We start from the raw sequence: 69094 nt of genomic DNA, 5'->3' as shown, positions 1-69094 counted from the left end.
TTTCTAGGCAAAGTTGGTAAATGTTATACGACCAATGCACCAAAGCAATATGCATATATAGTCCATAGGAACATATTAAACAATTGATGCAAGTTTATTGCAACAGGCACTTGCCTGAAAATGAGCATTAAGATAGCTATCATTTGGCTAAAACCATATCGGTAATAATTGAAAAACTTTACCGGACAGCGAATATAATGAAATAAAACAAATAGTGATAAAATAAACGGGAATAAAAAGTCAAGTCAGCTTTTGACTTGTATTAATAGAACTACCCAGTTTATTTTTTTGGTCGGTCGACATCTATCACGATAAGCTATTCTACTCCAATTGAGTGCTTGCTACTATACTGCGAGTACATCTGCGACTGCTTTAAACTGATTCATAGGTAGTGAGCTATTCGGTGTATAAACAAGAGAAATAACTCACAAATAATCAATGTAAGCTCTACTAATCTAACCCTAGTTTTTTCAACCTGAAATAGTGAAGTAGACGACTTCCTCAAACAACAGAGCTTACCCTACAATGCACAACTGTTACTTCAATGATAGGCTACATGATAGGCCTATATGTATCCATACTCTTTTTATTAGGTAGATATATATTATTGTAGGTATGCACAACTTTGTACACAAATTTCTTCAGTTTATTCTCAAAGCATTATGTTCTACTAGCTGATTAGTCAGTAAAAGAATCTTAGCCTCCTGCACCTTATCAGTCAGAGTACTTGAATTTACATGTTGTGCCTTGACAAACACTGGCTGTTCAAACCTTGGACTTTTTTTACTAATAATTTGCCAGATCTAGATGCTGTTTTTTTTAATTCTAGCTGTCTAATATGGCTTGACAACATCAACTGTATTTCCGACTGTGCTTGGAACCTAGATATCAGTTTTTTTTCTGATATCCAGGTTTTCAAATTGTCCCAGCAAAAAATAAAAGAGCAAAAGAGAGTGAACAAGAAAAGAAAATAGAGAGATGAGGGGCGAAAGAGCGAAAAAAGCAAAAAGAGCAAAAAGAGAGAAGATAGAAAAGGAAGCAGAGGGATAGAGAAGAGAGGAAAGAAAGAGGATCGAGAGAGGATAGAGAGGGAAAAAGGAGAAGAAAAAGAGAGAAATAAGAGAGATCCGAAAGAAAAGAGAAGAAACAGAGAACAAAGAAAGGGAGAGAAGAGAAAATAGAAGCGAGAGAGAGAAGAGAGAGAAGAGAGAAGAGAGAAGAGAGAGGAGAGAGAAGAGAGAAAAGAGAAGAGAGAAGAGAGAAGAGAAAAGAGAGAAGAGAGAAGAGAGAGAGAGAGGGAGAGAGAAGAGAGAGAGAAGATAGAAGAGAGAAGATAGAAGAGAGAAGAGAGAAGAGAGAAGAGAAAAGAGAGAAGAGAGAAGAGAGAAGAGAGAGGGAGAGAGAAGAGAGAGAAGATAGAAGAGAGAAGAGAGAAGAGAGAAGAGAGAAGAGAGATGAGAGAAGAGAGAGAGACGAGAGAGACGAGAGAGAGGAGAGAAGAGAGATGAGAGAAGAGAGAGAGGAGAGAAGAGAGAGAGAGAGGAAGAGAGAGAGAGGAGAGAGAAGAGAGAAGAGAGAAGAGAGAAGAGAGAAGAGAAAAGAGAGAAGAGAGGAGAGAGAGAGAGAGAAGAGAGAAAAGAGAGGGTAGAAAGGGGAGAGAGGAGAAAGAGTCTATCAAGCATGAGTATAGGGATTACATAAAATACATAATAGGCATATGAATAGTAAAAATTAGTCTTGTAAAGGGGCCCGCATGTAAAAGCTAGTCATATTTGAATCAAAACCATAGCAAAACATTATGACTGGTTTCCTGTTACACTGAAGCTCTGTCTTCACATTGTCAGATAATAGCTAACCACGTAAAATAGACCAACTTACCAATGCAACACAGAATAGCCCATAGGAGAGTTACATAGCAACTTCTAAACTTCCTCCAAGCTGCCATGCTTAAGACATTTATGTTGAACTCACTAAAGCTGTGCTAATGATCTTGATGCTGCAACTCGCTCATGCACCTAAAATATTTACTTAGTTGAACTTCCTTCTTGCTCTGTGATGCTCAAAAGGAGATCAGTGAGTATATGTAATCAGCTTTGCAATCAATATCTTAAAGTCTTTTGAATTGATAAGTTTAGTGAATAAATCAACTGGCCCGCATTCCTGATCTCTAATTAGCTTGTGACTCTAATGCTAGCCTATTGTTCTGTAAATAGTTCTAATAGTTTTTACCTGTCTTGATTCAGAGCCCAAAAGTGAGCAAGCTTCGCACTCTCCTTGGACAGGAAAAAGTAATAATGACTTGTTGCTCTAGTTTACAAATGTTCCGGTAGCACAAGGAAAATCAGAAGACCTCTAGAAGAATATTTCAGGAGGTAATATAAAATGATCTTTGGGAGTGTGAACGGTCAGGAGCAGCCATAATCAAAACTAGTTTTATGATATATAAGGGTATTACAGGACTTAAAATTCACTTGTTATATGGAACAGTTTTAATGCAAACTATCAAAAGCAGAAGAATGTTTGTTATTTATTGGTCCATTGTTTGCAGCAGCATGACTGTTAGTAGTTCAGAAGTGTTTCAACAGAAGTATGAACCTATCAATTGGTCTTGTCAGGTTGGTTAGTTCTACAGATACCGCCAGGCATATACATATATGAGTTATGAAGGTGCGGGCTCCTCCCTTCCTCCCTCCCTCTTTCTTTCTCTCTCTCTCTCTCTCTCTCTCTCTCTCTCTCTCTCTCTCTCTCTCTCTTTCTCTCTCTCTCTCTCTCTCTCTCTTTTTCCTTCCTTTTCCTCTCTCTCTTTTTCCTTCCTTTTCCCTCTTCTCCTTCCTTCCCTTTCTTTTACTTTTCCTCACTCTCTCTCTCCCTGTCTCTCTCAGTTTCTCTTTCAAAATCAATGAATTTGCTAATAAAGAGTGAGGGCACTAAACATTATGAATTTGAAAGTACGATGGTAGTAAAAGATATTCAAGTAATGACGAGAAACATTAATATTTCACTAGAGTGCTGCTGTGAGATTAAAAAACAGTTGATGAGTGTCATTATATACAACCCACTGCACTGATAAATGAACTGGTAAGTTTCCAAGTACATTTACATTTATATTTATACTTCAAAATATCTTTACATTAAATTTTGACTTGCAACAAAGTTCACATTACAGTTATTTGGTATCAAAAGAGTCGCCATATTTTACTCCGCTCTGTTGTACATTGTAGGTGTAAAGTATGTAGAAATACATGTAAGATTAAAAGCTCTTAACAGCTAAAAAACGAACAGTTAATCGTAGCTCCCATAAAAACGCTGTATTTTGGAACTTCTTTTTTTCAACGACGTACTCAACTCGGCGTGGTTATTGTTTTGACACACGATGCTGTCACATGAAGTGAGAGGCTAATGAAAGGCTCAATATAAAATTTTTCGTTGAAATAGTTTATGACAAACACTTCGGATTCAACCAAAAAGCCCTTATCAAGTTTGGATGCTCGCTACTTGACAGTTTCGTTTCAGCTTGGTCTAATCATCTAGTCGTAATCTGATCATGTCCCCATACTTTCTACCAAATAGGGCGCACAGCTTTTGCAGCATTTTCGACTGTCACAGTTGACCGACAGGCTCCTCGTGTTTATCATAGAATGGTATGCACTCTTTCGAGATAAAGTTTAAAAATTTAAATTAATTTTTAAGCTAGGTTTTGCAAAATCAATGCTCAAAGTGACAGCATTACAATGATGAGGAAATAGAGGCGTAAGGACAATGGACATGGTTTTATTGAATGAGTGAATTATATTTATGAAAATATTTCGACGAGTGAGGTTGGATGAAAGAGTAAGCATGAGCACATTGTGTTCAACTGGGTCCCATTTGAGCTATTTTCGAGAAGGATTCCAACCTACGGCGTTTTAATGATGGCTACAATTGCTTGTTGTTCGCTTTTGAGCTTTTAAGAGCTTGTAACCGTAGTTCCTCATATTTTGCACCTATAACACAGCGGAGTAAGACACCCTATACTTAGTGATACCAAATAACTGTAATGTGAAAGGTTTACAGGAGGAAGAATTCTTTAACTGGTTTAGTAACATTTACATGTTTATGCCAATATTTAATCTTATTTCTGCTTACATTGACACTTCATACATGTTTTAGGAAAAATTGTAATTTAATGAAATTTTGACTTAAAACTAAATACCCATAAAATGTGATAGTATTGAGCAATAATAAAAATAATATATAAATTATAAAATGGTTCACTACCAGCACTAAATATATTGTGCTGTCTACAACAATTTGAAATATTTTTAGCAGTTTAGAAGATGATGAGCCTTGGGTAGTTTACTCACACTGATTATCTAAAATATTGAACAATTTACTTTCGATTTTAATTAAAATTCAACAATAGTAACCAACAGTTATCAATTATCTTCATAGATCGGGAAAGGGCTTGTTAAACATAATTTGGCGAGCAAAGCTGCCCTAACTTACCGACCTTGACCTACTACTGCTCAAGTAGATTGTACATGTACTTATCTATCAACATTTATCTATGTGTTTTATAAACATTTGATCTGTTGATTGGTTGGTGCTGAAAGCGTCTCTAGTGGGAAGAAAGTACCTTAAATTTACTAGGAAAATTATTAATATTTGTGGTTCACCGAGTTAGAGTCAGCGTGTAGGTCTGGTTGTGTAGAAAGTTACTAGTTAATTAAGATTAGGCTCTCATAATCTTGTATTCGTTCAAACAGTTAAATACAGAGAGAACAGGAAAAATTAAAGTAAAAGAGGTTTGCACAGATGAAAAACAAGAGTATTATAGGGAGTTGCCCCTCCATTGATTAACATGAGGAAACAACTTCAAACTGTGTGCATGATATGATTTCCATAGAAATCTACATAAACAATACTCCTACATAGTTTTTACAATTAGCAGAGGAAAATAATTGATACACGCAACCAACGAGTGAATTATTATTGTAAATGAACGAGTAGTTTACGCAGATCTTCAAATCGGGGTGAGCGAGCGGTTTTGTGAAAATGTCAGCTATGTTTTTCTCAGTCAGGCAAAGAGAAGTTACTATGACATCGTTTGTGATAGCTTCTCTACAGTAGTGATACTTTATGTCAATGTGCTTAGTTTGTTTCGTGTTTGAACCTGAGTTTACTATTGTGATAGTTGACTGATTGTCAACATAGACATTAAATGCTGGAGTCAGGCAGTTGGTGACAGTGTCGTATAGCTGACGAAGCCATGTGGCCTCCCTTGCAGCATCATACAGCACTACATATTCTTCTTTGGCGGTAAATATGGCAACAATACTCTGCAATTTACTGAACCAGCTAATAGGTGTAAGGCCGTGCATAAATACTAATCCGGAGGTTGAGGGTCGGTTATCACAATTGTCCGCCCAACTAGCATCTGTATATACCCGAACAGTTCACCAATTTTATATTTTTCAAAGTGAAGACAGATGTCGCTACAGCCTTTGCGATAACGGAATACTCGTTTTACAGCTGTCATGTGCGTTTCGGTTGGTGATGAGTTGTACCTAGATAACACTCCCAACTCTTGAGATATATCAAGACGAGTATCAGATGTCCCATACAAAAGACTAACTACCATCGATTGGTACATACATGCATTTGCTAGCTTACTACCATCGTCTTTCATAAACTTCACATTGGTAGCCATTGGGGTAGAAACAGAGTTAGCATTTTACATTCCATATTTGCATAGAACTTACTCGATATAATGTTTTTGACTTAGCGTGATGGCGGTTTCACTTTGGTGGATGGAAATTACCAAGCAGTAGTGCAAACTTCCAAGATCTTTCATCTGATACTCTGAGGCTAACGCTTGTTTAATCTTGCTCATGTCACATTCAGTGTCTGACATAATAATTAGGTCATCAAAGTATACAGCAATGATGGTTTTCACTTCACATATGTTGCGTACATACACACAATGATCAGCATTTGAATTACTGAAACCAAGAGATTTGAGAAAGTTATCTAACACAATGTTCTAACACCTAGGCGACTGTTTTAAACCGTAAAACGACTTACTGAGTTCACAGACTAGGTGTTATTCTCATGTCTTCTGAAACCATGGTGGCTGACACATATAAATTTTTTCCTCGAGTTTGCCATTTAAAAACGCCGTCACAACGTCCATCTGATGCACCAGCATACCTCGATCTATGGCCTGAGCAAGCACAACTCTGAGAAATGAGTGTCGAACTACTGGAGAGTATGTTTCATCATAATCGATGCCAGCCTTTTGCGCATACCCTTTTGCTACAAGGCAAGCTTCGAAACGATCGACTTGACCATCGGCATTGTACTTTGCCTTAAATACCTACTTGCATTCAATTATTTACATACAGAATGCAGCTCTATGAGTGTCCATGTTTCATTGCTTATAAGAGCATCATACTCATTCTCAGCTGCAGCTAACCATTCATCTTGCTGCTCACAATTTTCTACTTCGATAAGATTCAATGGTTCGACAATCTCACTAACATGACAAGCAGTGTGTATACCTAGGCGCTGTGGGAATTTGTGAAGGCGGTCAGATCGGCGAAGTTGAGTTTTGTCAGCACTGCAAATATTTATTGTTACAGTAGCAGGGTTGTCTACCCATGGACTTGCGGCTGGAATACACGATGCGGCTGGGATCCACGATACATCTGTGATACCCAACTGTTGTTCATTGAACATAACATCCCTCTCACAACCACAGAAATAGATTGATGATCGTACAAGCAATAGCCTTTAGACCTTACACTATAGCCCACAATAGTCATGGATTCAGCTTAGTCGTCACGCTTTCTACGAATAGCGTCTAGTATGTGAGCATATGCCATGCAGCCAAATACTCGAAGATGATCTATATCAGGTTTTTCATCATACCATATCTGAAAAGGTGTTGTAGGCGCTTTGCGTGTGCGAGTTGGAATTCTATATCTTACATAAACAGCGGTGGCAACAGCCTCAGCCCATAGAGATTTAGGAAAATTTGCATTTATGATCATAGCATGAGCAGATTCACATACAGTTCTGTTATAACATTCGGCTACACGATTTTGCTCTAGAGTATGTCTAACAGTCAGTTCATGATGGATACCTTGGGATTTTAGATGGTTTTCGAATTCTGTAGAGATATACTCGCCACCCCGATCAGAGTGTATTGCGTGGATTGATTTTCTGGTTTAGTTGGTTACTAAAGCTGCAAACTCACATAATCTAGAAAATACATCAGACTTATTTCATATAAAATATGTATGGGTATATCTACTAAAACCATCAATAAAAGTAACAAAGTATTTACTACCTCTTATGGATTGTGTTTGCATTGGACCACACACATCTGTGTGTACTAGTTCAAGGACACGCGTGGACTTGATGTCGCTATTGGGCTTGAAAGGTTTTCTCGACATTTTTCCTTTTACTAATGGTTCACACAAACCTAGTTTTACACCACAGAGATTAGCGCCACTCGCCAGTTGTTCCCTGTCCATACGATGTATAGCGGCTTCATGAACATGACCAAGACGTTGATGCCATAGCTCACCGCTGTGAGAAGTGATGTGCTCCTTCTATATCCAGGCAATACAGTATATCCATGAGTGTTCCTCAGTCACATACTCATTTTTTTTGGTTTTTAATCCAACATCGACTATGTCCAAATTGAATAATCAAGCCCTTAGAGGTTACAGCGCAAACAGAGAACAGGTTTGTGCTTAGGTCAGATATGTACAGAACATAATATAACGTAGCTTTGCGATTTACTCTATGACCTAACTGCGGTGATACTTCAATGTTATCTATCCCAATGGCCTCTACAGAGCTTCCATCAGCTACTTCTACTTTATGAGATTTGTCATATTGAGTGAGCTCGCTGAACAAACTTTTTTAAGGAGTCATGTGCTTTGTAGCCCCTGAATCTATCAGCCAGCATTGATTAATTTTATTGGTGGAGTCACTACCCATACCAGCCAAAAAAGCTGACTCACCCGTGTCAGGATAGTTATCTGCTGCATGCTTTGCTTGGTGTGGAACATCTTTGGATTCTGCATTTTTTCTCTCTTTGTTTCTCTCTCTACAGAAACATTGAACGTGCCAAATTTTGTTACAGTACCAGCAGGTGACCTGGCCTCTAATTTGTTGTCTGGTAGCCGAGAGAGCAGTATCAGCACGGGCTAGCCGGGTCACGCACTCAAGGATTTTCGCCACGCTCACACAAAACAAAAACAACAGGGTAGACACACTTTTCGCGGTCTTCCGCACGAATATTCAAAAATACTAACAAATGTCAATTCTATCGGCCAAACACAACCTACTAATGGATGAGCAACCTATTAATGTATCCGAATACCTCATATAAAATAAGCCAACCAGGTTACATAAAGGTTAATACCCACTTTATCTCTGGAAATATGCCTGCCAGCGGTTTTTGGCCAAGATTAACCAGGGTTCATCATACACCAAAATGTCTCTTACGGGTTCTGAAGGTAGTCCGTTATTTAACATTATCGGGTGGGTCTATTTTCCCCGTACCAAGACTTAAACTCTTTTTAAGCCAACCAAATTCACGCGTTGAATAAATCATGAGCACGTAAATGAACTACCACTCCACTACTACAACTAGCGCGTAGGTACCGTATTGTATGGCGTTGTGATTAGCTTACATTGTGGCTTCTATTCGGGACAGGGTGTTTATATGGATGCCCAAACTTAATAAACAGAACGGGGTCTCTCCGGAACCTGTAATAGACATTTTTGTGTATGATGAACCCTGGTTAATCTTGGCCAAAAACCGCGGGCAGGCATATTTCCAGAGATAAAGTGGGTATTAACCTTTATGTAACCTGGTTGGCTTATTTTATATGAGGTATTCGGATACATTAATAGGTTTCTCATCCATTAGTAAGTTGTGTTTGGCCGATAGAATTGACATCTGTTAGTATTTTTGAATATTCGTGCGGAAGACCGCGAAAAGTGTGTCTACCCTGTTGTTTTTGTTTTGTACAAGCGTGGCAAAAATCCTTGAGTTCGTGACCCATCTAGCCCGTGAGTATCAGGGTTGGCGACAGCATTTCTTTTACTAAAGGCTGATACCGAGCTATGTTCTTTTTGTTTCTGTTCTTCGTTTAGAAGAGTTTGTTGAACAAGTTCTAGCGATGGTATATCTTTCTGTGTTTCTAGAGCAGTAACTACAGTTGAATAACTCTCGGGAAGAGAGCCTAGAGGGGTAACAACTTGGTTCTTTTCAGCGATAGGTAATTTGATAGCAGCTAGCCGATTCATGAGATATTTCATATTCTTTAGATGACTTTCAATTGATGCGCTCTCAGACATTACTGAGCGAAAGTAGCGCTTCTTCAAGAACATTTTATCAGCTAGAGTGTCTCTCTCAAAATGTTTAGACAGTTTGTCCTACACCTCCTTGGCCATTTCACATTCAGTTATAAGGTAGAGCAACTCATCAACAACCGCAAGCACAATATGAGATAGTGGCTTGCTCGAGTTCATATTATAGGTAGCTTTCACAGCCCCATCAGCTGTGCTTGCCGGAGCAACTGTAGTTTCATCAATATATCCAAATAGCTCCTTAGCAATCAGCTGATGTTTAATCTTAAACTTCCATGTGGCATAGTTGCTGCTAGAAAGTTTGTCTAGACCATTTATTGTCCATAATGATCACAGGTGACTAATCTAACTACTTGCACAGTACATATAACTTTCCTAAGCCCATAATCTGTAGAAAGTTACTAGCTAGTTAAGATTAGGCTCGCATAGTTTTGTATTTGTTCAAACAGCTAACTACAGAGAGAACAGGAAACAGTAAAGTAAAAGAGGTTTGCACAGATAAAAAACAAGAGTATTATAGAGAGTTGCCCTCTATTGATTAACATGAGGAAACAACTTCAAACTGTGTGCATGATATTATTTCCATAAAAAACTACATAAAAAATAAGTTGATGACTAAACAATGTAGTCTCTCAAGTTATACATGTAGTGGGTTTTATTATCTGTAGTGGTCTGTTTCAAAATTACCTTACTGATGAATGACTTATGTTCTTATTAACATTTTGGCAAAAATCTGATTCTAACCTTCGCCATCTTTGGAATTAATGAAGTACATTCTCCTTGTTGTTGTTTCTCTTTGAATTGTCCTCTCTCTTTAGCAGATGTGAATATCTCTAATTACATAGTCAAAAACATTCCTGGTGGCTCCTGACTGGAGTGCCTACATATAGCCTAAGTATTTCCCATCTAAAAAGGGAATATTTGATTCCTATAAACCGCATGTGCTCCTCTGCTCACTACTGTAAATGTAGAAAGCAACTTTAACTACACTTCCCTTGCTAACATGTACATTTACCAAAAATTGATGTATGTCAATTTGTACCTATTGGTTTATTTAAAGACAAAGTTCATTCATCAGAGATTTTTAAATTGAAGAAATTGAACAAGATTTAAGCTGCACTGAACTAGCAAAGTAAGTCTACAGAATGAATTTAAAGCAGAAATTGTTTAGGTCTGTTGGCACTGCTACTTTGAAAAAATCAGACAACTCCAATAATCATTACATATCTCACCACATGCTGCTGTTAATTATGTTGGTACTTTTATTGCACCGCGATGCTGAAGTTTGTAGCTGTAATATAGAACAATTTGTATGCATAACATGATTCACAGGTTAAAAATGTGTCTTTATATTTTACATATTTTGGGCAATACACAGTCACGCGGAGAGTTATTGTAATGAATTGTATAACAGCTGTTTACAAAGAATGGGAGTGATGGAACTACGCAAAACATAAACTACAATAGTTTATGTTTGCGACAAAGAAAATGAAAATTATTTGATACATGATAATATGATTTTAATTCAATTCAGTGTTGGCACCATAAGGCAAAAATATTACATAGACATATAGAGTGGTATAGAAACCCATAATTGGAGCATTGGAGCCTTACACTACAGATTATAAAAAAATTGGTTTATTAGATAGAAAATGTGCATATTAGAAATATAATGAAGTTTTGAATATTAAAATAAAACCACACATTAATATGTTTAATCTTGTTAAATGATTAGATAGTGTTAGCTGTGTAATAATAGACTTCTAGTAAAGAGATTATAAAACTTTATGTCACAACTTCAAAGGGTGGTTGCCTAGTAATTTAGCTGCATGTATAGTAGGACAGCAAGCTGTAGAGATATCTGTAGTCTTCCTGTAAATAAAGAAAATTTAGCATTTTCATGAGCAGTCGTCAAAGTGAGACAACTGAAAACTTTGTACTGAATACACATTGTATGCATTTTTCTTGCATGAGCGATGTTTTCCATTAAGTAAAACATATAATTCTGAAATAAAATATGTTTACTTGCACACAAACATATAAAATTATGAATGAAATCAAAGTAATTTCTTAATCAGTCTCAAACACAGGTGGGTTGATACGCGAAGATGTGAAGTAGCCATGAAATTGTCTAGATTTATGACCACATGATAAGATGACAGTAGGCCTAGACCTCACATGATATCTCATGGGTTGGTCTCAGCAAACAGTTTACCTACAACCATACCTATCAAACGTGTGTAAATAGCCTACATACAATTGTATGTATCAGACTGGTAACCTTTATTCTTAAGTAAATATTGGTAATCAAGTCATTAATCTGCCATTAAATGTGTCTTTTTGCCCAAAACATCAAATTGTATAATGATGCTTAACTCATATGTGTTTTCTTAAAGGTTGACTTGCAACAAAGTTCACATTACAGTTATTTGATATGAAAATATTCGCCATGTCTTACTGTGTTGTGTTGCAGAGGCAAAATATGTAAAAAGGTGATTACAAGCTCTTAAATGCTCAAAAACGAACAAAAAATCGCAGCCACATGAGACCCCCGTAGTTTGGATTCTCTTTCCAAAACGGCTCAAATGTGATGTAGCTGTGAGAAATGGTTTCTGTTTACAATTTCATGCAATCTTATTTGTCAAAATATTTTCATAAATATATTTCACGCATTCAATAAAACTATGTCTATTGTTCTTACGCGTCTGTTTTATCGTCATCGTAATGCTGTCACTTTTAGCAGTGATATCCTATAACTTACCGTAAAAATTCGTTTAATTTTTTTGGCCTTAGTTTAAAGGAGTATATATCATTGTCTGATAATCATGACGAGCCTGTTGGTCACTTGTGATAATTGAAAAGTGCTACAGAAATTATTTGCGAAAACACTTGTATCAGCCTTTCCAATATGCTGACCTGATGATCTGCGATTCTATTAGAATTTCGGGAGCAACGAACTAACATGCTGGTTGTTTCTCACTCGTGAGCTTAATCATTAAAGGTTTAGAGGAAAACTGCCACTTTTAAAGCAGCTCAACTTCTAGCCTACTAGATAACTTGATCTATGTCATTCTATATCATTAGGTTTCTCCCATGCTGCAGCTTTTGAGGCAATTGTGAGAACGTCATCATAGGGCTCACTGGCTTGCGACGAGCTTGATTGCGAAAGATCCAACTTATGCCACCAGTTTAAAAATGTGCAGTGATCCTTTACTTTTTCACTTAGAACCAGACACTTGTTCGCAAAATAAGAAAATCTATTTTTAAAATATAGTTGTAAAAAGTAGAGGTTATAAGAATATAGTCATTCTGCTTTAAAGCTTTCCGTGCTATAGTGTCTTTGAACCTAGCCACTCCCTTTTATTTTTTGGCAACGCCTACTTTTTCTTAAGGATGGCTGGTTTTTCAAGTGCCAGTTGGTTGCTCTTCCGGCCTGGTCGTTCTTATCTTTTTTTGCCGACAGGATCAAGCTGTCGTTTTATCGGTCAGCTGGGTAAGGCGGTACAAAGCAAACTACCTGGTGTTTGGCCAAGATTTTGTTTGGCAGGCTTGCCTTACAATATACATTACAAATGTATCACTGTCTTTCCTTATAAACTAATAGTAATTGCCCAGACTAATTTGGCTTCAGGTTTACAGAAAGGCAACCGCATATATTTAAAAAAGGTTACTTACCACTGTGAAAGTAAAGATTGCATCACTGTTCCATGCAACAAGGACTGCACCATAGACATCTACAACCTGTTCAGCTTTTATCTTCTCAATGGCGTTGTATGCTGCCACAAACATGGCTGTCTTTTTCAGCATTTTTCTAAAATAATTGAAAGCCATCGACAGTATAACAAAGTCTACATGTTGGCTGCTGACACTATGCAATACAACTAGATGACTGAGTTTAATTGAAAGATGAAATATATTTGAATAAAATAACAACATTTTCTGTTTTGTCAGATATGCATTACTTACGATTCCATCAGGCATATTTTGCCTTCTGTGTCACCCTGAACCTGACTTTCTACAACTGTCAGGTAGTAGAGTAGAGAGCTGTAGTCTGGCTGACCATTTGATTCTCCATCAGCCCAAACATTAACCACCACAAGAAATACTGGTTTACCCTACAATTTAAATATGGCCTTTTTATTTTCAGACTTATTTCATGTACAATAAATGCCTTTAAGTTTAAGTCTATTTTTGTATGCATGTAAATGTTTGCGTATATTAGTGTAGTTTGTAATAACTTTAGCAGCTCCGTTTATTGGCTTTGTAGATAAAACAAAAAAACTTAAAAACACTAAATTCTAAAAAAATCTTTTATATAAGGATGTTTTTGAAGTTACAAATTAGCTACAAGAACTAATTTTGGTAATTACAATAAATTCAATTGAAATGATTGTTTTTGTGATGGTCCAACATGCTGTATGGAAATATACACATACAACACTTATAAGGTTATGGTTTTCTATATAACTTAGCATATTGACACAAAATTGTTGATTTTGTACAACTCGACAACTGTGCAGGGTTCGCAACTCCACAAACTTGTGGGGTTGTGAACTACAAGCTATATCGAACCACTTCTGAGACTAAACCAGGTGTATCCGACTAGCTTAAAATAGAGTTTTAATAAATTATGCTATGATTCCGCTGTGAATGAACAGCCTGGTTACAAGCTTACATTTACACATAAGTTCATCCATTTGATAAGTTCATTAGACTCGGAAAGAGATCTTTCCACCACAACATCATCAAACAATATAGATGTTCCATCAAGATGAGGATGAAATCGGTCCATGGACATCTACAGAAACATTAAGCTGAACATCAGAAAAATTCATTTGAAAAAAATAACATAATACAATTGAAAGAATTTATACACAAATTTACTACAAAAAACATTAGCTAAATAGAGCAAGTCATGATAAATTTTATAAATAAAGCAAAAATACTAAAATAATAGAAAAATAGACTAGCCGAACAAAAAGCCCTATTGGTACATCAATTTGCTGAATCTGACTAGAAAATTTCAACAGTATTACCTCAAACAATTGTATAATTCTACTAAAAACATGCAAAAGTTCAGTGTCTCTAAAAATGGTTGCAAGTTAGCCCATTACTAACATATACTCAAAGAGAGTGTGATGGCAGAGCTGATGTACATAAAACTTATTTGCTAAGACCCCAATGCTATGTTGGCTATGTTGGTTACATGAAGGCTACATTGCAAATCCTTAATTATCACTCAAGTGATTCTTTTCAGTTAACAAAATCACCGGTTTGTCATTTCACAAATCATAATTTCTTCATTAAAACACAATTTAGAAGAAACTTTCACAGATATTCACTCATTTGAATTCCATCAATCTATCAGTTATCTAACCATACTTCTTCATCTATTAGATGAAAAAGTAAATTAAACCAAATTCAGAAAAAAACATTACTATACGGTTCGTATTATAAAAGAACAAGAGCACAGAATAACCAGCTCAACTCAACGTCTTCAAAATGAACACTGACTGCTACTCAACATAATTCATAAATTCAAGCCTGACCTGTATATTGAAAAAACAAGAAACAATAATTATCACATGTACATTCATGAAAAGCTTTCATCAGACAACAGCTTTCATCATGTACAATATGACATATTCTTCACCTCTCCATGATAGCAAAACCACTGCTGCCTTGTGTCACACCTATAATTATTGCCATTTAACGCAACTGTTTGTTTATGGTAACCAATGAACAAAATGGGACTACCAACTGCTATCAAAGTATTCAAGTATTCAAGTATCAAGTTTCAAGTATCAAGCTATCAAGTTTTCAAGCAAATAATTAACCAAAAGAAAACACGCAAAGGAACTCTTTATGGTCAACAGACAATGTTTCAGAAGTGAAACATTTTGTAAACTCATGGCAAAGTGTAATATAATACATTTGTAGCTGTGCTTACTGTCAGAAGGAAACAGCTTTCAGAATGAAATAAGATCAGAATGAGTGATAATACACAGTTTGTATTGCAAAAGAACAAGAGCATAAAACAACCAGCTCAACTCAACCTATTCAAAACTGACAGTGACTAAATTAAACAAGTAACTGAAAATTGATGTAAATCATCGCCAAGGCTGGTTCACACTATGTCATCATATCAGTGTTCTTTCCTTAGCCATTATTCAGCTATTATGTGCACCGTAAACTGAAGGCATCATTGAGTCAAGGTAGCTATTAAAGAAAAAGTTTAGAGTTGTTCAACTTTAGCGATAGTTCACCGAATATTTACGCCAGCCTGTGCAAAGTCTACCACTTAGGCGATTGTGATTGGTTCTAGTAGAGTGCTCGATATATATTTAATTTTATGACAGTCGCTAAGGGGCTAGTACTTAATTTATTTGTCTGACATCTTTGTATACTGAGAGCACTATTATTAGTGCAGAAAGTTTGCAGATTCAAATTTGGATGGGTTGGTGGTAGTGTAAAAATTGCTATCACAAACGAGCACCAAATTATTGTGTGATTAACACCAACATACGTCTACATAGGTTGAGCCAGTCTTTAGGAGTCTCAGCGACAGAATCCATAATTCAGACATTTTAGGAACCAAAGCTAATTTATTCAAGTTTAATATGTAATTACATAGATATACACATACAGCGAATTAAAGTTGGCAATTGATATTGAATTTACTCTAAATTGCGCATGGAACTTTTACTTTAGTTATTTTTCAAAAACTTTTCATTTCACCCATGTAGTATCAAGCAGTGCCAAAACATGAAGATTGAAAAAGTGACGGGAGAAAAAGCATCATATCTCTTTAAGGTGTTGTGGAAAGAATTTTGGCGAAGAGCATATCAAATCTATGTAATTCTTGCGTATTCAGCACGTTGACTTTTGAACTTTAATTTTGAAACACTTTTTTGTCGATATTGTATAGAAAAAAAGTGGCATAACAAAGGCACAAAATATTTGTGTTACATATTGTATGGCAAAAACCATAGATTTTAAAATCGTAAGCCAGGTGTGCATTGTATGGACTTTAGTATTCAGAACCTAAGTGTTTGCAAAGCCTGCAAATAGAAAATATGATTAAAATTTATGTAGTGATACCTCTGAGTCTAGCAAAACAATTATCTGGATATCCTCAGACACCACCATCTTCCAGAATATCTCAGGCTGATGTTCTTCTGATAATGATACTGTGAGAAACTGATCTTTCCTTTTGTAACTCTATAATATCACAATATGCTTACATGAATCATAAAATCACTGTACATATGTTGAATAACAACTACAAACCATTGCCTGCTAGTAAAGTTATACTACAACATGCATTTGTATATATATCATGTGTGCTTTGAGCTTTTCAACACGCTGCTATAGAATATTACCCAGAAGCATTCTGTTGATGAGGAATACAGACTAACCAATATGATAAGCCAAATGCTTCTTAATGCAGTGCCAGCTTTCTGTGAAGCTAACATTTGATTTTGATTTAGCTGTGAGAGAAGTATAAAGGTATATAGGTATAATGCACTAATATATTTTAAAAACTTTTCACAACAATAATTTAAAGACCAACTCAAGATCTATGCTGCATGTGCTACAAAAAAGTTATCTAACTTAGTTAACTTTGATTGGTTCTTATATAACTTTCTAAACATTATTTTGAGGAAACTATAAATTATTGATACGATCATTGTTGTCACATGTATCATCTCTGTGTATTGGTTATTAAGCAAACTTACGTCGAAGGTGGTGAATCCATGTGAGTCTACAATAAAATGAGTGAAGATGTTTAACATAAATTAAAACCACTGATACATTTACATTAAAAGTGTAAAAATGAAGGAAGTTTAGTAGTAGAATTATAGTAACTTATTAAAGTCACAAGGTGATCCAACACTGAACATATTCTATTGATAAATAATTAGTTGAATGCTCGAAGGTGCCTGGGTAATAAGAAAGTTCTGGTCGATAAAACTTATTTTTATTTAACATAAATAATAGGTCACTTTAATTTTTAAACTTCACACTATGAGAAAAGAGTGTTTGTGCAGTTTAAATAAATTAAGGAAAAAAATAAACCATGAGTTCATGGAAAGAGATTGCTGTTGGAGCAGAAGTTCATTGTTTCAAAGCTTTGACAGACAATACTGGTGCCTGTCGATGCTGGTAGAAATTTAACAATGAGATAATGTACTTTGTCTGGTTGAAACCTTGTTTCACTGAATAGAAAAAATGTAAAGTTAAGTCATATTCCAAAGAATATAATTGCCAAATCAACACATCTAGTGTGTACAGACTTGCGGAAACCGGGAAAAATGAGTGTAACCACACATTTGAAATTGAAACTGCAATTTTGAAAAATACTCATTGAAAAATTAGAAATTGATGGGAAAAAGAATTGGCTTTGAAAAATAAAAAACCCAAAAGGCAGTATTAATTAATACAGGTGTGCACTCTCACCATACAATTTTAATTAGTTCCACTGTAGAAGGGTGTATAGAAACCAATAGTCATTATCTAAAGCAAACATCCTCCGGTGAAAATCCTCAAACTTTATTAACGTTAGGTACATATCAAATCATGTACTGTACATACTGTACATTAGTGTACATAACTATAGTTACCTACAGTAACTTTAGTTTATTTAATGGTTATGATCTGCAAAAGAATATAGTATTACAATGTAATACGTGCAGGTCGTACCATGCAAAGTTGTTACCTTCAAGACAGATGTATAGAATAAATGTTGAAGTTAATTTAAATAAATTTAACTTTCTAAACGCATAATTATAGGTAAGTTTTAGGGTAGTTTTCCAAGACATCAATTTTTTATCGATTAAAATTTCATTACCTTTTAGTTTCTGGTCTCATTTTCATGATAAAAAATAATGCTAAACTGAGAGTGAAAGACCGAGCATTGACTATCTTCCATGCAATGTTTGAGTGATTTTGGCAAATAGCATATCAACATTTTTGTTATTCCAACATATTCAGCAAACCAATTGCAAAATTAGAACTTCAAGATCAATTTTTGTTGATGTGATACAGTGAAATTATGTCGCACGTCGAGGGCACAAAATAACATTGTGTTTGACATCCGAATAGGAAAAATCGTAAACAGGGTCATCCTAATCAGATGGTACAATGTGTAATAAAAAATAAACACTGAGCGTGCGCAATTCAAACATAGTACAGTATATGGTAAGAGCATTAACATTTTGAATCGCATTAGCGTTGTGGTTATGCGAGCTTGTTAGTACAAACCAATTCAAAAGTATTTGTCATTGCTATGATGGGACAGAAAAATGAAAGATGACAGAGAAACACTGAGATTTCTACATATACTTGTAGATAAGTCACAGGATAGTGGTGGCATTTAGTTTAGCAAGCAGGCTGAAATTAAAGAAATGAATTGGCACATGAAAAAATAGAAAATACCAAATCTACCTCGGGTATTTCGGTCATCCTTGTCCCTTTGTTCATTTCTCAGCTTCCTTTCTATTCTCTGTAAAATTATGCAGCACAGTTTTGCTGAAGGAAATTTGCATCACAAGACTGACGGTAACTTGCTTTAGTTATCCGTTTTGACTTGTGCCAAAAATGAGCTGCTGCTGTGCGCATGCATAACTTGCAAGTCTATAGCATATACTGGAAAATACGCTGAACTTAAAAATTCCTAAAATACTTTGAATCAGTACACAATGAGTTGAATCATAAATTAACCTTATACCTGGTACTCCTTGAGTACAGAGTCCATGTCTGTTTTTAGTTTTCTTTCAAGATATTTTTTCTCACAGAGAAAAGTTTCACACTTGAGAGCTTCTTCTAGAACTTTGTACAAAAGAGTGTACTCGATCTAAAAAAAGTTTCGGCTCATCACTCCAGCATACAACAAAGGAGGACATACATGTATATTCCAAAATGAAAATGCAAGAAAGAGCTTAGTAAGATTAATGTATAAAACTGACTACAAAAATGAACTATTTGAAAAAAATAAAAAATAGAGCTACAGTGAATGCTCTTGCGCTGTATATCCCCTAAAGCTTAATTTTTGCATAACATACAAAATTTACGTAAATTTTTGCTTTGTACTACGTAAAAAAATCTTTGTAACACATACTGTCTGTTCATTGTATGTTCTTAAATTTGATTTTTATAAGGAGATTTCAAACGATAGGCTTAAGATATCGCTTTCTTTTTGTGACCCTGGAGAGAAAATCACTTATAGGGTTGTTTATGCTATATATATATATATATATATATTACCATTTAGTGCTTGACGTTGCTTGGGTAATATATATACTTTTTGACAGAATGTTTTTTCATTCTTAACATATGCAAGATTTACTATACTAACTTTTAAACTGCATATCATGAGGAAAGTCGTTTATGCAGATCAAATGAGTTGAGAGAAAAACTAAAACATCTGTAAAGATTTTCAAATATTTCCAATTAACTGTGCCTTTCAAGTTCCTTAGCCTGATACAATTGCTTCGTTAAAATAAATTGGGAAAAAAAAAACAAACTGTAAGGGTGTTTAAATGTAAATGTGAAGTCATTAGCGGCTAATGGCTAAATATAGCCTGTTTTGCTGCAATTAAAATGAAAATTATTTGATACATGATAAAATGATTTTAATTAATTTCAGTGTTGGCACCATAAGGCCAAAATATTACATAGGTATATAGAGTGGTATAGAAACCCATAATAATTATCTAATGCAACCCTGCGTAGTAAAAAATAATTGAAATCATCATCATTAAAAAATATTAACAAAACAATATGCTAACCTTAGTAACTATAGTTACCGACAATAACTTTGGTATATTTAGGGTTATGATCTGCAAGATAATGTAACATTATAATGTATGCACTACCTGCAGAGTTCTTACTTGGAGACAGACGCATAACATAAACACGGAATCTAACTGATATGAATTTATCTTACTAAAAACATACTTGAAGGATGTTTTGGTTTGCATTTTAGTAAACTTTTAACCAAGACTTTATTACTTATCCATTTTGACCATAACAGATGATGTGAACTAAGAGACAATCGCTAAAATTTAATTTTGAGGGGAATTATTGTTGATATCGTTCTGCAGAATACGAATTCGCTTTAGTACGGCGAAGACAGAAAAGCTCTCATGAAACTCGAAAAAAATGCCCTAGTAAGGTGTGAACAAACACAACTCAATGAATCTACATCGTGTTTTATTGAGTTAATAAAGTTTCAATTAAAAGTGTAAGCCATTTAGCGAGTAAAATTGGAAAAAGGGTGATTAAAATATGTAGTAAGGGTTTTATATCATAAAAGCTTTCATGAACTCGTGGTTAGACAAATAGATAGCAATTCTGCAGTTCCAATAACCAATAAATCCAATCCAGCAGAATGCAATATTTTAAATGTGAGAATTGTAGTAGCTATAACCGGACAGACAGATATCTAAACAGACCATGACAAACAAACGCCAACAAACACTGTGATTTATATATATACTAGCTGTGCTACCTGGCGTTGCCTGGGTAATAGAAAAGTATTTGGGCAGAAAATTGCTTTGAATTTAACATATAACAACATTTTCCGTTCTAATTTTTAAAATACATATCATGAGAAAAGTGTTTTGTCTTATAAACAAGGAGAAGTGATGAGAGTTGCTCGCTATTAGCCTGTGCGCTATTAGCCGGTGCATTTAATAATCTGAGCGAACAGCTTCTCATTATGTTATGCTATGACCCGCTTTCTACGCAGAGTCGTTAGGTATTTGCTTTCATATATTGACTTCTATTGGTGAGGTGGCAATCCAATCTCTGTAGTCTAGTGGGTAGGGCATTGGACAAATGGCCGGGTCCGAGATCAAATCTTCTTTCGGTACACAATTTTTATTTCAAGATTTTAAGATCTATAGCCGGACAATCAAATCAATGAATACACATAAAATGACCAACTTTAAAAAAAAATATATATATAGATATAAGATATATTTCTCAGAGTTGGTGCAAATATTATATGTTTGTAGTGTAGAGCTCTCGTTTTATATGCTTTTGCACCTGATTTTAGTTACTAAAGATATAAGAGATATACAGATTATCATTAAGTTCAGAATGCAACAAAGAGCTACAGCGCATGCTTCTATTTAGCATATCTCTTATACTGCAATTCCCACAACATAAAAACTTCATGTAATTTTTTGCTTCGTACTACGTGATAAATTCCACGTAACACCGAGTGTCTGGTCGATGCATGTTTTTAAATTTGTTTGTATAATGAGATTCCAAGAGTTAGCTTAAATGTTGACTTGCAAGAAATTTCCCATTACAGTTATTTGGTATGAAAAAGATTCACCATGTCTTACTCTGCTGTGTTGTAGGTGCAAAATATGTAGAAATGTGATTACAAGCTATTAAAAGCTCAGAAACGAACAGTTATTGGCCGCCTTCACGAAGCCGCCGTAGATCGGAATCACTTTATTTCTCCGACGTAGTCAATCCATTTGGTTATCATTTTGATGTATGATGTTCTCCTGTGAATTGAAAGGCCAATAAAAGGCTCGATATAAAACTTGTCGTAGCACTAGTTTATGACAAACACTTTGGGTTTTACTGAAAAGGCCTTACCAAATATAGATGCTCGCTATTTTATAGTATTGTTTCGGTTCGGTCTAATCATCTAGTAGTAATCTGAGCATGTGACCTGTACTTCCTGCCAAGAGGCTTGAATAAATTCTGCAGCATTTTATACTATCACAGGGGACCAACAGGCTCATATACATGTAGTTTATCAGAGGATGATATGCACTCCTTCGAGCTAAGGTTAAAAATTAAACAAATTTTTACGGTAAGTTTTGAGATATAGTGCTCAAAATGACAGTCTTACAATGATGATGAAACAAACCCGTAAAAACAATAGACACGGTTTTATTGAATGTGTGAAGTAAATTTGTTCAGCTACGTCTCATTTGAGCAGTTTGGAAAGAGATTCTAATCTATGGCAGTTTTGTGATGGTGGTGATTAACTGTTCGTCTTTGAGCTGTTAAGAGCTTATAACCACATTTCCACATATTTTGCACCTGCAACACAGCAGAGTAAGACATGGTGAATCTTTTGATATGAAATAACTGTAATGTGAATTTTGTTGCAAGTCAACCTGTAAAGACATCACTTTCCTTTTGTGATACTTAGAAGAGGTAACGACTTATAGTTGTCTATTTTATATAAACGATTACATTGTAATCTAGTTTACTATGATAGGTTGATCGTCTACTGGGTTAAGAAAGCACAGATAATAAATGGCTGCACAATTTTTTGGAAATACTTAAAGATGACCCATTGGTGCAGATGTTAGAGTGTCAATGTACAAAGCTGAATGCCACAAATTGAATTATCTTCAAAGGCTATCTTAAATCATAGCCTTTACCTCAACCTTGAATCAGATACCCTTCTTATTATATATAGTAAAAGTATAATTTTTATTATTTTTTTTGCCTAATAATCTTTACTGTCACAAAATAATTGATTTAAATTGACATTGAAGCTCGGTGCTCACCTTGAACTAGTGTAAAATTACAGTAGTCATTAACCGTAAATCGAGTTAAAGTTATGAGTAAAAGGAAGACATTTGTTGATACAAACCAATTGTACTACAGATACTGTACAATGATTGAATAAAATAGTTAAACCTAGAACTTTGTCTTTGCTAAAGCGTCAAAAGAATAAGTGTGGAAACTTCTTATAACAAATGATGAAATTTACCTACATTTAAATGCTCATATAATGTAAAATCACTACAAAGTAAACATTTCAGAACAGATTATTTACTCCATAGGAGCGTCTACTGTATAATGTTTATTTTCAATAAAATGAGTACCTCTGAACTGATCAACTGAGGTCTCCTCTCTCTGAACCTTTTCACACAATCAGTCACATTTACCGTGCCTCTCTGTTTGGCTTCATCTAGAAGTATGCTGAGGCCAATGAAAATTCCAGACTTTTCTTCTTGATTGCTAAAAAATAGACCAATGACAACATAGAGCTCTGGTAGTGAAAGAAAGCCACAATGTAGTTTTGCACATTAGCATGTGCAAAAACTATACAATAAACATACCGTTAATTCTCTAATTGAACGCCACCTCTATTTGAAGACCACCTTTATTTGACAGCCTCTATGAGAAAGGGTTCAAAAATAGAGCACCACCACCCTCGATTTGAATGTCACCTCCAATTGACCACCACCCTGAAGGAAGGGTGGAAAAATAAAGAGTCACTCGCTAATTGAACGCCATTTCCATTTGACACCCACGTTGACCATATTTGATCTTTACAAACCCATGATATCAAATTTTCAGTTAAAAGTGTTCACAAAACTGTATTTATAATGAATCAGTTACATCAATAACAATCAATTCTCTCGCTGTGCAACTTCAAAGCTTTTGGCTTGTTTAGTTGAAAACTTAAAAGCAACACTATAAAAATAATTAATAATTGTATCAGGCTAATAGAAGTTTCTTGTTCAACACGGTTGCGATACTTGGAAATACATCTATATAAAAACAGTTTACATTTAGGATGGTAGATGAACAACTAGTTTTAGGCCAAATGTTACATTTCGTGAGTAAAACATTTTTGTGATGTGTTTGTGCTAAATTAAAAGCGTAAAGTTCTGCTCTGCAAAAATATTGTTTGGACACCAATATTGGCTAGTTCAGTAGAATAAAAAAAAGTTGAGGTCAGAGGTCAATGTGGAATGTATTAGACAACCAGAAGATGTTCATTCCATCAAAAGCAACAATCAGGAAGCAGCTATCCAAGCAAGCGATGAAAATATTTTTGTTTCAAATGTTTCTGCATGTAATATATATGGTTAATTTATGTCACTTGTTCATAAATATATGTTTGTAGCATCTGATAGATTATTGTTATATAACTTATAAGTTTACAAATTTATGGCATACTACATGTATTTAATAGCATCATTTGGGTAATCTGATTTTACAGTTGAGCAACATTCATTACCCCTCTTCTATTACACAAAAAAGCTATTTTTGGCTGCAAACTGTAACAAACATATCAATGACTACAATGAGCTTTGATGCAACATTGGTAAATATACATGTAAATATAGAAGAAACATATCTCTTTAAATTCAGAATGAAAAAATATTGAAAGCTCCATTGATCTGCAAAGCGGGACACACGCTATAATATCATTGCAGGTTAATCGCAAACAATAAATATTACCTGGTAGAAATATTTCTCGGTTTCTTAATGCACAACTATTAAGAGATCTTTGACAAGTTAGATTTAAGGTAGTTGATTTATTGCACACAAAAAGTTTAATATCTCCCACCGGAAATAGAGGACAAAATATAAGCGGCATTCGCTTTTTCCGTGAAAGGGCTAAATTTATTTTCCTAAAATTCTGATGTTTCATTTGCAAAATACAATGCCAGCCTCTTTTTGAAAACTGCCTCCAGATGCCTGTCATTGTACGCTCACTCCGCCAACATGTATTTTAGATTATAGAGAAAGGGTTCAAAAATAGAGCGCTAAGACATTCAATTAGAGGTCTTTTTGAAAGTATCTCTATCTCCTCCATTAAATATATGAGTAAGTTTTTAATGCTATTTCTCAAAAAAAACTGACACTATAGTCGACAGGATCTAATAATGGAAATTTAGTTTCATCTGCTTATCTTGGTTTTATTGACAATATAGCTTCGCATTAAATTGCTGTAAATTGTTGCCATATACGTAGTGACCAAATAAAATCAGAATTACTATTTTAAAAAATTACTTCAAAGCGTTATCTAACAATTTGCCGCAAGCTGCTACATATAGATACAATAGAAATCATTAACCATTCAATCTGTAGCATGGTTAACTGTGTTACATTTCAAAACTAATCATAAAACAAAGCTGTCCTAAGCTTAAAGCCAGACTTAACAGGCAAGAGTGAATTGTTTGTAACAGCTGTTATTGGCACTTTGCTCAATGTGGCACAAGATATAAACTATCTTGTTAAACATATTCAATGTTAAATATAGTTTAAGTTTTCCTAATCTACCACACAGCTTCCCCAACAACTTTTAGATTCATACCTGCTGTAGACAAGAATTGGACCACTACCGCAAAGTTTGAAAATCCTCACTTTTCTGACAAACTCTACAAATGAGTTAATCTCTGCTGGAGAACTCAGATCATCCCACGAGTGAAACTCAAACTGTTTCACTGCAAGTGTTTCTTTTTCCTGCAACATAATTTGCATGTGAAATCTCATAATCATGTACACTAGAATGACCTTATATCAATGAGGCTGCATAGGTTTGTATGAGTATGTGAGGCCTTAGAAGCTGCTTTCACTCTAACTGACCTGCAAGTAGATCTTTTGAGGCCAATCTCTGAATGATTTTATGGGAATTATTGCCCCCATTTGTACAGTGACACCAGGATGAGTTTGGACTGACTGTGGGACATTTTGCCAGTTACTATAAGTCTAACTAAGTAATATAAGTAATAACTATAAAAATCAAGAAAAGTCAAAAATACCTAAAACTTGTCAAACTAGTTGAGACAATTAAAAATAAGTTCATAAAACATGTTTTAATGTACCCTCATCTACACACCTTCCTTGTCGAGTATTGTTACAACTGCGCCTCAAAATTATACATGTAGTTATAATATGAACACTTTATTGATTGTCAATTTAATAATGTAGATTGATACATTTAAATTAAATGTTACTTTTAACTTTTAATTTCCTGACACTGTTTTATATGATATAATTTATTTGATGCTATGTGCAGCTACGTAATGTTTTTACCATTTTTTTTAGGATGTTCGCTGACTTTGATGATATAAAATTTATTTACTAATAAAAATGTGCTTGCACACAATGGTTGAGATGTGCAATAAATTTGAATAGATTAACTAGATTGTTAAGCCTTAAATGTATAAATTTGTTAAGTGACTAACAAAGTTTGTATTACCATGAGTACCCTATTTTCTAAACTGGGAGTCGGGGTGTATTTTATTGTTTGGCCCGGCTTTGAGGTATACTTTGAAGTGATTTACGTGTGAGATCATTAACATAATACTACAGGTATATCATACCGCATGTTATTCTCTGTTAGTATCTGTTTAGGAAAATTGGTGATCAAACAATGGAAAAAAATTAGTAGTTGATGAAAAAATTTTAAGGAACTGATTAAAAGATGAAGTTCTTTCACTGAAATGATGTAAACATGAAAACCAATAAAGGGCTTAAGGTAGATTACTTCATCTTTCATTTCCGGTGTTTATGAAGTTGAGGAAAAGTGTCATTGAGGACAAAATTTGAGTTTTAGCTACCCGTTATTTGGAGTAAAACAAATAGTTTTAGTAAACTTTTTAAAATTTGGTTTATGCTATTGTTGTTGGAATAACCTCTAATCAGCTATGTGAACATATAAGTCACATTCTTAGTTGTGTGATGTGATGTAAATATACTGTGGTAGACTTTATATTATCTTTATTTGAAATCGTTCTACTTTTATATTTTAAATGACATGTCTGTGCTCGAGATTTTCTAACAAATTACCTACACAAATAGAACTTTTACTATCGAGTGACTCACCCATACATATTTTTTTATGGGTTAGGCGACTTGCATCTCAGAGTAACTTATATTCTAGACAATATGGTAGGCCTACATGTTTTCATAGACAACAGGTGTAGCTACCTTTTGAACTTTGAGAGTTCTTACGACTTGTCTGGACTTCTGATCTCTTGCAAGAAGAACAATCTTCAGACATTGACAGTTCATTGCTGAACCAATTGTCTCTGGACAGTAAGGCAATGATGGTACCTATAGAGTACATTGGATGTAATAAACTACATATCTCACATGTATCATGTGTTTTATGCTCTTTCCTGTCTGATATTTCAGACAACCATAACTCTATTTTGACAATATTTCACACCCACTGTTGCAAATAAATGAAAAAATACTTAATTTTGAAACTCCACTGACTAACAGATCTATGCAAATACATTACCTGTACACTAGGATGTGCACATGAATCATTATGTACAGCACATTTAATAAATTTTAACCTGGTTCCAACCCCTCAATATTAATAAAGTTTCAAAACTAACATCACATTGAGAGATACCTTTAGAAAAGTAGTTAATAATATTCGTGACACAACTAAAAAACTTGATAACAATATTTTGGTAGGAGCCTTCATAATAAAAATCAACAAACCACAGATTTGGTATATGAAACATAAACATTGAACTTTGAACCGCTGGAATACAAGTACATATAAAACTCTGCATCAATATTTATTCAGGAAACTTAACAGAAACTCACAAAAAAATGGCAATTGTTTTGTGTTATCTTTTAGTAATTAAATGAACTGTTTACTAGCCTATTAGCAGTTACTGTTTACATTTGTTTAAAGTCAGCATTTATGAAAAGTTTTGGCGATCTAATCACTATAAAATTTTGGGTAATATCAGCTATATAGTGATTAAATTACTATACCGGTCTAAAATGTTCCTTCAACAGCAAGATAATATTTAACATTAATAAAAAGTTTTTTTTATGTTATTGTTTGAAAAAATAATGACTGACTTTTGACCGTTCTGAAAACTAACAACTTCAAATATAAACATTTTCAGCCGCTTCACAGCAATTTTTGAGGCATAGTATATGAAGGTTTTAGTTGATATCTATTGCTTGCAGTTGATATCAACTGCAAGCAATAGATATCCACTGGTGGAGATATCACTCAGTTTCTTAACACATAATCGTTAAGAGATCTTTGGCAAGCTTGAGTTAAGTTAGCAGATTTTTTTGCATCGAAAAGGACAAATATCGTTGCACTGGAAATTGAGAAGAAAATATAGGCAACATTCGCTTTGCCCGAAATAGGACTAAATTTATCGTTTGAAAGTTCTGATGAACAGTTGAAAAAAAACACCACCAGCCTCTAGTTGAACGCTTCCAGTTGACTGCCAAAAGAAAAGGATTAAAAAATAAAGCGCCACAGGATTTAATTAGAAGTGTTGCAGTAGATGCAGAGTGAGAATAGCAGAGCATTTACACTTATTATATAGTGAGCTTCTGAAGAAGCCCAACTATTAATTTATCTTCAACAAACAAACATCTCTAAGAATCCACATATTATATCTGTAACTTTACCTTTTGGACATCATTTACAATAGTAACAATGTTCATAGTTTTCTCTTGCCAAATCATCCTCCAGAAATCTCTACTTGTCGCCTCTGTTGGATCTATAAGAATACTAATTCTATCATTTGGATTGTTGATGTTGGTGCAATGAAAAATATTCAATTTTTTGATGTACCAATTGAATAATTTGTGTTATTGGCAGAAAAACTTGAAAGATTTTCTCGAAGGATCAGTGACAACTTAATGCTACAATAAATTTACAGCAAAGATTTTTTTACCTCATATACTTATCTCACCTTGAGATGCGATATACGCAGTGTCTTTATCAATCCCCTGAAACATAAAAATTTTCATTGTTAAGCATATCAAAGAAAAAGGGAGAAGAAAATTTTCAGTCACCAAATGTAGAAAAGGTGTCTTTCAAATTGTGCAGTAATGGAAGATTTTTCAAAGCCAGATATTTATTTTATTGCGAATAGCTACATACTCTGAGCAGAGTTGCATCGATGTAGGAGGCATAACTCTTATTTGCCTGATCCTGATCGAAACCATTCTTGAGCCTCACCAGCACGACGTCACTGTTCTCTGAACATCTCAAACTCTTTAAATAGTATATTTATAGAATAATCCTGAACCATCTTTTGAATAGCATGATGAATAATCCTTGGTTTTATTTGGGGCTCTTACAAAAGCCTCCCACAAAACGTGGAGAAGCAGTATGATATGAAAAATTAAACACACTAATAATAAACGCAACACAATACAGTATCTAATAAAAACCTCAACTTGCCTCAAACTGCTGAGAGATGACTGTTTGGTTGTTCTCTATAAACTGAGTAAGCAGAGAGCAAGGTATATCACCGGACTGAATTTCTTTTTCAGATGTAAAATCTTCATATACTGGTGAGAGGTCTGTATACTGACTTTTATCATCATCATATAAGCTAAGCTCTTCATAAGCTCCTGAAGGCTGACATACAGCATACTGGTGGGCATCATCTTGATCAGTTGACACTGTGGCATAAGCTGCTCCATCTAAAAACATAAATTGTCAATATATTAGTTGATAAACTCTATTTAGTGCACTTTTCAAAAAATTAATAATAAAATAGTAAGTGAATTAATTGAATGTTTTTTTTATAACGATGCTGCACTTATTAAAAATGACTATGACTAAAATTTTCCAAATATGTTAGGAAGCTTTCAAAACTACCTCAGTGTCTAAATGAAATATCATGATTTTCTTTATTGATGTGGGATTAGTATTTGCTGATTGCAGTTAAAAATGTCTAAACACTTGTTAAATATTTTATTGTGATTGAAAATTATAGGGCATTTAAAGGTTAAAATAAACAACACTCAATAAAGTACACATGAAGCTGGTTGACTTAGTGACTGAGAGCTCTATAGTAATATTACTTCTACATTGAACAGCTTTCCTACTACTTTTTCATGTCACATTTTATAAACAGAGGACTAGCCGATTTTATCTTAAAATGAACTTACGGGTTTCAATATGTAGTTTTGCGCTAGAGTGCTAGGTTAGGCAGTTATTGACTGGTTTATGCTTTAAGGTATGCAATGGTTTCTTAAACGACAACTCTACACATGTAGCTACTGTTATAATACTCATTTCTATTAGCTTTCTACATAGTGTGAAATGATAAAAAATTATTTAAAACGGCAACATAATTCACATTCAGAGATGAAACCATGTTTTATTGTGAATGAGTTACCTTGATGAGCTTCAACTTCTCTTAAATTGATATCTTGTGTGGCACTTGATTGGTTATTCTCTGTGCTTTGTCTATACGGTATTAAAAACAGTAAACATGCCAACATAAACAATACCGTGTTTTTCTAAATAGTTCATTTGTCATCAAATAATATAGCACAATTTAAAACACTAAGTTGTGGTAACAGCAATAAAACTCAGAAGCATTTTACCAATTAACCAAGCATGCTATTCAGGAACATAAATGACGCTTAGTTCGTATATTGTGGTAGCCCATACAATGGATTGACAATTCTGTTGAATACATAAAGTTTATTGTTTCAATGTATAGCTCTAGTTTAATTTAAGTTTTATGGTTTTTACAATCATTGTTATCAGACAGGAAAGTTATTCTCTTAACATGATTCAAATAAGGCCTCACCTTAATTTAATGAAATAGAGCAGCACCAACCCAATGACCACAGCTACAAATATGGTTACTCCTACACTCAGTCCAATGCTTAGTGAGTTATTCTTTGGTTCCATTGTCTCTGAAGTATCAGACTTTCTAGGGCCTAAGGAAAGAAACCAATAAATGCATGTGCTTGTTTATAATCTAAATAACAGAAGGAAATTGGAGAGACGGATAACATCATAACTGAGCCTGTTAGTGTGTAAAGATTTCCAACTGCCAGGGGGTATGCTATACTCATACTATGATTGGAGTACTTGCAGCTGAATAAAGCATTGTCACATCGACTTAGTTTTTAATCTAATTACTGTTTAAAACCTTCTGGAGGTCTTACAATAAATTTTGATATAATCATAAGTTTTGTGGAAACTTCATTGACTTTTTTGATAGTGTTTTTATCTATTTCAGAATGTAATTAAAATTTATAACAAATCAACTTAAATTTTGATAAGAAGGCAATGAAATAAGGAGTACATGCATGGTTACAACGATGACATGGTTACAATAACTATTATTCAAAATGACATTTACTGCTTATCTTAAAGCAAGAAAATTGACCTTACAATTTCAAATATTTGCTCTAAACCAAGATTAGGTAACCAAATAATTCTAAAGTTTTTTGAAAAATTTGGTTTTTGAATAAATGAGTAACAAGACATGAGTGGCAAGCACAAGCCTTATTATTAACAAATAAAAATAACATACATACAAAACTTCATAAAGTTTCTAGCAGCATTAGTTTATGTACCACATTGATGACACATGTGTATGCTATGCCTATGGTGGAACTCTTATGCCTTTATACTTTTTCTGCTAAAATATAGAGCAATAAAATATTCAACATTTTAAAGTTTTTGATTGCTAGAAGTCTGCTAATAAGTATGTTTTTTGGTGAAGCAAATATAGGATATTTTTAAATTAAAAAATTATTTTTCAACTTAAACCTGTAAAATGGTTGTATAACAAACATGCACAAGTTCAAGTAAAGCAGCTGTTTATGTTTAGACTTATGAATATATTTTCAAATAGTGCACTGAGTTAACCGTTACTGTTGCTATCTCTGAAAAATGAGAGGCTCTAGAAATATAGATTGATTGAAATCCATGTTTCATTTGCACAAAACACATTGATTATTTAAAGGAGATTACACAATTTGCGCTCAACAATTTTAAGTGATTGTTTTCAAACATGGTTTAAAAAAACAAACTGCTTAGTTTATTATAAAAGGATCAGCCAAAGATGAGTATACAAACTACTTAAGATTTCTGCGTATGATTCCAAATCTGTGATTTACTAAAATGCTATTATAGGAAGCTCACTTCTTTAGACTAGATGATAAAAAATATTTTCATTCTTTTGTAGATTAGATGTTTTAAGTATGGAATATTTGAGTAAAATTGACAGACCTAAAAATAATATGACTGAAGGTGTCAATTACAATCTAATGGAAAAATAAAAATATCATAATACACAGGTTAGTATTCATGAGCATCAAACTGAGAACCATTTAGACAGCTGAGCAAAGAGTGGAAAGTGAGCTTTGCAGCTGATAAATTTTGTTTATGATAGTTAATACTTAGTTAATAACTAGTTAATTCTAGTTATTACACTAAAATACCAAAACTACAAATCATCAGATATCAGGTAAAAAAGCTGCTCAATATTTTTGGCAAGTTTGTCACACTCACGCACAATTAAAAACCAACTAAAATAACATAACTGTAGCTGTCAATTACTCTTTAAGCCATAACTGTCACGAACAACTTTTATCGTATTTCCTAGGTAAATCAGACACGCTAATTCCGATTTTGTACTCAAAATTAAGATTAGTCCACTAACCTTCAAAGTCATTTAGGCTTTTTTAAAGCGTTTCAATATTCGTTTCGAAAACAACACGATCGGCATTACAAGCTCCGCCCATAAATATGTGACGAAACCTAGCTTTTTCAGGAACGGAAGTTAGGAATGTTTAGTCTGAATTAGAATAATAGAGATGGGTGTCTTAAAACCCATTATTATCTAAATCCTGCCTGTAAAACAATTTCATTTTTTATCGTTTTTTATAAAAGGTATATAAACTATTTAAAATTGCTCGTAGCTTGTTACATGACGTTTAAATGGGCTGGATGCCGAGAAAAATGAGCTCAAAAAGCGCTGTTTTATCACGAGCTAGCGTTGTTGTTGCGCTTTTTTAAATATGCAATGTTAAATAGCTTATCTACCTTTCAGAAAAGACTGATATTATTATTATATTTTAAAACACTCATCTCTATTATTCTAAGTCGGTCTAAACATCCCTACATAACTTCTATTCCTAAAAAGCTAGGTTACGTCACGTATTTATGGGCGGAGCTTGTTATGCCGATCATGTTGTTTTCGAGACCGATGTTAAAACGCTGTAAAAAGCCTTCATTACTCTGAAAGTTAGTGGACTAATCTTTATTTTGAGTACAAAATTGGAATCAGCGTGTCTGATTTACCTAGTAAATATGATAAAAGTTGTTCGTGACAGTTATGGTTTAAACTCCACCTTATTTAGGAAACTAGATGTACATGTATATTGAACTACTTTAAAACCAATATTTTATTTTAATTTTTTATTTAAATAAACTCTTACAACATTCTTAGAGTGGTATAATTTTTTCAAATGTTATTTACAGCATGAACTATGTGATAAATGTAACTTATTTCATCTAAGATATGCACTATGGGTAATGAATAATGAGGAGCTATCGACACAGGGCTTCTTTTTATTTGGATACTTACTGTGAAACTGAACTGGCTTCATGTAATATGTGATAGACTGGCCTTCCTGTGTAATATATCAAACATAAAATTATATAAAATCATACAATTAACTTTTAGTTTCATCAACATAATCATCTATTTATCATTCAGCATGTTTCATCGGTAAGTTAGTTTAAAATTGACTATAAAACCAAAGTAAATGTAGGTTGAGAAATGATTATAACATTTCCCCTTCTGCATCCAATGCCTTATAAAATTAGATATTTTATAAATGCACGCATAGATGAAAGGATACACTCTATAAGGCTACAGATTTTCAATATGTTTTGGAAGCAATTTCCTAAATTCTGAAACTTTTTTTATAATTGAATGTATAAAAAGTATGGATGACTCATTGATAAAGCTCTTTGGCTAACTTGAACACTTGATGATGGCATAATGGTTTCCTTCTGCCAGTTTAATAAACTCAAGTCTCTGCTTGCTCACTTTGAATGAACGAACACATATGCAAGTGTCACAAACTAGTGTGCTAACATTTGAAAATTTTTGTTTACAATCTCATCCTTTTTAGATGCAAAATAGAAAACAGCAGATTCAATATGTAGATAGAAAAACCATAAATCAGAAAAAACTAGCGAGTAAGTGGTCATTAGCCAAGGTCGGACAGTAATCAGAAGTATTTTGTAATTTAATAGAACCAATTATGATTTCATAGAGTAAAACTATGCAATAACATGAAAAAATGTGAAATAGCCTGAAAATACTTAGAAAACAAATTTTTAAAAAAACCTCTTGATGCCTTGTCATTACATCAAGATATATATATATGAGCAATCTTTATTGTGGTAATCAATAGTCATATTTTACAATATGTTTTCCACAAGGTACCACGGCAAGTAAACTAACTAAAAAGCGGTGTACAACTAAAAAATGCTAAATGCTAAAGATAAAATGCTAAAAGTCTTGAGCTAAAAACTCATAGTGCTATCTATACATTTAACATTCTCACTTATCACTTACCTCAGGGTAGACTACTAAACCAACAGCAAGGGAGTAGTTAGCCTCAGGTTCAAGTGGAGCATTATAGTAATTATTCAGGGTTTGTCCATCTCCAATATTCACTGTTAACCCATCATCGATCACCAATGAACCTGGAATCTCTGCAGTAATGTAGCAGGTCATACCCAGCTCAGTTGCTGTCCCATGGCCATAAAGACTGTCAGAGTCACATGTGCTGTTTTCAAATAGAGCATATCTCTTTTTCCTCTTTCCAGTCAGTTCTCCAGGAGCTTGTACTATTAGCTGGTAATAACTAAAATATTCAACAATTGAGAAACTTGACAGTATTCCGACAATAAACTTTTTCTGAGTGAAAATATCAGGAAATATTTCACTTTTCTAATCAATACGCCACTTTTTAACACTTTTCCTGATGAAATGCTGCAACAAAGAAATAGTCAGCAATGACAGACATACCTTTCATTTCTAGGTACATTCATCAAGTCTACAGGTTTCAGAAGGATGGATGTGTGAGAAAATCCTTTTGAGACTGTTGAGAACGCTACCAGATGCTCTGTTCTCATGATTGAAGCGTCAGCAACTGCAAAAAATAAAAAGAAAATAAGGCTAAGAAATAGGACATATTGACTGATTTTGACAGAAAGATAAATAATTTGGTGCACAAACATAGTATATGTACAATTTATGATGACCTTGAAATCAAAAATGAAACTAGTAAAATGCTACTTTTTAAAGAACCTCACTGAACAAAGGGTTGAGCATCAAAATTGTTTTGTTATTATCTGCTCTCGAAACTGTAACTTTTTTCAACTTAAACATATATGCAGAGCAAAACCAACCAACAAAAAGCTGACATTCTAAAGATGTGATACCAAGATGGTTTGTGAATGAAGCTTAACTCAACAGAGTTTGTCATTAATATTTTTTAGGTATTAGAGCAAGAACAAATCATACTGATTTCATTGTTTAATTATAGCAATGTACAACAATACTCACTCATTCTGCTGCATTGATAAAGTTCTGCATTATCTACTTGCTCATTCATGATCTTATGACTCAACAATTGTAATATATTTGTGTTCAACCCTCTAGGGTTTGACAATATAACGTTACACAGTACAATCCTATATCCCAGATAATTGCTACTGAGTGGGCATTTTTAGCTCCTTGTAATACCTATGCAATCATCATGGATTAACACACAATACTCAACACACATGTGAATGCAAACACATGCTCGCACACATACACAAACACACACATAAACTACTTGACAGACATCTACTATACCTAAACCATCTGTACCATTAGGAACGCAACCAGGTAAAACAGGTTGTGACTGTTACCATTATAGCATGGTAGTCTCTATATAAGCGGGACATGAAGTTTTCACTGACTTTCCCAGCACCTTGACTATTGTAGATATTTGTGGTTGCTACAAATTGTTTTAGTTACTAGCATCACATGTTGTTGAAGGAAGGCAAGGTAATATTATTTTATTACTTGCCTCACTATTACCAGTAAGGCAGGTAATAAAGAGCGATGTAATAAATATCAACTTTAGTTGATCTAACTGAGCGATCTTTAGCCTAAAGACTTTTGTTGTTGATAGCACATTTGTAAATGACAATTATAAGTTTAGTAAATTTTACTAGAGGTTATTAATAAGATGTTTGTAGCTTAAGTTAACTTTTCATTAATTACTTACAGTTATAAGCTTAACTTATTGAAATTCAGTTAATAACTATAAAAATTGACCCATTCACTGCAATTCAAAGGTGGTAATATTTTTATACAATCCATGTTAAAAAGGAAGAATTCACTAAGATAAAAATTACACCCAGTATTTTTCGAAGAAAGTATATGATTATCATAATAAAACGTACTAAATTGCCAAATAAAAACTTGTTAAAAATGACATTATTTGTATATAATGCTTCATATTATATTATATAGTTGCCATCTTTCTTTAAAACAAGAGTAAAAGCTAGCTTGAGCACAGCTCACTAAATAAACTAACTAGCATGCTTCGAGCAAAAGTTTGTGAGATACTCATCGCTATATACCCTAGTTCTATCACATATGAACAGTCGCATTCACTTATTCTGCATATGCTATAAACAACTAGCAATAGGCTTCGTACAATCCCAGCAGCTGGAAAAATATCACTTGTCGTAGAATCATTCTCAACTTTGTGTTTTTAATTAAGCCACGATTAACAATATCGACCTAATTTATCAGGCAACTGTTTATGTAAAAGCTCATCACCGCAGCAAACAACTAATGTTGTTATTTCTGCCTCCGGTAAAAAAACAAACTGGCACAACAACTAAATACAAATCAAAACTGAATTGCTGATGTCGAAATGCCAAAACACATAGTGCTGCTCTAACTAGATGCCTATTAATATCATGTTGTGAGCTGAAGAGCGGTTCCTCACATGCTAATCTTTTAGGTGCAAGAATAACACTATATATATATAACTTATGTGTAGTAACTAATACTGTCACAGAGGCTGCGCTTCGACTTCCCAAATGTATTTCAATGTACATATCTAACGTGTACAGAAACCTTTTAAAAGCTAGACTCGTACCATATAAGCATTACCTAATAACTTAGTAGATATCTAAAGCAGCATATTATTGAAAAGAGACAAGTGTTGAGGTAAGAGAGCAATCAACATACGTTGGAGCTGAGTGTATCCTGTGACATTATCTGTTGGACTATCTCCAGCTGTATTTGATGCATAGACACTGCAGTTGATTTTTGAAGCAGGCATAAATCCACAGACTTTTGGAAATGAATCTCTCGTGATGTTGGATGCACCAAGTGTAAAGTATGTAAAATTCCTTGGCTGTTGTTGAATGTCTTGACAGCCGTACTGCTCATGAGAATCATAATTATTTTACAATTGACTTTGAGAGATAATATTGATTTTTACATAAGCAGCAATTTTGTTTACACGGAAGATGGAGTGCTAAAACATATTTATTAACAAAAAAAAAACTATCAATTGGTTCAGCTGTTACTAAATGTTAATAATGACCAACCTGTAATATGAATGATCTAAAAGCTAAAAAGAAAAGATGTCTAAGCGGCGATGTAAGTAACAATGTATAATACACTATAGACACAAAGGCAACCAAATAATAAAAGCGATTTATATCTGATTATAGTCTAAGAAGGCTGCTTCTCAAACACTAAAGTATACTGATCGTTTAGTGTGAATAGTACAACTACAGAACAATAATGTATCAGCATGAACTGTTTGAAATTTAGCACTGATTGATTGAAATGATGTATAATTCAGCCAACCATTGCATGCCTCAATAGTAGTAATTCTGATTATGGTCACTTATTAAATATAATGCAATAATATGTTTTACTTTCATAATTATAATTTTGAGTGGCTACATCTAGTCGACTGCTCAATAAACTACAGCTGACTTATACATTATATAATTTCAACAATTACTAAGTTCAGCACAGCTATTTTGTAGGAAGATGAGAATAAGACATAATTGAAGCCTTAGAGTTTCAGTACATTGCTGAGAATCAGTATACTGCCATACAATATCAGCAGTTTAAACTACCATTTGAATCAATCGGAGAGTGAGAATACTGCGATAGTGCAGCAAACCAGTAGTTCAGTTGTTAATATTCTATACATGACTATTAGCAATACTTACAGTATATGTTAGAATAAGCCCATTTGGTAACCTTGGAGATCCAATAGTCAGTTCAACACAAGAAGAGGAGAATTCAAGGGTGAGATATGGAGAGTCTGTTGGAGCTATGGTCACAACGTAATTATGTAGCAGAATATAACTAAACTCTCACAGACAGTAGTTGTACTATTAAAGTCCAAAGAGAAGTGCTAGTTTTTTGTCGGAAACAATCATAATATATTTTATTACGAGTTAGGTTATAACTCGTATTCGGTTATAACACTGTGGCTAGAATCCTATAAGTAAACTTGCCATGTAACCCAACAGCATCTTCTCACAAACACTAAAATAATTTCAAATTGGCTTAAAAAGATAATGAATGCGAGCAATGTATGAGTTCATTTATTTTCTGTACAAGTCATGTAAAGCTGAACGAATATTTTCCACATCATAAATACATGCCATGAAAATGATGAAAATTACTTTATTATGTAGGACATTGCCATACCAGCTGGGTAAATCTAATTTATATAAAACATAGGCATGTCTAATAATATATTAATCAATCATAGTTGAGGTGTGATCGAGCATGACTAGCATAAATTGAGAATAACTGTCTCAGTTAGATTCCTGTTACAAGCCCTGGCAGCAGTGATCTATTTGCTGATTTCTGAAAAATTATTTAGCGATGTCACAAGTTCGATCTTGTACCCAATGTTTCATGATACATACATGCCATGAAAATTATGAGAACTGTCTCACCGATCAGGGCATTGCTATACCAGCTGGGTAACAATACCATAACACATCACACAGCAAATTCTACATAGCTACTACCTCTAGCGGTTACAAAGAGAAATAAAAGGCAAATTTGTTAACTTCCAGCAAGATAAAAATTTATTAGGCCTCAATAAAAACCTAAAACTACTATGAGATTAATCCTACCAATTTACAATGTACAACTAGAACTTGATAGCAACTGTACTAGTTACATATGTCAACTCTTAAAAAAAGAGAATGTTATAATGCCTCAATAAATACCTAAAATTGCTATGAGAAAAGCTGTATGTATATAAAATGTGTGAGTTATGGGAATGAGAAACATAAAAACTACACCGACCCACTTTGAAGTGAAATGTATTAAAATGCATGTACAATACCTAAGTTTGAACTAGCTACAATAACTCAAAATTCAAAATCCAATGCTAACCTGTTTCCTGTGTGTATATTGGGTATGAGAAGTCACTGCTGAATCCCTCGTCATTTGTGGTTGATATCAGCAGTGTGTAGTTAGTATAGGGGTAAAGACTCTCTACACTAAAATCTCTTTTGTCTGCTTCATTGATTTGAGTTTTGAGAAGTTGATTGTGATAGAAAAGGGAGATGCTGTAGTTGGCTATACCACGACAGTTTGGTATCACAGGCTGTAAAATATTGAGTCATCACTGAGTAGCAGAAACTAATCACAATATTTTATGGCAATGCAAATAGAATAGCAAAGTAAGAGTTCTTCACAATAGCAGTACAGTGACCCACCGCCATACAACATTAAGCCATTGTAGTGTTGGGTGTGCAAGGCGAAAATGTTGTGGGGAAGAGCATAGGAGCTTATACTAATTACCTAATGCAGACCCTAGCAAAAAAATCATAATTTTATATCCGAACTGTTTATATTAAATAAATATGTTTCAATATTAGGCGTTAGCCACTACATCTTCAAAATGAATGTAGCGGCTAACAGCGATTTTATATACTTGACAGCAACGCATTTGTTACATTAAACCTTTATGACGCTATGTATCAAAAACCTAAAATTTAGTTTAAATGAACTTAGCTTACTAAACACACACTCAAAGCTAAATTTTAATCATTTGCTGGACTTAAGTTTGGTCATCTCAACTTTTTCTCATCTGACTCTAGTTTGGCGCTTTTTGCCTCGCGCTCTTATAACTTTTAGCTGACTTTATTAAAAACTTTTTCTAACTAACTCAACGAGAAAGACCTAGTAATGCCGTTCTAATTTGAATTTTGGAGATACAACGTTGTCGATGTCACATGATGCAAAAAACACTGTAATGAGGGACTATAGAAAAACTTGAGGCAAAAAACTGTACGGCCGAGTTGCATGGAGATGCATTATAACTGACAGTTTACACACCTTCCATGTGAAGTTCATATTAATCAGCTCTCTCATCTCTTTATTGTTGTAAACCACAATCTGTGTTTCTTGGACCACTGCTTTTCCAGGAACTAGCAAAAGAGAAGTTTATATTGCAGAAATATATTGGTTGAAGTTGCTAGATAATAACAGCTGTACTGAGTAGCACTAATAATCATTATATGCAGTTACCTCCACAGTATACTGAAGTTTTATTGTTAGCTGATGGTCCATATCCAACGTCTGTAGAAGCCCTCACTTCACAAATTACCAAATCACCAGGTTGATAATCACATAACACAAGCTTCTTCGGTACTGTGATGGTTGTGTAGCTTGGACTAGTTGAATTGAAAATATTGCATCTGTACTAAAAATAAAAGAAAAGTAATTTTAGTAGAAGTAAAATATGCTTATGGCCGACAGGATTTAAAATGATCATCAGACCTGAAGAGTCATATGAAACAAGCTGTAAGTGTCTAGGGAATAAACTTACGGTGAATTAACTATAGAGACCATGGTAAATTTGAACAGTATCAAAGACTTTCAAAGTTCACTTTTAACAGAGATTGCAAAACTGGTACTTATGTAAAACAGTGTGGCTAGAATAACACAGATAGCTGTATTTGCTGAGGTGTTTAGATGCTGAAACTGTATAAATATACTGAAAGATTAGCAAGAACTATGTTCAGACAACTAAAAAACTTCACTACTGGCTTATGACTTAAATAAGCAAAGGTTTACATAGATGAGCAGCAAAGTGAGACATGTGTTTTTTCTGTAAGAACTTGGTAAAAGCTTCATACAGCAACACACATAATAATGTTACGTGTTATTACATATCATAACCTCTAGCTAGATAACTGTTATTTTGTGAGCTGTTACTTGATAGATATCAGGTACATTTGTTTATTTCACCTCCGAGGCTTTGTTAATTACTGCTTTGTTAATTACTTGTGTCGGTGTTGTATCTACAATGTATGTGCGTTGCAAGTTCTTTGTATGCGTGTTGTACCGACCTAAGATGCACCATTACCGTTTCACCTCCTAGGCATGGTGAATTACAACAAATACAATGAGCTTTCTATTGTAATATCATGCTTTGAGGTGTTTTCTTTAGGAAGTGGGAATGGATCAAGTTGTATTTAGTAATTCCAATTTGAGAAGCTTGATTTGGGATGCAAGAGAATTGACATATGAGGGTGATCCTGGAACACTTCAAACTCATATGTCGAGGTATGACTGTACTAAAGATATGTATGCGAAAAGTACTGTACCAAAATAAAACAGTTATTGCAATTATATCAACACCAAAAGTGCTTATTATCAGCAATACAAATATCTTAAAAATTATGATAAGTCTACTCAGTTAAGTTATCTTTAATGACGTAAAAAATCTCAGATCAATTTCCGATAATATGTACAATTTATTCTATCAATAATAGTTCTTAAAGCCACAAATTATCAACTCAGTAAAATAAGGTGAGACTTGCTTTATACCAAAATACCATATTTGAAATAAATATATAGAACTATAAACTAATAATCAAGTTTCCAGTTTTACATTACTATCACCTCTTTTCAAACCACTGATGAATAGGCTGATGCCTATATTCTACCGCTTTGAGACTAATATAATAAATCACACACAAGGTGCTAAAGCTAATTTGCATGAAATAAAAAAAAACCTTTAAAATGGTATTTCAGAGTGTTACGTTGGCCACAGGTTATACAACTATGATCCGCTAGATATATACATAGCTTAGTAAAAATAGCATGTGTTCTCACTTGAAATGGAAAATAATACAAAATATTGTAAAGGTTTTGTGCGCTGTCCATTACTTCTCTACCAACAATAAGACTCAGTTTGAAGATTATATACATGTATTCCGCTTTGTTCGTAAATAGTTATAGTAAAAAGCATGCAACAAGCAATGAAACAGGCGCAGAACAGCTCTGCCCTCTATTGCAATCATCTGTGCTCATATAGCTGGGAGCCCCACCTCTTGTTCCACTTAGTTCGACTCAACTTGGCACGGCGCGGCACGGCACGGCACGGCACGGCACGGCACGGCACACACACACACACACACTGTCCATCCCAATATATTGTAAAGGGCAGCAACTATTAAAAAACATTCACATATAAAATAGAAAATAGAAAATAAATATAAAGTATAATATATAATAAATATAAAATAGAAAAATGTGCTAAACATGAATGGTGTTAACCGATGGTAACTGTAGCCTAGTGTTTAAAAGACATTCCTGTTAGTTTATCGCTGCCAAAACCAGCAATATTTAAACTGAGCATTTTGTAGTGTGATGATAAGGATTTAGAATGTTTTGCTAGGACAGTCTGAATGTACTAGTAAGTTCTTTAGCTTATAGATTTGAATTATAATCAAAACTAACCAATTTGACACAAATGACCTAAAACTATATTCTCCAGTTAGTGTGCATTTTCAGCGACCAACAGTGTGAAACTGAACTTCATACAAAGTCTAGTAGAATAAGGTGGAATATTTTGTATGATTAGGCGTACATATTGGGAAATATATGTTTTGTTATAAGCAAATATCAGTGCTGCTCAATTATACAGATAACTATTTTACCGTGATATTACTTTTCATATTCACAGGTCGAAAACTTCCCTTACTGTTTCAAAAAGGATTGCTAATCAAAATAATTAAATTGAGAAATATAAATTTTACACTAAAAGTATATAGATGCTTATAAACTAAAATTATTCTAATGCCAGGAGCTAATAATTCTCCTTTACATTTTGCACTTTGAAAGGTTGATGATGGTACCAAATTACTGTAACATATGATTGATCACTGCATTGTGTTCCTTCAATGGTCTTGTGTTACTTGTTCCAAAAATCCATGATTTAAACACTTTGCTTGTTCAATGAATTATATCCTAAAAAGTACAACAACGACATTGATTCACAGGTATCTTGTCTTGTGGTAAAACTGATTTCACACTGTTATATAGTTGAGTACACTAGTCAAGTACTCTTTGATATGCATAGTGAGGCTGCCGACGTTTGATACTTCCTAGAACTTAAATAAGTGTTCTATCCAACAGCATAATAAAGTTTAAACGCATTAGTCTTAGCTCTGTGTACACTAACGGTGATAAAAAATATTGTTTCCCCTATAAATACTGCTAGTATTAAGCACCTGGTATCCAGTAATAACTCCATTAGGTGGCTGAGGTTCAGTCCATGACAAACTGACACAGCTCAAGTTGAAATGATTCATGACAACCTCAACAGGTCCTGGTTCTGAAATAAACAAGTTAACTACAAATATAGAATGGCTAATAAGACTAACGAATTATACCTTATAGAGTGAGCAAGCATCTTAAACTATCCTTTAAGCACTTTCATACCAGAAAAAATGAATATTTGGCAGAAGAACCTTTGGGCCATATTCAGGTGCTGAGCGACCCCAAAAAGGCAACTGTTACCACAATGATGACACGACAAGAGGACACGACTGCCGACCATACCTCTGCTCAGCTGCTGAGTCAACTATGCTACCAAGGGGGTGGAGCCAATCTAGGAGTGCTACGTATAAAATGAGCCACGGAAGCAACGAAGACCGGAGCAACTGGAAGTCTCATCCTTTGCAGTTATTTCTATGCGCACTACTCTTGACTGTATTATACATTTGAAACAATGTATACATTTATACCCTCGCACTCGACTGGTTCATTTCATTGTGGAGCAAGTAGAGGAACTTGGTCAGTTCCTTTACAAATAGTCAAATTGGTTAGAATTTAGAGGAATCGGTTAGAATATTGACAAAGCCTTGATTTGGCCCTTAAACTCAGTCTAAGCACTTACTACGATGATGTTTGTTATGTTTGTAGAAGTGGACTCTAAATTTGAAATGAATAATTATTAATGATAGTTTTGATACAAAATACTCACTATTTACTAATTTAATGTTGTGATCAGCGCAACAGAAGAATTATTCATCAAATTCAATCCATTAGTTTGCCAGTAGTTCCTCACCAAGTAAACCTACTTATTGTAGCAACACTACTAGCTACTATTAATACAACATCTGCTAACTATTCAGGCAATTCGGAATCATCAGCTAATGAGAACCTTACAAAACAATCAGCCTAATCTCGGAATGCTTAGGTTTGATTTTTAACTTCTATTCTGCCATGATAAGCAACCAGTAAAGAATAACACCATATAAAACATTTCATTGAATTACCTTTCATTATTCACAATTCATGGTTTCAAATACTGTTGACAAGATCTGACAGTGTTTGCCTGATCTCTGCTACTATGAAAACCTGACCTGTTACAACTCAAATTTTCTAAGAAGTGGAGGACAACTTAAGAAAAAGGTTTTGATATGAAGCATATTGTATCAAACAGAGATCATGGTGCAGGTAAAACTTAATTATGATTTACTGCCACCACAAAAGTATAAAAACAGAGTAGGTATTAGCAGCTCTATTCTCTGAATATTACTAATTTATTAGGTTATAAATTAGTTGAATATTTAAAAGCTATTAATTTTACATTGAATTCCTAAAGTAGTTGCAATAATTTAGTTTTTAAGGCTTGAGTTACTGCTAACTTCGGGCTGCAGTGATAGTTTTTAACAAAACTCTTGGTTGAACACATTTGGTTTTATTTAAAATGTAAAAACAATATCTTCTTTTGATGAAAAGTTAACAATCTACGTGGGATATTTAATACATAGTTCAAAATTTTCAGAAGTAACTAGTCCATGGATTGTTTTAAAGTGAAACTGATTTACTATCTGTAATGAAATAACTTCTTTTGTTTGGCATAACAAACAATAAATCTGTTTATTGACCTTGACCACTTTGATGTATTGATTGAGAAGCAAGTTTATTTTTAGCCAGAAATCCAATTTTTGACAACAAAAGTTTGAGTTAATTATAGGCAGAGGTTAACTAGCATATGCAAAACTCCACTCAACCTTTCATGTCTAAAATATATAAAGTCAATAAATTATTGGATATTTTGTATCAACACCTGACCAATACACAGTCTTATAAATAAGTTACTAGAGAAAAATTATATTAAATAATTACCAAGTTCTCCAGTAGTCACGACAAGAGATCCAGTAATATTGAATCCTTCATCATTCTCAGCACTATACACAATAGTATAGTTGGTAACAGCATTCAGATCATCTATAGGCTGGTTGTTTAATGTGTAGTCAACAGATGCATTCAGTTTATACTGTCTGTGTGTAACATCTCTGCAATTAGCTGTTATGTCCTACAATAGAAATTCAACTGATGTGCTAGTTGCATGTAGATATTACAATGATCTTTAAATGACTATAATTATGCGGATAACCTCTATGGACAATATGTTAAAGCTTGCTCAGGAGATCAAATAAAAATGTGCACAGGATACATTACCTATACCCGGCAACATTTAGAAGGCTAACTAACATATCTTGATTACATGCTAAAACTTCTTCATGAAAACTAATTAAGACATCACTTTGTCCTGCACATGAAACTTCCATGAAAATAAATAGCTTTTAAAATTTTTTTTTTGCTTTGAGTTTAGAACAACAATTACAAACTTTGAAAAAAAAGGTTTTCTTATTATCATGTCTGTAATTGAGTTATGCATCTGCAGTTACAAAACAGTGAGGTTGTGTACCAAGATACTTTCAGTTATTTTAACTCACATTTTTGGGAATGTGCATGAGAATTCTCCTTCTGTGGTAATGGGAATCTTTCGGTTTGTAAATGCTTTCTGTGACATACTTTGATAGTTCAAATGGTAGAACAGGCACTGTATAATAAGCAAAATAACTGTTCCATGTTTCTGCAAAACAACTCCCACCTACTTACATGTAACTAATCAGTAAAAATAGTTGCTTTATGACAATCACAGCATTCTTTCTATACAAGCTATTATATTAAAATGCAAAATGGTGGTGGGTGATGACAAATGTAGTAAATATATTTCCGTAGACATATGTATCTGATACTCATATTATTGACAAGTCAAAAAGTCCTTGAGCGATTATTACTTGTCAGTTCCGATGATAGCAGGGCAGCTGGGAAATTAAAGATTCTTATAGGTAAAAAATTAGATAGTGGATTATAGTTTAAAGTCTGGTAGTCCAATAGCTATTTATGTAGGTAACGTGAGACAGTTGCTGTTTAGCTGTTGATAAAGAGAATTGATAGCAATGAACTACGGTTGGCCATAACACTGACAATATGATTATTACATCATATAGCTAATAATACATAAGTTAACCACAATAAATCTGTCTTTCATGTTATTCTATAAAGCTCATCCCTGAATAACTAAGAGCTTGCAGAGAGCACAAATAATTAAGATAGACTATATAAAATATAAAGAAGCCATAGTAAACTAAACCACCAGCAGTTGACTGAAGGAGTATAGCATGGATCATTTAATGCAGATGTATTTCCACCTCTATTACAAATCTCACTGCATAATATTATTTGATAAATCAGTGTTTAAAGTTGATCCACTTTAGAAATATTGCAACATGAAAAGTGTAATCTGCAGGACTGAAAACATTTGCCTTAAATTGAAGGCCAGTTCAGGACGTCGAACTTACTAATTTGTAGATGCCATAAAATCTGTTTCTCACTCATACTACCGAACAATATGTTTAGTGTAAAACAATAGATTAATAAGTGACTGCCTGTAACCAAAAGAAAATTCCAACATGAATGAAGAGTGTTTAGTAGCTCCGAGACAAACTTTACAAGCACCAACATGATACTTTATGATAATAGAACAATTAACTAAATTTCACTTGTAAGTTTTTGGGTGCATCTGATTAATTCTAAGCATTGAAAAGTTCTGTTTATCATACTAAACATAATTTAAAAGGCAATTGAAACCGTGAAAATGCATGAACTTGTATATTGAAAGGAACTACAGTATAATGTCAAAGAGAACAGCCTTAAAAATAATTTTATATTGAAGATTAGTCATGGAATAAAAATGGCATTAATTTATAGCCAAAGTCATCAGGGCAACAACATTCACATGACATTTAGAGATAGACATAGTTTGAAAACAAGATACCATTGGCAACTATGGCAGCAACAAACATATATAGATAAATCTTAAGGAAACTCACTATCACAGTCAGTAGTGACTGAAGGAGCAGTAGCTGGGTTACTATTTCCAGCATTGTTCACTGCTCTTAGCTCACATTCTATTACTTGATATGGAAAGAAATGACAGAGTTGTGACTCTCTCTTATTTGCAGAGTCTACTATGTTTGTCCATGAACCCTCCTCGTTACACTTGTACTACAATGGCAGAAGGGAAATGGTTTTCCAAGATTCACCAATTTATTATTATTTAAATAAAAATTTACCAATTTAAGTAAACGCCACTAGAACCAAGTACTTCAAATTACAAAAAGTATTTCTCATTTGGCATGTTTGTTGTTTGTATATTACCATAGAAATGATCTTTTGCCTTTTGTTAGCTGAACAAACATTTAGAGTTACAATAAGGAGACACATTTTCTTGCAAATTTTCTCTATGTATACTGTATAACTCTGACGCTTAATATAAATTGAAACAAACTAAAATAACTTTGAACATTTTAAATTTAATTATGTTGACATTATGATTACTAAATGACAACAACAAGGTTTAATTTTTCTGTCAATGAGCATGAAAAGATCATGAAAAAAGCAGCTTATCGCAGTTAAAAGCATTGTGTAATGATGTAGGCACACCATTGGGAAATATACTTATGTCATATGTATTCATGGCATCTGAAATATGATCTGCAAACCTTGACTTAACAACGCGATAACTAGAGCAGCCTTTGATGAACTTCATTCTAATGTGTCAGACCCAATATCATAAGAGTTATACTGTAACCGTATTTACATTTCAACCTACATAAACACATATATTCACCTAAAATACTCCTAGCCAATACATAACTAACCTGATAGCCTGTGATTGGTCCGTTCGGCCATAGAGGAGGCTGCCATGAAATGGTTACACATCTTGAATTGGTGACATCTATGTAAAAAGACCTTGGATAAAGCTGGGGACCTGTAATAGAACATGTCAGACTCATTCTTATTCAAAGTTAGAGTTTTGATACGGTAACATGCAAGGGGAACTATTCTGCCCTAAGCAATCCAACCACACTAACTAGTGATTGCGCAATTATTCAATATAAGCAGTTTAGTTTGCTAGCTTGGCCTCAAACTATAACTGCACAAATTGTTTAGTTTTTACATCATTATATAGACAAGAAATAGTTTTATTACTATAAGTAACTTTTTTCAAATTTGGCAAAGATTTAAAGACTTATAATTGTTAATTTGTATTGATTGGCAAGCATCTTAAATATTTCAAACGGCGGCATAGGCATTCATACGACACTAACCAGAGTTAATGGGTTATGAAAGCCTAAATGGCATAACAAACTTGCTTGTGGCAACATTATTGTATTATAATTAGCCACAAGAAGACAGCGCATAAAGAAAACGTAACAAAAGCCTATTTCACACAAGGATTAAAATACTAATTTAACCAAGTTTAGATAATATAATATATAAAGTGTAATTTAATTCACACAAGGATTAAAATACCAATTTAACCAAGTTTACATAATATATCTATGAAGTGTAACCTAGTTTAGATAATTATGCATATTTGTGTAGTGGTTATTCACCAAAATGTTTTTTACAAGTCTATCTCACTTACATGCACATGTGCAAAGACTTGATAATTGTTTAATTGGTTGTTACTGCTTGTAAGAGACTATGTCATTCTCCTAATAATTTCCATTAATCTGGTCAGATACTGCCTCTGATGTTACCAACTCTGTCCAAAAAGTATGTCAAGTAGCTGGCATTAGTGGAAGAAGTTTTCCAATTATGTCTTGTTTCTTGCTACATGTAGGTGGAATACCACGAGCTGTCTCATGTAGAGGCTGATGGTTCTCTGTGCTTGTCTTACATGGAGGCTGATGGTTCGCTGTGCTTGGCTTGTACTTCTTTTTCAGGAAGTCAAACTCTTGGTATTCCCTGTCACTATGTCGCTTTTTCACAAACATAACATGTTTTCCTTGATGAAATTCAACCACTCTACTTTCAGAAAGCAGGCATGGTCGCTTTGAATTCTTAGGCGGCGATTGTTGTCCTTTTAGATTTTTGAACATCAGATGATCAGGTGTAACAACTTTGATTTTTGAGGTCTAGACTACACCAACAAAATCATCAAAGTTGTAGACGTTCTTTTTGGCTCGTATTCTTATTTCTACTGCTGCATGGATGCTGTCAGCTGATGCTGACTCAGAGCGTATTTATATTGTTGACTGTTATGTAAGTGACAAACCTCAAGTATGCATAGCATGCTTAGGTCAATCATACCAAATTAATTACAGTTAATGTGATATGAATGGCTAGCTTGAACGGCAAACAATGGTTAGTGTGCTTTGCATACTACACAAAAGTACACTTGCATGCATTTAAAAAAATGCTTTATACAAAACATGTAGACATACATAAACTTTATAAAAATACAATAAAATCAATTTTCAAAATTTTAAGAGTTATTGTGGTTTGATTGCTCAGGGCAGTATTGTGATAGTTGAATAAACCATTTTGAAACAAACTTTTTCCGACGCAATTAAGAAGTTGTTAATAACTCCTAAATGTTCACCTTTAAGTCTCTCACACTTTCCCATTGCAAGTTGCGGTATATGCTGTTGCAGACCACCAGACTGACAAGCAATGATTTTAGTCCTTATGGTTGGTCAAACTGATTACCAAGGTCAGTTTTGATAGGATTTGGCTTCATGCATAATTAATTGGCACAATATCAGTGGTATCCCTTTTTTGACTAAAGGATCCATCAGAAGCCCTAATAATTTGTTCGGTGAATGGAAAAAACTTAAATGATGCAATAATTTACAAGTTCATGTAATTATCATTCTCTGATAAGTGTCAAGAACTCACCAATATTATAATAATCAATAGGAAATACCAATGACACTAGGTTGAACTGTTCGCCTGCAATACTTGTCATCTAACGCTACGTGATCAGCAATTGGCAAAAGCCATGTGGTCGAACATATCAATAACGCCTGATGAGTAACTGTGTAAATGTGCTGTAAAAATGGTTCTCTATGACAAATCTCCAACAAGAACAATCCAAATACAGATGGCAGATGACCAAAGCCCTTGAATATTTTCAAAGCTGATTTACATAATATTACCGTATCTCGGCGTTGATGCCACAAAACTTTGATGGCCGTTGATGATAATAATGGTCAGGCTATCATAAAACCCATCCGAGCTTGCATGATCAAGTACTCCAAGACGTAGCTTTATCATTTTTCATTTAGATTTTTTGCGAAGAAGCCTTTTTGTTTTTATGTGCTTGCATCAAATACTAGTCCCGCAGTAACTATGATGTAAGAAAAGAAATAAGTCACACTATCAGCGACCGCGAGCTATCGCGTAAATGGATTACATTGTACAAAATGCAAATATCATGCAAAATATCGGGAAAGTTGGACTGCTGCAAATTTTCCTGACAAATTTGTGTTGCTTTGTCAATGTCATCGGTTCATTGTTCACATAATCGACAATGAACGCCAAAAAATTGCCGATATGCGGCGATATATGTAGTGTGAACCAGCCTTTAGGTAATGCAATCTACTCAACGGTAAGTTTACCACAACTTCTTTTTTGTGGTTGTGAATTCATATAAGATTACTATTCTGCTTACCTCATAAATCAGTTGATAATACAAACAATTCTCTGTAACTCATCACTAATCACAACTCACGTATTTCAGGAGTAGTAATTGAAATGACAACAGCTGCTGACTCCAAGTTATCATTATTCACAGCTGTTACATGAAACTCTACTGGTCTGTTACCATCTGCATAGACATCCATGCTTTTAGCTGATTTGGATGTTACACCAGAATTAAAGGCGGGATATCTGGTATTGTATGATGTTATACTTTCACAGTTTATATATTTTGGTTCCTGTAGTGAGAAAAACCAACCATCATAAATACAGTTTGAAGGTCGTATACACTAACCTATACGTTGCACTCATAAATGTCTAATTTGAAAAAAAGGTGTAATAGAAATTATAATAGCTGATAGCCACACCCCTATAAACTCAGATCTAAACTTTGACCTATACATTAGAATACAACTGTATGCGGGTAGTATAATCCAAAATGCTCAATGTATCTGGTTAGCATACCAATTTATTATGATAGGAAGTCGCCAATCATTTGAGACCCAGGCTGCCATTGCTTCCTGCAGTTTACCAACAAAATGGCATTATACCACCACACCATGCGTAAAACATTTTTTGAAATGATTTTGAGTTTCTTAGTTATCAATGCTACACTTATATCCAGATCAATGCTTATGAATTCAAAAATTGGTCATTCCATGCGCAAGACTGATGAGTAACATAGTGTTAGCAGATTGATTCACATGAAGATAGTTCAATGGCAAATTGTAACATGTGAAAAACTTAAACGCATAGCATATTGTTAGCAGATTGGTCTACATGAAGATAGTTCTATGACAGACTTTAAAATGTGAAGGACTAAGCTACATAACACAGTGTTAGCAAATTAGTTCACATGAAGATAGTTGAAACATGGTTAAAAGACTAATTAACAACTGAGATAAACTTCATACGCCGATCATCATTTGATAAAAAAACTTGCTAAATAAATCAAATAAAAAATTATCACAAAAAGTCTTCAAACTTTTGATACACCCAACTGATAAAAATAAATTATCATATAATGGCCTTAATAAACTTGAAGACTAAAGTTAGGTTTATTTAAAGTCTATGTTTTATTAATAAAAACCAAGTAACACAACATTTTAGATTGGAACAGCTCACCTGCCAGCTCACAGTGTACATCAACCTATCTCTACCACTCCTTTGAACTATATTAGGCTGTCCAAAAGTAACATCTTGAGGTACTGATGAGGCTAAAATCAAATCACTTTTATTTATCAGCGTATCTTCAATCTGCCTATCATTAACTATTTCATATTTTATTAAATTGAATTTAAAACTAAACATGAATGGACACTAAGTAGCCTCCAGTAAGAAAACAACTCATTGACAAGATATCCAGATGGCTCTGGTAATCTAGGAACTATAACATGTTAAAACTTATTTCACATAAAATCGGAGCTATAAGATACAGTCAAGCATTAATATATGATCATCCTTCTTTTTATTCTTTTTTAAAAGCAACATGAAATGATCACACCTAAATATCTTTATGTGACGTTGAGTCAAGCACCATTTTTAAAATTATGGATATTTTATTATAAAAACTCACCTCCTGCTAATTTAGACAATTCCTAGTATAATATGTACTTTTAATTGATATCAGCTTCCTACAAATTTGGTTTGCTGATAAAAAGTGGAGCCAGTTGTTAACATTAATTTAGCATGAGAAAATACCAATAAATTTTGTAAAATTTTCATTAAATATGTAGTGTAATTGTCATATTCTGACTGAAAAATAAAAAAAGAAACTGCTTTTTGAGAAGATTTATGAATTTTCCTTGATATTTTGATTTTTTTTTAAAAAGGATTGGATATCTTTATTAGATATTTTTGGATATTCCAAGACTTTAAGAACATTGCCGTGAAAATAAAAAAATGAAAAAAATTTTCTCTACTTGATGTATCTAAAAGATAAGAATAGTTTATATTAAACTTAAAATTTGGTATTAATAAAAGAAAAATAATTGTGCGTATTTTTGTTTTTTTTGCAAAAACTTTGGCTATTACTCATGGAAGAATTTACACAAAACTAAGAAAACTTACAGAGCTACAAAATATTTACTTTTTCCAACTTTATTTTCTCTTAAAAATAGTAGAATGACATTTCTGTGCAATCTGTATGAATTGATAAACTTGACACTATACTTGACAAAATAAAAGAAATGTTTAATAGTACTCATGATTTTTTAGTTTAAACTTCTAAGAATGTTTCAAAACTTTCATAGTATTTTTTTTAGAAGCCTACAGAATTTTTTCAAATCTCTTTAAAAACTTTAATATTCAACCAGTCAATAAGTGTCAAAAAGATAACAATCAAATATCAATTCAAGAATCGAAAATATCAAACTATTGATTATTCCTGACCGCTACTTAAAAATTTAGTTACAAGTGTTTAGCTAATTTTTGTACATTAATGATGATTGCTGAATTTTACTCTTTTTCTCACAAATTGTTCAATAAACAATTAGGCATAGCTGCATACATGTAACTGTTTATGAATGCTCCTGTGGATGGCTTTCAATAACTTTTAAAAGTAGGAAGTCCAATTAATTTATCCATGTACATTTTAACTAAAAGGGCACACAACATTTTAACTAAAAGGGCACAAAACATTTTAACTAAAAGAGCACACAAAATTTTAACTAAAAGGGCACAAAACATTTTAACTAAAAGGGCACAAAACATTCTAACTAAAAGGGCACAAAATAAGGCTTACAAAAAAGTCCTATCCTGATTATTTGGTGTATTAATAACAAAGTATTTATAAGTTTTGACTTTGTTTAACTCAATTAAAAATGATGGTATATTGAAAAACTCTTTTTGATTATTCTTCTTATTAATATCTTTGTTTTGTTTATTTGTTTGTTGTATTTATTGAACAATTATTACAATAAAAAATAATGAGAAATCAGAAATTCAGCTTGTATGTTTTACTCGAGTAAAGACGATTATGCTTGCTTGTCTGAAATAATCCCAAACATATGATGCTCAGTTTGTCAAAAATTGCAGTTTCGTAAAAATCAGTCTTCATGTTTGCAGATGTCTTTCTCATAACTTGGTTTAATTTTGTTGGAATCATACTAAGCTGCTGTTTAAAACTTTCTTTCATAATTATAAAATTATATAATCTAATAAAAGTGTAAAAATGCAAAAGTCAAAGCTTAAGTAAATATAACAATTCATAAAAATTATATAAAGCGGGTCAGAAGCTATCATGGAACAAATGAAGGTGCGCTGTATATCTTAAAATAAAACACAGCTGTTAAATTTAGAGTTTATAAAGTTAAACTTACACTAGCTCGGACCCTACCACTCACACTTTTAACACCACCACATACAATGCACCATTCACCTCACATATCATTAAAGCTAGTTCTCTATTAACCAATTTAAAGAGTTTTATATAACCAACATGTTTTAATGCTGTATGTTACCCACAACATTCATATAGTTTTTGATATGTGAAATGAATTAAGCTGCCTACAGCGTGTTGTTGCAATAATTTTTTCCAACATAAAAGTTTTGGTATCCAAGAAACTACTGGCACAGATCAAGTTTATAAGTTGAGGCTTTACTATATTATTTTTCTTACTTGAATTCTGCCCATAGAGGACATAGTGTGAGTACAACCATAAAACGATCAATTATGGTGCATGAGTAAGGTGGCACGCATAAAAGTTGTTTCAGCAATCAACAATCACTTAGAACAGATGTCTATACCTGTACAGTCAGTTCTTATCTCATCTGTAGTTGCTTTATCACTCATCCCCGCACTATTCCTTGCTCTAATCTCACACTGAACACTCTCATAAAGAGAGTATTGACAAATGTGCATACTTCTCACATCTCCAATGTTAGTCCATGGAGTACCAGTCTCTGTGTTGGGTTTATACTAAATAGAGGAAATAAATCATAACATAAGAATCAGCCATAGTAGTCAGTGCAACTTATCTAAGCTTTAAGACAAACTAATTATCTAACAAATAATTACCTAATTTAAACTAGGTGTGATCAAAGGGAGCAATAGAGCTAAATCTGTAAAGAGTTTTAAGTTTTAAAAATAGTTTCACTTAAATTTAATCTATTGCCAGTTTCAAGAATACAAAAAACCAAACTATACAATTTGTGGTTACCGTGCTTGTATTTAAGTGTTGATGATGTCAATCCAATGTAGTTTTGTGCTGGTGGTCATGCATTTTTGGTTGTAATGGTTGCCTGGTTAACACTGCCCGAGTTGCTTTCATTTACATTGTTGATATTTTGTGTTGATTTTGTCATTTAACTGTTGTTTCTTATGGTCATTGATGATTGCCTCGATGTTATAATATAACATCTTACAGTTGCACACATTATGTGCAACTGTAAGATGTTATAATATAACATCTTACAGTTGCGCACATTATGTGCAACTGTAAGTCCGTTTCATGATAATCTTTGAAAAACTTAGGGCAGTAGGTTGTTTTTCTCGGTGAACTTTGATTTTAAAAGAGCTGAACAGCTGATTGCCGATGTAAGAATTATAGCTTTTACTGTAAGGTGGATTGAACAATATAATCTTCCATTTAAATTTCTTTCGTCAGTTTTGGTTTAATCTCTGTCACGTACAGTAGGCGTTCCTACAACGTAAATAATCCTTTCTAGGAACATTTACGTTATAAGAACAGTAAAATACATGTAAATTACCTAATCTGTTTTAAGATTTTTCCAAATTCACCCCGATGGACATGCAAAAAAAACTTGACTTAACTTTTTAATTTGTGGGCTGTACCTTAACTGCAATATTATCGGTTGACCTCGACGACTTTTCTCTTTTTCTTTTCAATCTCACTGGTTCTATGGACTATGAAATTGATCAGAATTTGGTGTAATTTTTACAATAAGTTGATGGGAGCGCACATCTCCGACTTTCATTTACAATGATTTGCTTATTTTTTTAAACAGCAAAGTCTATTCTACAAAGTAAAACTAATAACAAAATGCTTTATACCCCCACGGTAAAGCAAAACAACAAATTATTTTGACAATAAAAAGTGGTACGACCTGTTAGCTATTTATATGTACCCATGGGCCTAGGTTAGAATAAAGGAGAACTTCCAATGATATTCCAACTCGTGACATTCAGATTGGTAGACCGACGCTGTAGCACTTGTACTAATCAATTGCCTTTGTCTTTATCAGTGATTGTGCAGCAACTGTGCTCCGTATTGCCGACACATCTGATAAACTATCGCGACAAATTAGAAATTCGCGAAAGTTGTATATATATAATAGATATAACTTTATAAGCATATAATTTTTTTAGCGCAAGTGTGGCGAGATAGAGTAACATTCAAATCAAATTTGAGAACTCAAGCGTCATGACACTTTATGATATAGGGAATCTTTCACGCTGTAATAAGCAAAAAACTCAAATAGAATTTTTTAGATGCTATGGAATTTACTTTATCGGAAGTATATGTTATAGGAGCGTTTTTTGTACTGTAAAGTGGGGTCCAGTTTCTTCCAGAATTGTATGAAATTTAAGATCACTTGGTAAAATACTTTTGTGTTGAATGTCCTGTTGCAAAGCCGTTTGTTCAATGCATCCGGTGTGTTGCAAAGGAGGTTTGGGGAGGGGGTTAGTTGGACTTGCTATTCTCATGTTTTAGCTCGTTGCTTAACTGGCTGTAAAATGAATATGCTCCATTTCTCAGGTCCAATAATACACCCAGAAAATTGGCTACTTATTTATTTGCTTTTATGGTGATGTATGAGCTGCAGTCATGTGAGATGGCACAGAGTTTTTTTTTTCTTAGCTCTCTGTTGTCGCAGTGTCTCTCAGGGTTCTAAGGCTGTTGTTCTAGTATAAGCCAATTGAGTGTCCAAACCTCTGGGTGATCTTGTTTAGCAAGAATATTCCAACCAACTCTCAAGTTCACCCTCAATCACACAATCCCATTGTGATAGCAAATGAGTTAAACAAATATTTTCTGCTTTGTTAGGTTGGAGTTAAACAACGTAGACTTTTTTTGCATGATTATAATATCTTGTTTACTAGCTGGGATAAGATTGCATTTTGATGCGGAGACTCGGGCGTTATATTGTAAATGCTCTGAGATGGACAAGTAACATCGATCACATCAATTATAATGAATGCTAGTATATGAATGCTATAATGATGAAGTACATAAGATAACATAAATTAAAATCTTTGACAAAACACCACGAAGGTAATTGACTGGTTTGACAATATACCAAATAAGCACCCGCAATATTAATGATTATTACACATAATGACCATTAATGTTCATAACATTCAGTTTCAAGTCATGAAAACATCTGTTTAATATGTTAACCTAATCTAACTACCAAAGAATGCATCATAACAAGCCTTACCTGGTAGCCTGTGATTTTTCCATTTGGCCATAGAGGTGGTTCCCAACTAACAGTAACGCACGAAGAATTGTCTGCTTGTATCGATACATCAGTTGGAGCTATTTGTGGTCCTGCATAAAATAGAATTACGTGAGACCCTGTATGCATGTCATAGTTATTAATCTTATATGGGAGATCAGTATAAAATATAAGAGGCTATCTGCAACAAGGGGTTACCTATTTAGCTCGGCTTCGCAAAGGAAGTGACTGCTTTATTTTGAGCTTAAGAATACATAATTGATTAGAAAACTACCAAAGTGTCTTTATATATGATTACAACAATTTTTGTTAACTAGTTTACAGAAAATGGTTGTTAAAAACTAGCCAATCCTGACTGTGCACTTGGCGCTATTTTAAAAATCTTTCAAATGCCTTTGACTGAGTGTTTTCCGTGTCAAATACTGAGTTATAACTATTACTATAGCTTGCAAAATTAGAATTGTTGTTAGAAATAAAATAATCACCATCACGAGTAGGCCTACTACTACTCAATAGATAATCATCAGAAGTTTATTGATCAACATTTTATGAAGCCTAGGTAGCTGTAATACATCTGGTATAGTTGGGAAAGTGTAAAAATAAGTTTTAATAAAATAATTTTGCTAATGAGTGTTTTTTTTCATGTAAGCAGAGCCATGATGGCCTAATTGATTAACAACTGACTAATCAGAATCATTTCATACAAAGCCCCCTAAAACCACACCTCATGGCTTAGAGCCACACACTAATGCACTACCCGGCTCATTGTCTACAATTACCTACTTATAATAAATATCCACATGTACATTCCTATCTAAATGGACAACAAAAGTAGTTAGATGACATATTACAATGTCAAAGCAGAGCATACAACTGAACTTCCTTTGGAAGGCTATTCTAAAACTTTCTACCAGATCTATAAATAATAAATCACCACAATTTACATCTTTATAAGTTTGCACTTGGTAAGTGTTTGGCAAACATGGTTAGGTGACACATTATGCTGTGAAGTGGGTAAATGTTTGGTGTTACGAAAAGCTAGAAAACGAAACTATAGCATTAGATGCCAGCAAAAATCTGATATTAGATGTTAAAAGATCAGATTACATTTATGAACAATGTGCAGAGCTACACACTAATTTTTCACAAAAAAATCAAGTACATATTTAACATCTAAAGTTAACTAAGCAATATGATAACTCAAAAGATTTATTGGGCTAATTTAGTTGGTTTAAAAACATCTGCAAGTATTTCAAGACTTACTTCATCAAAGCAGTATACAAGTTTAGTGGCAAGCTATTATAGCTAAATTTTGCTGGCCTAACTGGGAAATAATTTGATTATAGAAGGAACAGATATTCGTATCATGGTGTGATCAAAGTAATATAATGATGGCTTGTTATAAAGAAGTACAATGATGGGCATGTTAGCAAAGGTAATGTAGTTAACTCTTTTGTTAAAAAATCGTCTAAAAAAATCAAATACAAATAAAAGACGCATGATATTACGATAATGAAATAAACAGCTGACCATATAAATATAAACATAGAATTCTAAAATTGAGATTTCAATCAATTTAAGCTCACCAAACTTGTAGATAATTTGTGGGCAGTTGGATGATTTGATTGAGCTTTAGCCCAAATGGTGTCCACATTTAATACTCAATGTTCAGAATATGCAGAAATGTAAGAGATGAACAATCAAATCTGTCAATATTTTATAAGCTAGTATCAACTGCTGCACAGTTTTTAGCCTGGAAGATACATTGGTCTATTTCGTAGAACAAATGGAACTAACCAAATGTTTGCGGTTTCCGTGTACAAATACAAAGTGTATAAGGACATAATAAAGACATCTAGAATAAAAGTGTTTGTTTTACTTACTGAGCGGTCCGCTTGTTATAATAACAGTACTGACCACGGATTCAAAGTTAGCATTATTTACTGCATAGACAGAGAAAGAAATTTCTTCTTCACCATCAGCGTATACAACTCGGTTAAAGACAGAACTCTGTACAGACTCTGGCTTTGACGTTGACTTAGGATATGTGATTATGTAACTTTTTATTTCAGCACAGTTGATAACATCGGGTTCCTGCAAAACAATCAAACATGTGTGAAAGTTAGCTAAAAATGACATAGCTAGTGAGGCTGCAAGTTTTTGGAATATCAGAAAGTAATTGAGATAAGCGGATATCGATGTTCAATTGTAAAAAAGGTTTACCTTCCAGGTTACTGTGTACTTAAGTCTTAATCTGCTGCCAGTGTTTGTCTCCTCAGGATTACCAAACTGGAGACTGCCCGGTGATGTTGGTGCTGTAAACAAAGTTGAAGCCACTAAAATTTTACAAAAAACATTTGCCAAATTTATTCCGTATCTACTCAACTTTTGTGTTGGCAAAAGATAGCATGAATAGACTGGCTTCACAAAGATAAAGCCTTAAACTCAAAATCAACAAACAAAATTCATTTGGTATTAGGCAGTCACTATGTAACCTCAGCAAATAAACTTGTACATCTAAATATGCTCAAGCAGATGAAAAACATATATTTTCTCAATTTATTAAGTGTAACAGCTAAATCAGACTGAAAGCAAAATTCTAGCGCTCACACCAGCACTACAAATTGCAAACTAAAGTAGAATGGAAAATAAGTGTCAAAGTCTTTTGACTTTGACACTAATGTTTATGGCTCTCTACTACTTTACTTTTAGCATTTATCCAGATACTTACGCAACTGAAAACACTTAATTGTTCAAACAATTTTAAGCCATAAATTGTGCAAAAATTATTTTACAGCAGTTTGGTTTTGTATACACATTTACCTTTTTTTAAGTTTTCATTTGAAATTAATGGCAGCCAATGAGCCAAACAAGTGCAAAAACTAAGCACATACAGTAGATGCTCCTATAACGTATACCTTCTACAATGTACATTTCAAATAACATGAACAAATTATGTGAATTTTTTGCTTCTAACTACGTAAAAATCCCCCTATAACGTAAAATGTCCAGTCAGCGAGTTTTCAAAATCGACTTGAATGTTAGTTATTTTTGCCGCACATGCTGAAGAAAAAACGCCGTGCGCTTAGCATAGTATTCGTTATATAACTTTCGCGACATTCTAGTTTGTCATAATAGATTGTTAAATATGTTGATAAAATGGCGAAAGATGCGAAATAGCTGCACAATTGTTCATAAATAGAAAGGTGATCGGTGAGTGTAGATGTTACAGCGTCAGTCTACCAGTCTTATTGTCACAAGTTGGAGTGTCGCCAAAAATTATATTTATCCAAGCCTTGACCCTTGGATAGTGATAGAAGACGAACGGGTTGAACTGCTTTTTATAGTAAAACCACTTTGTTGTACTGCCTGAATGTAGACATACAAATGTGTTGTTATTAGCTTCACTTTGCGAAATAGACTTTGCTGTTTAGAAAAAGAAGCAAACTGTTGGAAATGAATGCCGAAAATAAGCAGTTCCTATCAACTTGTTGTAATTTTACCGCAATCTTGGTCTGTAAAACCAATGAGATTGATCATAAAAAAGGAGAAAAGTTGATGATGCAAACCAATAATTCTGCAACTATGGAAGAGCCGACAAATTAAAAGAGTTAAGTGAATTTTGTCGTTTTTTGCATGGCTAAAGTGGTGAGTTTAAAAAGATCTCGGAATGGATTAGGCGATTCACATGTATTTTAATATTCTTATAACCTAAAATCCCTATGATATAAACGTTCCTGGAATTGATTATCTACGTTTCAGGAGCGTCTACTGTGATACACATGAACAAACTAAAATTTGCTTGTTAGCATCACCAGAATGCCAGTTGAATACACCTTAGACTTGGCTGAAATTTTTCAAGTATGCCTAAGATTTTACATTTGATTTTAAATTTTAGTTAAAACTAGTTATATTAGCTTATGTAAACATGACACGGCTGCCAACAAACTAGACAGTAACTTTATATGGGTCTTCCTAGTGAAATTGTAAAAAGTGCAATTATCGGACAGCCTCTAATGGCACTTAGGATAATAATTCTATTGCTGCTAGAAGAGCTGTACAGTTTACAGAATAAAAATATTTGTCCCGCCCACATACCATGTTAGCTTCAGTCACCAAAATCTACATGAAAATGTGATAAAAAACGAGATCTTGTGAAAACATGCTGGTAACAAACTTATTCAAAATGTACTACCATGATAAATAGATGCTGTTTGGAATTCAAAATCTGATAACTGCTCATAAATTATTTGACCAGAACGAATGTGAGAAGTTATAAAAAAAGTGGTAGCCATATCAATTTTAACCATTGCCAATTTTAATCTGCTATGAATGGTCCACATTGTAATTATTTAAAGCTATGGCTAAATACAAAAGCAATTTTTGATTTCTTACAAGAAAGCTGATGACTCCTAAATTCAGAATAAACCAAAAACTTTGTGTAAAAATGTTATTAGGACCTTAGGACCTTTAAGCAACAAGATTATACACAATTAACTGAAGTGTGCATATATACCTCTTTGTATTTATATTAGAAGAAAGATTACTCGTGAAAGCAAAATCTGATCATGAAGTAGCGTGTTGCCAAACATAGAATTATATTTTGGTAATCAATCTTTGCTAGAGTTTCATACCTGTACAGTCAGTTCTTATCTCATCTGTAGTTGCTGTATCACTATTCCCTGCACTATTCCTTGCTCTAATCTGACACTGTACTTTCTCATACGGTGTGTACTGACAGATTTGTTTACTTTTCACATCTCCGATATCAGTCCATTGTGTACCATTCTCTGTGTTGGGTTTATACTGAATATAAACAAATTTAGAGTATGTATGCTACTTTTATTCCCGATACCAAATCAGGGAGTGCTAGTTTAACCGCTAGCTTTGCACTAAAATAGGAAAGAAAAAATTAAATTATATACTCAATAAAAGGTTTCAAGGAAAAAACAATTGCTAAAGCATTGAATATCACCGGGGATACCTGACTACAGCTGCAGGAGTAAAAATATAATAATTGCTCAAATTTGTAGCAACCATTGTATTTACAGAAATAACTTCTAATCTACATGTATAACTATTATAAAGCAAAGTTCACCCAATAAATTAGTCCTGTAAAAAGCGTGAAGACTATATGCATATTGAAAGTAGGTTTAGTAGTGATCGACAGAAATTCCTACAATCATAAATCTTGTAGCAAACAATTCTCTGCAAAAATTTACCTTCCTTACTTTAATAAAATAAACTTAAATCAATGTAGGATGCATAAATAAAAGTTTGCTTTAATTAGTAGAACTAAAACAAACATTAATTCAAAGTGTCAGAGGAAGGTGTGTGATCAAGATCATTACCAACCTCAGATAAAATATTGTTTAAGCTACCTATAACACTGCCAGAAGTAAAATGCATTCTATGGTAATATTCTAAGGTTAGCAGAATGGCGTGTTAGGGTGCATTGACTTGCAATACAATTAATATGTTAATATCAGATAACATGCCAAGTGACACAGAAAATGAATAGTTATACTTCAAAATGCTTTCTTGTACTTTTACCTGATACCCTGTGATTACTCCATTTGGCCACTGCGGAGGCTTCCAATTGATTGTAACACAAGAGGAGTTGTATGCTTGAATAGATAATTTAGTAGGAGCTACCTGGGGTTCTGCAATTCATAAACACATGCATAAACTGCTATTACTTGCTATAGCCATAACAGGCATTAAACCTCAAAGTGTACAATAGAATCTAACAATTTCTAGCAAGTCTCCAATTCATAGAATTTAATAGTGCGAATGCAATTTGTGTTTTTGTTTTTTAACCTATTTCACTTTTCCTTTTTTCTTAAATGCTTATAAATTAATAAATTGATTGCAAAAATAAGAACCTAATTTATGGCTAGGTAGGCTAGTTCCTAACATAAATAAACATAATAAAGTCAGCAACACACAGACTAAACCTACACCAAAGCGTGAGACTAGCCACAAATAAACGCAAGTTTCTTATTAGTTTCTATTGTATATAAACAATGTAGTGTATATAAGACATTGCTGTACTCTTATTAGCATACATCTAACATAAACAATCATTTAGCATCAAGTTGCATGACAAACTTTTAGAGGTATTAGCCAAAGTTGAATATACCAGGCTTGCATGTCTTACAGTGTTAAGAGCTTCACTCACTGAGAGGCCCGCTTCTGATAGTAGCAGAACTATTCGAAGAAGCAAGATCTTTATTATTCACTGCATAGACATAGAAAGATACATCTTCTTCACCATCTGCATACACAACTCTACTCAAAGCTGATGTCTGTATTGGTTCTGAGCTAGCCAATGGATATCTAGTTGTGTATAGTGTGATCTCTTCACAATTTATAGTGGTAGGTTTCTAAAACAAAGCCATAAACATAGAATATGACTTAATACAAACAATATAAGTTCTAAAATTCATCAACAACACAGAGAAATATGTTAGCATTTCTCTAATCTATGTTTGCATGAAGTTCTTTGTAATCAAAATGTAAAGTAACACTAAAATATTTTTTCACAAAAAAGGCTCAACTGATTTAAAGGTGCATTTCCCATATATAGAATACGATTGCAAAAATATTTGATGAAATATGAAGCAGCCTGTTACTAGTTGTAATAACTACTAGACCTACAGTCTAATAATAATATTATTTTGAAAGACAAACTTTCAATTGAAACTGTTTAGCAACTCATCAAATATTTTCTGATAAATTATAAAATTCATTGTTTCGTCGTATATCCTTTATCATATTTTGGGGAGAAAGAATGCCATTTACTTGCCTTTTAAGTTAACTTTGATTAGAGAATTTTGAGTGCGTACAAGTTTTATGTGACCTTCATTTTCCTCCACTCGCACACGACTGGTGCATAAGTTTACACATATATTTTCTGCTTAGTTCAAAAGTTGTACAAATATGCTCAAGTAACAGGCAATGAACAGGCTCAGAACAGCTCTGATTTCTAGCACAAAGAATCAGGCTTATATAGCCGGTAGGCCCCGCTTCTCGTTCTACTTGGCTGGGCTTGACCCGGCTCGACTTTGGCATGGCTTGGCTCGGCTTGGCTCTCCTCAGCTCACCTAGGCTTGGCTCTACTCAGCTAGACTCGGCGTGGCTCTGATTGGCTTGACTCTCACCTTGTTATTCCGCCTGAGTGACCACAGCCCAGCTCAGCTTTGCTCAGCCTTAGGCTCAGCTCTCAGAGGATCAAAAACCACAACACTCTCCCCTCCAACGGTGACCACAGTCTCCCATCTAGACCTTGGGAGAGAGCTTATGTTAGCCACCTAGCAGACCTCCTCCTCGCCTGTCAGGGTTCTGTCCAGGTCATCGTCATCCGCTTTGGAAACAGCTTCTCCAGAGCAGCTCGTGCTGGCCTCGGTAGTCACCTCCTCCACTCCTGATCTCCCTTGAGCACTGCCACACCTACTGGCTCCGGGGCACCCACTGCTTCTTCAGCTTCTTTCAAGCTACTTGTGACCAAAGTCAATAAATCCTGTAGAGAGGTGTTACCTTTGTTAACCATCTTCTCGAGTGCCCTAACTTTGTCCAGAGGAAACGAGTGTTTTAAAATGAAAGCTTTGGTCCCATCCATGTGGACCGTTTTATTGCCTTTCAGTTCGACCTCCAGACTGTCTTCCGACAATTCCACAGAGAAGCTTATCCCATCTCCGTACTGGTCTGACTTCCTAGTGGTCCGGGCCGGTCTCGGATTGTGCCAGACTGGAGCTGAGGAGATTTCTGGGGTTGATGGGTTTTCTGAAGTCGCGGTTTCTCTGGCCTCCTCCGGGTTTGATTCCGCTTCTCCTGAAACTTCTTCTATTTGTGGGACCAGATTTATTTTTGCTGAACTCGGTCTTTGGCACTCCCCTTCCTCCGGTCCGGCCAAGTTTTTTTTAGTAGTTGTCTCCTGCCTTTGCTTTTCTGCGGCCTCCATCAACAATTTTTCCCAGTTGGGGGCGGCATCATTGGCATTGGGTCGCTCCTGAATTTCTCCGGCCTTTCCTCCGACCTGCTGGGTCAAACCCCTTTCATGTTAGGGCCCCTCCTTGGCTCCACGGTAGCCGGGGCTTGTCGCAGTCTCTGGACAAGCCTAGAAGGGCTTCAGCCTTGCCTTGCTCTAAGTGGAAGACTGGCCTTGTTGCTCCAGCAGACATGTGTGGTTGCCTTCTAGACCTTGTATGGTCCCACGAACTTTGCCTGCCGCTTGGGATTTTCTCCCTGTCTCCGGCGTTTGCTTGTGAGCCATAACCAGTTGCCTGGGGTGTACAACGGTGTTTCTTTTCAGTCCTCCTGTCTCACTTCTATCTGGCCCTGTCGTTGTGGTTCATGTACCGTTTGTAGCCTTCGCTGCATCTTGAAGGCATGCTCGTTGGCAGGAAAGAACTCGGTTGGTAGGGGTGACTCTCCAGCTGGTCCGACAACCTAAGCTTCTGTTTCAGCATCAGCATGTTGGCTGTTTCTCCAGTTGCAGAGTGTGGGAAGCCTCAGTATGCCTTCATCAGCTAGGGAAGTAACAGCTCTTATTCGTCCAATCCTCAGGCCAGGAGTAATGCCCTCAAGGAATCTCTGAGTCCTTGGTTATTCTGTACGGCGATTCCATTGGCCTGTAGGTGGTAAGGAGTGGTATGTGTCTTCTCCACATTCCAGAGTTGGCACGGTTCAGCCATCAGCTGGCTCTTGAACTGAGCTCCCTGGTCTATGTATATCTGCTCTGGAAGCCTCAGGTAGCAGAACACCCGCTCATCCTGTGCATGTGCGACCACCGATGCCGTGGCTTCAGGCAGAGCCAGCATGTTCTGCCATCAGTTGAAGTGGTCGGTGAAGACCAGCACCCACTTATTTCCTTTGGAGCGGCCGGAAATGGCCCAACCAAATCTATGGCTGCCGTCTGCCAAGGTCTTCCGACATAGAGCTTCCATTTCCCTCCGGCTTTTTTAGTTTCCTTAATGCTTTGCGGCCTGGCGCACCTCACAAATTTTGATGAGCCGTCTGACTGTGGACGTAAATCCAGGCCAGTGCCAGGTCAGCTGGAGGCGGCTCGTTGTTCTTCCCACTCAAGAGTGTGCCAGGGCATGCGTTTGCCATGCCATGGTTTCTCGCATGGCCGGCGGACAAATGGCGCACCATCTGTCCGCGGGCACCCCTGCAGGGCCACGCGTGCTTCCAGCACGGTCCTGCCTTATTCGCAAAGAGCCTTGCATGTGATACAGTATAGCCAGTCGTCTGCTTCCGACTTCCAAGTGTTCTGCTGATACCTCCTCTCTTGTGGCAATAGTCCGGTTCATAATTGGCCAACGATCCCTGTCTGATGGCTTGTAACCTTGCCAGCTCGCCCTTCTGTCCTGACTTTCCTGTTGGGGCTGGTAGCTCCTCGAGGGTACCACCGGCACCCAGGTTCAATCCCGCCACTGTTGGAGTAGGAGTCCCATGCGAGCTGCCGGTCGACACCATGGGATACATTACATTGCCCAGGGTCAATCCCGCTTTGTCAAGGGCAGGAGTCCCATTCAGGCAACTGGTCAGTACAGCTCACGTGGATAATGGCCTCTGCTTCCGTGCCAACTCCTTCCGTGATGGGCCTCCGTCCCTCTGTTGAATGCTCACGCATTGCCCGCAGTCCTCGCAAGTTTGCCTACTCAGCCTATCTGCATTTCCGTGGCGAGTTTCTGATCGTTGCTCCAGAATGTAGCAAAATTCTGCCAGGATTTCGTGCCACCTGGTAACCTGGTTCGAAAGTTCCCTCCTCCTACAAAAATATCGGAATGGAGCATGATCTGTCTGTAGAAGGAACTCTTGTCCATACAGATAGGACTGAAAGTGCTTTACCGCGAGCAATTCTCATCAAGTGAGACCTTAATTGCGCTCCGAGGAGGTGAGGGTTTTGCTGTTATAGGCAATAACTTTCTTGCAGCCCTCTTGTACTTGGGACAGCATGGCCCCTACTCCACATCCACTGACATCCGTGTCCAAGATGTACTGCCTCCGAGAGTCTGGGTGGCCTAAGATCGGGGTGGTCCTGATACTGTTCTTCAGTTTGTTGAATGCAACCTGCTCTTCATCCATATATTTTAGAACTCTTCATTTGCAGTCAGCTGGTGCAAGGGATGCACTATAGTGGCGAACTCCAGATATATTGTCGGTAGTAGCCGACTGTCCCGAAGAACCCTTGGAGTTCCCTCACTCCGCACGGGTTCGGCCACTCTGTGACTGCCTTTACTTTGTCTGGGTTCATAGAGACTCCATCTTGGCTTACTATGTGACCCAGGTAGCGGACCAGAGATTTCAACAGTTCACATTTAGACAGTTTTAAGTTCAATCCGGCTTTGTGGAGTCTCTGGAAGACCTCCTCTAGCTGGTTCAGGTGTGTGTTAAAATTCGGTGCGATTACTGTGATGTCATCGAGGTAAAGCAACAGCGTTATCCAGTAGAGGCCATTTAATACGCGTTCCATGAACCTTTGGAAGGTGGCGGGGCGGACGTCAATCCGAAGGGAAACAACTTCCACTTCCACAACCCAGATCGTGTTGAGAAGGCTGACTTCTCCTGTGCTTTCACATCCAAGGGCACCTGCCAATACTTGCTCATCAGGTCCAATGTGCTGAAGTAATGACTCCTAGACAGCACGTCCAGGCTGTCGTCGATCCTGGGTAAGGGGTAGGCATCTTGCTCTGTGACAGCGTGTAGCCGCCAATAATTAATGCAGAACCGCCATTTCCTGTACTTCTTTTAGACCAACACCACGGGCGTGCTCCAGGCTTCTCTAGCTGGTTCAATGAGCCCCCTCTTGAGTAGGTCCTAGACCTGCCTTTCGGCTCCTGCCTCCTTTTTCGGCCCGAGGCTGTGGGGGGCTGCTGAATCGGACAAGTGCCCTCCTAGAGTGGGATGGAGGGTTCTACCTCAGAGGTCCTTCTGTGGTCACGTGGTCATCACCCGTACTGAACTCGGTGGCATACCAACTCAGCAGGGTACTGAGTTGGTATGCAACTCAACCTTGCCTTCTGACTTGCCCCTTCACAGTGCGGTTGGGCCAACTGGAACAACTCCTTAAGGTGAACCGGCACTTCTTTGGCTGAGGTCAAACCGGTTTTGTATAGAAAGGGATTGTACTTCTCAACCTGTGGGGTATCCAGCCCCGTGTATGTCCCAATGGTGGCTCCAGATCGGAAGGGCAATGGCTGATCTGTTGTGTTCATACAGTGGGTGGTGACCTGTCCCTTGGGTCCTGGCTGATTTAGGCTACTTGCCACTGAGGGTCCATATGCGTATGGTCCATAGGGCAATAATTCTGCGTGGTGATGCGACAATGTATTGCCATATTTGTCCGGGCTTGAACCACCATCCCCTGATTACCTGCACTTTGCTCAGTAACAGTCGTCAATGCTGGTCCATGCAGACTAGTTGCCTGCCATCCACTCCGACCACTGGTTGTTCAAACTCGAGAGAACAATGATGGGCCGTGAATAATGGCATTCCCACTATGGAATCCTTGCTTAGACGACTGACTACAAAAACTTCTT

The 69094-nt window shown here is 34.9% G+C and overlaps 1 protein-coding gene across 1 annotated transcript; it reads right to left on the bottom strand.

Moving 5' to 3' along the window:
- Positions 1-9435: 9435 nt before the first annotated feature.
- LOC137390286 (receptor-type tyrosine-protein phosphatase T-like) lies at positions 9436-41352 on the bottom strand. Its single transcript, XM_068076623.1, has 26 exons — positions 41335-41352; positions 40515-40689; positions 40323-40414; positions 39375-39588; positions 38186-38289; positions 37182-37377; positions 34953-35076; positions 34497-34788; positions 33495-33540; positions 30699-30831; positions 30279-30349; positions 29333-29577; positions 29030-29143; positions 28839-28875; positions 28552-28643; positions 27085-27210; positions 25738-25830; positions 25466-25614; positions 23238-23373; positions 19100-19225; positions 16471-16590; positions 14045-14167; positions 13336-13484; positions 13045-13180; positions 10602-10660; positions 9436-9661 (listed from the first exon to the last, which is right to left on the bottom strand). The coding sequence occupies exons 1-26, from the start codon at positions 41350-41352 to the stop codon at positions 9436-9438; spliced, it is 3396 nt and encodes a 1131-aa protein (XP_067932724.1).
- Positions 41353-69094: the final 27742 nt, after the last annotated feature.

Source organism: Watersipora subatra, chromosome 1, assembly GCF_963576615.1.
Source record: "Watersipora subatra chromosome 1, tzWatSuba1.1, whole genome shotgun sequence".
Taxonomy (NCBI): domain Eukaryota; kingdom Metazoa; phylum Bryozoa; class Gymnolaemata; order Cheilostomatida; family Watersiporidae; genus Watersipora; species Watersipora subatra.
Note: the sequence above shows the minus strand (reverse complement) of the source record. Positions and strands in the feature narration are given on the sequence as shown.

Coding starts and splice junctions, on each gene's coding strand:
- LOC137390286 (XM_068076623.1), bottom strand. Junction 38,290..39,374: donor AATATACACACAGGAAACAG/GTTAGCATTGGA, acceptor TTGTGACCATAG/CTCCAACAGACTCTCCATAT. Junction 23,374..25,465: donor CCAATTCTTGTCTACAGCAG/GTATGAATCTAA, acceptor TCTATTTTTTAG/CAATCAAGAAGAAAAGTCTG.